General features: G+C 46.6%; 3 gene segments (V, D, J or C); all 3 read right to left on the reverse strand.

Moving 5' to 3' along the window:
• Positions 1 to 26,996: 26,996 nt before the first annotated feature.
• Positions 26,997 to 28,105, reverse strand: LOC144273300 (immunoglobulin lambda variable 2-23-like). The segment is given in 2 exon segments: positions 26,997 to 27,313; positions 28,102 to 28,105. Coding segments are annotated over 2 exon segments (321 nt in total).
• A 656-nt stretch (positions 28,106 to 28,761) lies between these two features.
• LOC144273449 (T cell receptor alpha variable 18-like) lies at positions 28,762 to 31,660 on the reverse strand. The segment is given in 3 exon segments: positions 28,762 to 29,345; positions 29,597 to 30,899; positions 31,445 to 31,660. Coding segments are annotated over 2 exon segments (366 nt in total).
• Positions 31,661 to 35,051: 3,391 nt separating this feature from the next.
• LOC144273301 (immunoglobulin lambda variable 9-49-like) lies at positions 35,052 to 35,636 on the reverse strand. The segment is given in 2 exon segments: positions 35,052 to 35,368; positions 35,603 to 35,636. Coding segments are annotated over 2 exon segments (351 nt in total).
• Positions 35,637 to 72,089: the final 36,453 nt, after the last annotated feature.

A 72,089-nucleotide genomic window follows, 5' to 3' on the forward strand; every position in this document is an offset into this window, starting at 1 on the left:
CGCTCCGCCTGGGAATAAAATAAAACCAGAGCATGAAAAATCCCCCAGACACACACAGGGAAACTGGCAGCAGCAGAAGCAGCAGCGTGAAGTGTCTCCTAGAAGGACACCTGGACACAGGTGAAAATTAATAAATACGGGGGAGGGGAATAATGCCCAGAAATGCCACGTGGGAATCTGACTCACTGGAAACAAGGAGCAGCGCAGTCATGGAGACCAGGGTTTTAAGCATCCTCTCAATGAAGATTCGGTGTCTCTGCGCCTCTTCACGGAGCGGCTCCGTTTTCTCTCCACTCAGGCACCAACCCGCCCCCAGCAATGTCTAAAGAAACGAATTAGGTCCTTTCCTCGCAGAGGGAAGCCGACCTCTGTCTTCTGAGGGCTGAAGGAATCCAGGAACGCTGCTTCCGCTCCGAATTAAATTGTGATTCTTAGCGTCAAGCATCAAATCTCTCCGAGCTTGGTTGGTAGCTGCCTTTCCGCTGAGCTGCTAGAAAGTCTCGCAGGGTCCGGGAGGGGGCGGGGGCGGGGGGGCGGCTTGAGCGGGGGGAGGGAGGGAGAGAACTAGATGTCCAGAAACACCAGAGAGCACGCTCGTTTCTGGAGCGTTCCGGTCGGAGCAGCAAATTTAGTTCCGACTTTCCTAGAGGAGTCGCGGTTTCTGAAGGAAGGAGAGTGGGGGCAGGGGCTAGGTTAGTTTTGTTTGTTCATTGTTGCCATAGAAACGAGGATGATTTTACAGCTTTGAAGCCAGAGATATTTTGCATTGGGTTCCCTTAAGGGAACATGTTTTTCTACCGGAAATATTTAGTAATGAACTTTCCTTTAGAAAGCTTTCAGAGTAACAGCCGTGTTAGTCTGTATTCGTAAACAGAAAAGGAGTACTTGTGGCACCTTAGAGACTAACCAATTTATTTGAGCATGAGCTTTCCTGAGCTACAGTTCAAGAAAGCTTATGCTCAAATAAATTAGTTAGTCTCTAAGGTGCCACAAGTACTCCTTTTCTTTGTCCTTTAGAAAGTATCCCATGCGAAGAAAAGGAAAGAAAATGAATTTGTGTCTCGGATTTCTTGTAATCTAGACACCTCAATAAACACATGTGGAGCGACTCCGGATTTACGCTGCTATTCACACAGCTGTCCCAGGATCTGCAGACCTGGGTTCCAGTCCCCCTCGCCTTACGATATGGCCCCATTGACTCCACTGGTGCGCTGCCCATTTATAACAGCTGAGGATGAGTCCCCTTGGCTACCATGGAGTTAGGCTGCTTTTCACCTGCTGGGGATCTGCCCCTGCATCTCCTCCGCCAAGCTGCCTGTCAGAGGCTAAGGGTTTTTGCCATGAGCCCAGCTCTGCCTGCGTCACTGTGCATCCACCGCGCAGAGATATCTGCCTGAGTCCCCCAGATGGGAGTGGGTGATGTGCAGAGAGCTGCGTTTCCCACTTTCCAGGCGCTCGCCTATGAACCGCCCCACAGTGACATTGTCATTAGAGCTCGTGGTCAGCAGGTGAGTCGGCCCTTGCCCAGGGAGCTGCTGGTACCACTGGAAGGTTTGGTAAGCGCTGGTGAAAGAGCAGGACATTGTGGAGACCTTCCCTTCCCCAGTAACCAGCGACTCGGGGCTCTGAACCACTTGGGCTTTGCAGCAGGAGACTGGAGGGAAACAAAATAATAGGAGTTAACATGGAGGTTATGACAGTGTTATATTGCCTGTTTACCTATGGAAATGGTTCTCAAACTTTTGTGGTGGTGACCCCTTTCACGCAGCAAGCCTCTGAGTTCGACCCCCCTTAAAAATTAAAAACACTTTTGTATATTTAACACCATTATAAATGTTGGAGGCAAAGTGGAGTTTGGGGTGGAGGCCGACAGCTCGTGACCACCTCCTCCCCACCCCCCATGTAATAACCTCTTTATCCCCTGAGAGGTCCTGAACCCCAGTTTGAGAACCCCTGATCTATGGCTATATCCCTCTTTCTTTCTTCAGCCTCCATCCATCATTCTGTTTTTCCTCCCCTATATCTGCCTTTTTGTACATTTGTACAGATTCAAAATACAGATCTTTCCATCAACATCTCTTTATTTTTCTCTGTTCACTCCTCAAATCTTAAAAAAAAGCAGGACAAGAAATGCTAACAAAGAACTCCAAAGGATTTTACAGTTCAAATAGATCAGAGGCTGAGATATGTCCCATTGGCAGGCCCCTCTCTCCTTACAGGTACGATAGATAGATAGATAGATCCATCCATCCATCCATCCATCCATCCCTACTGGCAAGGGAATGAAGAAGAGCTAGGAGATCTTGCCCCACACTGACTTCTAAGAATCTGCATCTTTTTACCTTTAGAATGAGAAAATATTGTTTCACTCACACAGAAAAACAAAGGTGAGGAGAAGGCTCCACAGAGCAGTTCCACTCTCTGAGGTCATGGTGAGCTCCGTTTCTTCTCTCCCTCGCAGAGGAATATACCGAGGCTGAGTCAATCCTTGGAAGGTCTGCAGGAGACAAGCGGAAATGAGAATTCTCCCTCCCCTCAGGTTTCAGCCTTCTCAAGGGGAAGGATTCTCCGCCTATAGAGGCTGCTGTTTCATTGTGTGCCCCGGGGAGGAACGGCAGCTCTGTGAACTGGGCTGGGCTGGGGACATTGAGGACAGCCCGGACCTCAGGCTGTGGGAATTAACCAGGGTCTGCAGGGGAGGAGGGTGAGCCCTCTAGCGCCATCTGCTGCCCTGGGACAGAGAGGGGGTGGGAAGAAATTCTTTGCTTCAGGGGAATCCTCGGTAGAAGGTCATGGGAATGATACAAAGCCATCCATTCACAGCTTCACCACCCATTTACTCCAATGGATCTATGCCAATTTACAAGAGCTGAGGATCTGTCCCCTTGAAAACTCAGAGAATTGGTAGGTAAAATCCCCTGGAAAGCAAATCTATGGGGGGAAAGAATTTAGGAGAGTTGGCAGTTTTTTAGAGCGATATTATGAAGGGCACAAGAGCAAACTATCCCAAGGTATAGGAAGGTTAGGAAGTATGGTCAGAGGCCACTCCTGCTCAACTAGGAGGTTTTCAATGACCTGAAACTCAAAAAGCGAGTCAGGCAAAAAGTAGAAACTGGGTTAAATTACAAATGATAAATATTTAAAAAAAAAAAACAAGCATGTAGGGAGCAAATTAGAAAGGCCAAGGCAGAAAATGAGAATAAAATTGGTAGGGTCATAAAGAGTAACAAAGTATTTTACAAATATATAAGAAGCAAGACCAAGGACACAGGGTAGGCCCATTACTCAGTAAGGAGAGATAGACAAGAATAACAGAAAATGCAGCAATAGCTGAAGTGTTAAATGCCTTTCAGTTTTCACCCCCAAAAAAGTTAAGTGATTGGGCCATTAACATAGTGAGCATCAGTGTAAATGGGGCAGGATCTGACGTTAAAATAGGAAAAGAACAAATTAAGAATTACTTAGACAAGTTAAATGTCTTCAAGTCGGCAAGACCAGATGAAATACATTCTAGAATACTTAAGGAACTGGCTGAAAAGATCTCTGAGCCATCAGTGATTATTTCTGAGAACTTGTGGAGGATGGGAGAGATACCAGAGGACTGGAGATGGGCAAATCTAGTGCCCATCTATAAAAAGTGGAATAAGGGCAACCTGGGGAATTATAAACCAGTCATCTTAACTTCAGTATCTGCAAAGATAATGGAACAAATAATCAAACAAACAATTTGTAAGCACCTGGAGAAAATAAGGCAATAAGTAGCAGTCAACATAGACTTGTTAATCACAAATCATGTCAAACCAAAGTAGTATCCTTCTTTGATAGGATAACAAGCCTTGTGGATGGGGGAGAAGCAGTAGATGTGATATGTCTCAACTGTAGTAAGAGTTCTGATACTGTCTCACATAACGTTCTCATAAACAAACCAGAGACATATCACCTAGACAAACCTACTATAAGGCAGGTGCACAACTGGCTGGAAAACTGTACTCACACAATAGATATAAATGGTTTACAGTTGAGTTACAAGGGCATATTGAATGGGGTCCTGCAGGGATCTGTCCCGCGTCTCGTTCTATTCAATATCTTCATAGATGGTTTGGATAATGGCACAGAGATTACACTTGTAAAGTCTGCAAAGGATACCAAACTGGGAGTGGTTGCAAGCATTTTGGAGGACAGAATTAGAATTCAGAATGATTTTGACAAACTGGAGAAATGGTCAGCATTAGTAGGATGAAATTCAATAAGAACAAATACAAAATACTCCACTTACGAATCAGTTGCACAAACACAAAATGGGAAATGACTGCCTAGACAGGAGTACTGCAGAAAAAGATCTGGGAGTTATAGTAGCTTACAAACTAAATATTAGTCAGCAACATAATATGGTTGCAGAAAAAGTGAATATCATTCTGGGAAGTGTTAGCTGGAGTGTTTTAGACAAGACAAATATTTCTTCTACTCCACTCAGCACTGATAAGGCCACCACTGGAGTATTGTGAACAGTTCTGGGCACCGCACTTCAGGAAAAATGTGAACAAAGTCCAGGGGGCAGTAACAAAAGTTATTAAAGTTCTAGAACACATGATCCATAAGGAAAGACAGAAAAAACTGTGTATGTTTCATCTGGAGAAGAGAAGGAGGGGAGACATGATAACAGTCTTCAAGTAGGTAAAAGGTTGTTATAAAGAGGAAGGTGATAAGCGGTGAGGACAGGACAAGAAGTAATGAGTTTAAATTCCAGCAAGGAAGATTTAGTTTAGACATTAGGAAAAGCTTCCTGTCAGGGTGGTTAAGCATTGTAACAAATTGTCTAGGTAGGTTGTTAGAATCTTCATCATTGGAGGTTTTTAAGAACAGGTAAGACAAACACCTGTCAGAGATGGTCTAGATAATACTCAATCCTACTTCAGTGAAGGATACTGGATTAGACAACCAATTAGTGTCCCTTCCAGTTCTACATTTCTGTAATTCTGTGACTGACTGCAATGGAATTGTGCTGCTTTACACCATCTGGAGATTTGTCCCTGCATCTCCTCCACTAAGCTGCCTGTCAGAGACTGAGGGTTTTTGCCCTGAGCCCAGCTCTGCCTGCATCACTGTGCATCCACCGCACAGAGGTAGCTGCCTGAGTCCCCCAGCTGGGAGCCGGTGATGTGCAGAGAGCTGCGTTTCCCACTTTCCAGGCTCTCGCCTATGAATCGCCCCACAGTGACATTGTTATTAGAGCTTGTGGTCAACAGGTGACTTGGCCCTTGCCCAGGGAGCTGCTGGTACCACTGGAAGGCTTGGAAAGCGCTGGTGAAAGAGCAGGACATTGTGGAGACCTTCCCTTCCCCTGTAACCAGCGACTCGGGGCTCTGAACCACTTGGGCTTTGCAGCAGGAGACTGGAGGGAAACAATATAACAGCAGTTATCATGAGGAATATAACATTGTGTTGTATTGCCTGTTTATCTATGCCTCTATCTAACCAGCCTTCTCTCTGCAGCCTCCGTCCATCCATCATTTTATTGTTCCATCCCTGGTATCTATATCTGCATGTCTATATATTGATACAGGTAGAAATAGACCTTTCCATCAACATCTATTTCTTTCTTTCTGTACTCTTCCCTAATCCTTATAAAGCAGGACAAGAAATGCTAACAAATAACTCCAAAGCAATATTACTGTTCAAATAGATCAGAGGCTGAGATATGTCCCATTGGAAGACCCTTCTCTCTTTACAGGTGCAATAGCTCTTAGATAGAGAGATAGAGAGACAAAAGATCTTGCCCATCACTGACGTCTAAGAATCTGCATCTTTTTACCCTTTAGAACGAGAAAATATTTGGTTCACTCACAGAGAAAAGCAAAGGTGAGGAGAAGGCTCCACAGAGCAGTTCCACTCTCTGAGGTCATGGTGAGCTCCGTTTCTTCTCTCCCTCGCAGAGGAATATACCGAGGCTGAGTCAATCCTTGGAAGGTCTGCAGGAGACAAGCGGAAATGAGAATTCTCCCTCCCCTCAGGTTTCAGCCTTCTCAAGGGGAAGGATTCTCCGCCTATAGAGGCTGCTGTTTCATTGTGTGCCCCGGGGAGGAACGGCAGCTCTGTGAACTGGGCTGGGCTGGGGACATTGAGGACAGCCCGGACCTCAGGCTGTGGGAATTAACCAGGGTCTGCAGGGGAGGAGGGTGAGCCCTCTAGCGCCATCTGCTGTCCGGTTAGAGAAGGGAGCGCGGGGAAATTCTTGGCTTCAGGGGAATCCCAGCTCGAAGATGGTAGGAATGATACAGAACCACGCACCACTTCACCCCTTTACTCCAATGGAGTTACCGCTGATTTACACCCCCTGAGGACCTGCCCCATTAGCTACAATAGAGAGCGTCTGAGTCGCACATGATCAGGATTTGGCTCAGAGATGTAAATGAAGATATTGCTGATTTGCACCAGCTGGGGGTCTGATTCAGTGTCTCTGATTCATGTGATTGCAGAGCCATTGGCCAGTATCTTTGAAAACTCATGGAAATCGGGCGAGGTCCCAGACGACTGGAAAAAGGCTAATGTAGTGTCCATCTTTTAAAAAGGGAAGAAGGAGGATCCGGGTAACTACAGGTCAGTCAGCCTCACCTCAGGCCCTGGAAAAATCATGGAGCAGGTCCTCAAGGAATTAATTCTGAAGCACTTCGAGGAGAGTAAAGTGATCAGGAACAGTCAGCATGGATTCACCAAGGGCAAGTCATGCCTGACTAATCTAATTGTCTTCTATGACGAGATAACTGGCTCTGAGGATGAGGGGAAAGCAGTGGACATGTTATTCCTTGACTTTAGCAAAGCTTTTGATATGGTCTCTCACAGTATTCTTGCCAGCAAGTTAAAGAAGTATGGGCTGGATGAATGGAGTATAAGGTGGTGTGACAAAGTTCTGAGCCTGTATTGGTGGGTCCTGTGCTTTCGGGCAGATTCAGTGGCCTCAGAAACTCTATAAGACCCCAATGTGACCTCCCTTTCTCAGTGTAGTAGTAAGAGTCACAGCCTATTGAGTTACTTTCATCACAGGCCAGTAAGGGAGATGGAAAGGGGGATTACCCCACAGTCTCTGTTGCTCTGTAGAGCTCAGTGTGCTCAGCTTGGCCTCCTGCCTGGACCGAGTCCTGCTTCCCCTCTCAAGCGGATCTCTGCAGAATATGGGGAGAAAGAAGGGAACCCAGGCCCGCCCTCTACTCCGGGTTCCAGCCCAGGGACCCTAATGGTAGCAGCAGTTGGCAGCTTTCCCTTCACCACTGACACTGCTTTGATTCCCTGGGCCACTTCCCCATGGTCCCCTTTTTCCAGCTTCACCCTTACCTCAGGATTCAGCGATGCCTCTTCTTCTCCTCCAGCTCCCTTCACCTGGGCTGTCTCTACAGAGAACTGGAAAGGAGAGCTTTTAAGCAGTAAGAGTGGGACCTTAATTGGTTCCAGCTGTCTCCATTTAGCCTAATGTCCTTAACCGGTTAATTGGCATCAGGTGTCTTGATTGGCCTGGAGTAGATTCATAGATTCATAGATATTAAGGTTAGAAGGGACCATTATGATCATCTAGTCTGACCTCCTGCACAATGCAGGCCACAGAATCTCACCCACCCACTTCTGCGATAAACCTCTCACCTATGTCTGAGCTATTGAAGTCCTCAAATCATGGTTTAAAGACTTCAAGGAGCAGAGAATCCTCCGGCAAGTGACCCATGCCCCATGCTACAGAGGAAGGCGAAAAACCTCCAGGGCCTCTTCCAATCTGCTCTGGAGGAAAATTCCTTCCCAACCCCAAATATGGTGATCAGCTGAACCCTTTGCATATGGGCAAGATTCACCAGCCAGATACACGGGAAAGAATTCTCTGTAGTAACTCAGATCCTTTGTTTGGCTATCCAGGGAACAGGGACCTGCTCATTCTGAGGCTGATATACCTGCCTTCCACCACTCTCTTATATCCTTCTGGTCTGAGTCCATCACAGTGGATAGAAAGCTCGCTAGACTGTCAGGCTCAACAGGTAATGATCAATGGCACCATGTCTAGTTGGCAGCTGGTATCAAGCGGAGTGCCCCAAGGGTCAGTCCTGGGGCCAGTTTTGTTCAATATCTTCATTAATGATCTGGAGGATGGCATGGATTGCACCCTCAGCAAGTTTGCAGATGACACTAAACTGGGAGCAGTGGTAGATATTCTGGAGGGTAGGGATAGGATACAGAGGGCCCTAGACAAATTAGAGGATTGGGCCAAAAGAAATCTGATGAGAATCAACAAGGACAAGTGCAGAGTCCTGCACTTAGGACGGAAGAATCCCATCCACTGCTACAGACTAGTGTCCGAGTGGCTAGGCAGCAGTTCTGTAGAAAAGGACCTAGGGGTTACAGTGGACAAGAAGCTGGATATGAGTCAATAGTGTACCCTTGTTGCCAAGAAAGGCAAAGGCATTTTGGGCTATATAAGTAGGGGCATTGCCAGCAGATCGAGGGACGTGATCATTCCCCTCTATTTGGCATTGCTGAGGTGTCATCTGGAGTACTGTGTCCAGTTTTGGGTCCCACAGTGCAAGAAGGATGTGAAAACATTGGAAAGAGTCCAGTGGAGGGCAACAAAATGATGAAGGGGCTGGATCATATGATTTATGAGGAGAGGCTGAGGGAACTGGGATTATTTAGTTTGCAGAAGAGAAGAATGAGGGGGGGATTCGATATCTGCTTTCAATTACCTGAAAGGGGGTTCCAAAGAGGATGGCTCTAGACTGTTCTCAGTGGTAGCAGATAACAGAACAAGGAGTAATAGTCTCAAGTTGCAGTGGGGGAGGTTTAGGGTGGATGTTAGGAAAAACTTTTTCACTAGGAGGGTGGTGAAGCACTGGAATGGGTTACCTAGGGAGGTGGTGGAATCTCCTTCCTTAGAAGTTTTTAAGGTCAGGCTTGACAAAGCCCTGGCTGGGATGATTTCGTTGGGGATTCGTCCTGCTTTGAGCAGGGGGTTGGACTAGATGACCTCCTGAGGTCCCTTCCAACCCTGATTTTCTATGATTCTATGAACAGTCACTTTAAACCAGCTGGGGATCCATCCCTGTTGCAGCTCTTCAGCCGAGCTGCCTGTCAGAGGATGAGGGTTTTTCTCCTGAGCCCAGCTCTGCCTGTGTCACTCTGCTCTCAGTGCACAGAGTTAGCTGCCTGAGCCCCCCACTGGGAGTCGGTGATGTGCAGAGATCTGTGTTTCCCATCTTCCAGGGGCTTCCCCACGAACCGCTGCTCGATAGCGTTGTCCTGAGGGCTCACGCCAGCAGGTAGGTCAGGCCTCACCTAGGGAGCTGCTGGTACCAGTGGAAGGTTTGGTACTTGGTGGTGAAAGCGCAGGACAGTGTGCAGACCTCCCCTTCCCTGGTGACTGGGGGCTCTGATCCACTTAGGCTTTGCAGCAAGAGACTGGAGGGAAACAAAATGCCAGTTACTTTGCCTGTCTACCTATCTGACCATTCTTCCCTATGTGCTATCTCCCTATCCTTCCCTGTGAAGCACCTTTCCGTCCATCCATTGTCCCATGCACAGTATCTCTCTACCAAGAATCTTCCCCAGTCTTGAAAAGAGGCAAGAAATGCTATCAAAGAACACCAAGGCAATATGACTATGTAAATAGATCAGAGACAGAGTTGGGTCCCATTGGCAGTCCCCTCTTTCCCATAGGTGCTGTAACTCTGAATCAAACAGAGCTGGGAACTGAATCAAATACATCTCCAGTCATTCCTAGTTCAATGTCCGACAAGCAAAGCAGCTGGCTTGGAAGAGCCCAAAGTGTTCTGAGCAGAAACTTACAGTACAAATGAAGAAAGACCCAGGGGACTTGCAGCTTCATGATTCTCGGGGGGTGAGGTGAATTTCTGACACCGGTAGCAACCAGGCACTGAGATGCAGTGGGTGTCTGGCTCATCTCAACCTGATTTTTTGTTATGCTCAGACACAGCTTGTGACACACACACCAGCCTAGGATCCTGTAGATTCCTCAGCTTGCTGACCTCAACTGCCTTCTTGGAGCTGTACAATCACAGCATAGACAAATGCACCCAGCATGAGGCGATTCCTTGGGAATATCTGAACAGCACCAGCTGTGAGGAGGAAGGAGGGACTGTGACGTTATGAGTATAATATAATATCTCATTGAAAGTATGACACATGGCCATCAAAGGGTTAAGCAAAATCCTCAGGCTAAGTGACCCCGAGTCCACCTGTAGAAGCATGTGAGAATAGTATGCAAGTGATCATTGGAATTATTCAATGCTAGTTAGAATAGAACTTTGAAGTGCAAACCTGCATTGTTAGAGCAGTGGAATGGTGTAGGTGTTTACTCAGGTCTTGTGATGTAAACAAACAATTCTTGCCCGTTACTATTGCTTTGAATTGAGGTCCCAAAGGCATATTAACATTTATGTTGACATTTTATTGAAATAGTATTATTGCCTATATGTCTCTTTGAGGTTGTGTTCACCTGTATATGAATTGTTTAATGGATAGATTACCCTATGCTAAGTGCCAGCGATGTTAGGAAAACAAGGAGTCACATCAAAAGAGTATTTTACCTACGACTGAATGGTCAAGAGGCTTCTGGAAAGTATAAAGACCCTGGGACAGGATCCTTTTTCATCTCATATCTGCTTGGATGCTCATGGGGAAAGCTGCAAGCCACAAAGAATGAGATCCCAGAATTCCTGGTGCCCCATAATGGACATTGACTTAATAGCTCTGGACTGATCTGAAAAGAATTGTTTGCATCTACAAAACTCAACGACTCTATATATCTGACACTCAGGAATTAAACTCAAGTCTGTATGTATATTGATCTTTTAACCAACACTAAATCTCTTTTCTTTTTAAATACATTTTAGTTTAGTTAATAAGGATTGGTTATAAGCGTGTATTTTGGGTAAGATCCAAGTTATAATTTGACCTGTGTGTGTGTGGCTGATCCTTTGGGATTGTGATAACCTTTTATTTTATATGATGAAATAAGATTTTCAGAATTTATCATCATATGTTTGACATGTGTGTCTGGATGGAGGTCTGAGTCTGGGCACTTTAAGGAAACTGTGTTGTTTGGACTTCTGAGTAACCAGTGAGGTAATACAGAAGCTGTTTTGTGCTGCCTTGGTAAATCTAAATATTGGAATATCCACCAGCTTTTGGCGTTTGTCCGCCAGGTTCTGTGTGCGGTTCACCCTGATTCAGTGACCTCAGCTGTCTTCCATGGGCACCATTGTCACAGGGACCAATGGCTATAATGCTAGCCAAGACCTGGGTTTGTGTCCTTCCTCGACCACAGGCATTCTGGGTGGCTTTGGGCAAATCACTCAGGGCCATGTTTTTAAAGAGTTGCCCAGTGTGATTTTCAGATGCACCCAGGGCCCCTAACTCCCATTGATTTCAAAGGGTGTTTGGCACTGAGGCACTTCTGAAAAATCCCACTAGGTACCTAGAGCCCTTTAAAAATCTCCCTCTCTGTGCCTTAGATACCCAGCTGTAAAATGGGGGTAACAGCACTTTCCCACCTCTCACAGGTGTTGTGTGGACCAATAAAGTGAAGATTGTGAGGTGGGTAGACACTGTGGTAATATGGCCAGAGAAATACCTAATTCAGGCAATTTTAGGCTGGAATGGTCAAAGATTTTTGAGGGAGTTAGTAGCCCAGTTTCCCTTGAATTCCACTGGGAGATGAGCAACTAATTCCTTTGGGCTCCTTTGAAAATATCTTAAAAGGTGCTTTTCTCTCCCCCCCTCCCCCATCCAAACCCTGCAGCATCTCAGCACCACACAGACATGAATGGATTTAGCCTGGGATTTTCAAAGGAACCAAAGGGAGTCAGGAACCCATGTCCTTTTGAATTTCAGTGAAGTTTGGCTACCTAGACCCTGTAGGTCTCTTTGGCAATCCCAACCTCAGCCTCAAAATGGCACTTTTCTTGAGGTTTTTATGAGGTGAAAGCATCGAGCAATGGTTATTCTGAGTCAGGGGAAATGGGGCAGATTTTCAAATATTTCTGATACTAAGGAGGCCAAAAATGACAGGTGGCGGCAGATAAATGAGTGTGTGAGTGTATGCATGTGTGCGTGTGTGTGAGAGAGAGTTGTGTTTGAGACTTTGAGAGTGTGCATTTGTGTTTGACCTGCATGCGAGTGAGTTTGGTATGTGTGTGAATGAGTGTGTCATTTTGTGAGTGTGTGAATGAGAACATTTGAGACGTGTGTGAGTCATTGTGTGGGTGTTTGATGTATGTAGGAGGAACTTTGGTATATTTGTGATTCTGGGTGTGAGTGGCTTTGTGTGCATCAATTGTGAGTTCACATATATATGAATTTGATGTGTGTGAGTGCGAGAGGGAAAGAGAGAGATTTTATGAGTTTGTGTGTGTGACAGAGAGATTTGTGTGTGTGTCTGTGAAACACATAAGTAGTTGTGTGTCCAAACAAGATTCCAATGCCCAGGCTGAAATGAGGATGTGCCTTTATATTTGTTAATAAAACAGTGGTGGAAAACTCCTGCATCATTTTCCATTAATTCCTGCAGCTGTCAAATTGAAACTAAATGGCCGCCAGGTGGCAGCACATGATCACAAGCTCGGTTGCTTTCAGTTCTGGGTTTGCCCCATTTTTATCACATTTTCTTTTCAGATCAACCCAGCAGGCCATGAGGTAGCTCGGTTATTTCGCTCTCCGTTTCAGGTGACGAGGAACCTTCCTCTTTCAAAGCAGTTTATAGTTCCTTGTGACTTGAAAACACAGGCTGAGAGTTTGAAATCAGCCTAAGGGAATTAGATGCCCTATTCCCATTAAAATTATTGCAGACTGAGCATCCACATTGTGATTTCTGAAATAGCCTAAGGGATTTAGATGTCCAAGCTCTCTCTTGAATTTTAATGGAAGTTGATCATCTAAATCCTCTAGGCCCTTTTGAGAATGCCAGCCTCAGTATAAATCTGGGAGGTCTCTTTCCAGGATTGACTCCGTTCTTCTGCCCATGCCGTGATGTTTGCCCCTATGCAGAGGGGCCAGTGTAAGCCCTAGGTCCCAATTAAGTCCATACATCGAAGGTTCAAGTGCGGATAAGTATCAACCCAGGATGGAATTTCAGCTGGGATTTCCAAAGGAGCCTAGGAGAGTTAGATGCCAAGCATATATTGATTTTGAACAGAATTGGGGTCCCTAACTCCCTAGGAATCCATCCCAGACTTCCCCCCCCCCCACGAGATATTAATAGATTCCTTGATTCATAGTTCCTAAGGTGTGAAGAGCCAGTGATCATCTAATCTGACTTCCTGCATTAACAAAGGCTAGAGAATGATACCTGGGATTCCTGCACCATCCCAGCCCATATATTGTGGTTGACATAGAGAAGAGACACCCAGTCTTGATTTAAAGATTTCAGATGGTGGAGAATCCACCATCTCTCTGGATAAGTTGATTCAATGTTTAATTACCCTCACTGTTAAAAATGTGCACTTTATTTCTAGTCTTTTAATTTGTCTCACTCTGGCTTCCGGCCATGGAATCTTAGCCCTGGACTACACTATGAGTTTAGGTCGAATTTAGCAGCATTAGATCAATTTAACCCTGCACCCATCCACACAATGAAACCATATTTGTCGACTTAATGGACTCTTAAAATCTATTTCTGTACTCCTCCCAGACGAGGGGATTAGTGCTGAAATTGGCATCGCCAGGTTGAATTTGGGTTAGTGTGGATGCAATTCGACAGTCTTGGCCTCCGGGAGCTATCCCACAGTGCTCCTTTGTGACCGCTCTGGACAGCACTCTGAACTCGGACACACTGGCCAGGTAGACAGGAAAAGCCCTGCAAATATTTGAATTTCATTTCCTGTTTGGCCAGCATGGCAAGCTGATCAGCACAGGTGACCATGCAGATCTCATCAGCAGAGGTGACCATGGAGTCCCAGAAATGCAAAAGAGCTCCAGCATGGACCGAATGGGAGGTACTGAATCTGATCGCTGTATGGGGAGATGAATCCATACTGTCAGAACTCCGTTCCAAAAGATGAAATGCCAAAATATTTGAAAAAATCTCCAAAGGCATGAAGGACAGAGGCTATCACAGGGACCCGCAGCAGTACTGTGTGAAACTTAAGAAGCTCAGGCAAGCCTACCAAAAAACCAAAGAGGCAAGCGCCCGCTCTGGGTCAGAGCTCCAGACATGCTGCTTCTATTATGAGCTGCATGCAATTCTAGGGGGTGCCCCTACAACTACCCCACACCTGTACGTGGACTCCTGCAAGGGAGTCTCACACAACAAGGATGAGGATTTTGGGGACAAGGAAGATGATGATGAGGAGGAGGTTGAAGATAGCGCACACCAGACAAGCGGAGAAATTGTTCTCCCCTACAGCCAGGAACTGTTTATCACCTTGGAGACAGTACCCTCCCAACACAGGCTCCCAGACCTTGAAGGCAGAGAAGGCACCTCTGGTGAGTGTACCTTTGTAAATATAATACACAGTTTAAAAGCAAGCGTTTTTAATGATTAATTTGCCCTGAAGACTTGGGATGCATTCGAGGCCAGTACAGCTACTGGAAAAGTCTGTTAACATGTCTGGGGATGGAGCGGAAATCCTCCTGGGACATCTCAATGAAGCTGTCCTGGAGGTACTCCCAAAGCCTTTGCAAAATGTTTCTGGGGAGGGCAGCCTTATTGCATCCTCCATGGTAGGACACTTTACCACGCCAGGCCGGTAGCATGTAGTCTGGAATCATTGCATAAGAAAGAATGGCAGCATGTGTCCCGGTGCTGGCATTCAAGCAACATCCATTCTTTATCTCTCTGTGTTATCCTCAGGAGAGTGATATAATGCATGGTCACCTGGTTGAAATAGGGGAATTTTATTAAGGGGACATTCAGAGGTGTCCGTTTCTGCTAGGCTGTTTGCCTGTGGCTGAATAGAAATAATCCCCACTGTTAGCCACGCAGTGGGGGGAGGGGTGAAGTGATCATCCCAGAGAATTGGGTGTGTGGGGGGGGGTTTAGTTGGGTTTGTGCTGCATGTTAACCCGAAAACATCAGCCCCTCCTTTTAAATGGCCAATGTGTCTTTTTCAATTTTACTCTCCCTTTATTTCCTCCCCCAGCTGCAAATGTTTCAATGCTGCCACTAGCATCTCTGTCCCAGAGGCTAGTGCAGATAAGAAGGCCAAAAAAAAATGCACTCGCAATTAAATGTTCTCTGACCTCATGCAGTCCACCCAAACTGAAAGAGCCCAGCAGAATATGTGGAGGCAGACAATGGCAGGGACCAGGAAAGCACAAAATGAATGCAAGGACAGCTGGCTGGAGCAACAGGAGAGGTAGTGGGATCAAGAGGAAAGGTGGTGGCAGCATGATGAAAGAAGGCAGGATGCAATGCTGAGGCTACTAGATGATCAAACTGATATGCTCCAGCGTATGATTGAGGTGCAGGAAAGGCACAGCCCGCCACTGCAGCCCCTGTGTAACCAACCACCCTCCTCCGCAAGTTCCATAGCCTCCTCACCCAGACACCCAAGAATGCGGGGGCAGGGCTCCGGGAACCCAACTACTCCACCCCAGAGGACTGCCCAAGCAACAGAAAGCTGGCATTCAATAAATTTTGAAGTGCAGTCTGGCCTTATCCTTCCCTCCTCCCGCACCCCACCCAGGCTACCTTGGCAGTTATCCCCTTATTTGTGTGATGAATTAATACAGAATGCATGAATTTGAAACAACAATGACTTTATTGCCTCTGCAAGTGGTGATTGAAGGGGGGAAGGGAGGGCGGTTAGCTTACAGGGAAGTAGAGTGAACCAAGGGGGAGGGTTTTCATCAAGGAGAAACAAACAGAACTGTCACACCATAGCCTGGTCAGCCATGAAACTGGTTTTCAAAGCTTCTCTGTTGCTCAGTGCACCCTGCTGTGCTCTTCTAACAGCCCTGGTGTCTGGCTTTGCATAATCTATGGCCAGGCGATTTGCCTCAACTTCCCACCCTGCCATAAATGTCTCCCCCTTACTCTCACAGATATTGTGGAGCACACAGCAAGCAGTTATAACAATGGGAATATCGGTTTTGCTGAGGTCTAACTGAGTCAGTAAACTGCACCAGCGCACTTTTAAACGTCCAAATGCACATTCTACCACCATTCTGCACTTGCTCAGCCTATAGTTGAACAGCTCCTGACTACTGTCCAGGGTGCCTGTGTATGGCTTCATGAGCAATGGCATTAAGGGGTAGGCTGAGTCCCCAAGGATAAGTATAGGTATTTCAACATCCCCAACAGTTATTTTCTGGTCTGGAAAGTAAGTCCCTTGCTGCAGCTGTTCATACAGACCAGAGTTCCTGAAGATGCGAGCATCATGTACCTTTCCCGGCCATCCCACTTTGATGTTGGTGAAATATTCCTTGTGATCCACCAGTGCTTGCAGCACCATTGAAAAGTACCCTTTGTGGTTTATGTACTCGCTGCCTTGGTGCTCCGGTCCCAAGATAGGGATATGGGTTCCGTCTATTGCCCCACCACAGTTAGGGAATCCCATTGCAGCAATGCCATCCACTATGACCTGCACATTTCCCAGAGTCACTACCCTTGATAGCAGCTCAGTGATTGCGTGGGCTACTTGTATCACAGTAGATTTGCCCACTCCAAATTGATTTCCGACTCATCAATAGCTGTCTGGGGTTGCAAGTTTCCAGGGGGCTATTGCCACTTGCTTGTGAACTGTGAGGGCTGCTCTCATCTTGGTATTCTTGTGCTTCAGGGCAGGGGGAAGCAAGTAACAAAGTTCCATGAAAGTGCCCCTATGTATGCGAAAGTGTCGCAGCCACTGGAAATCATTCCAAATCCGCAACACTATGCGGCCTAACCAGTCTGTGCTTGTTTCACAGGCCCAGAATTGGCGTTGCATGGCATGAGCCTTCTCCATTGCCACCAGGATGGCCAAATTGCCGGGGCCCATGCTTTGACAGAAGTCTGTGTCCATGCCCTCATCACTCTCGTCACCACGCTGCCATCACCTCCTCACCTCCTTTTGCAGGTTCTGGTTCTGCATATACTGCCTGATAATGCACGAGGTGTTTACAATGCTCATAACTGCTGCAGTGATCTGAGCAGGCTCCATGCTTGCCGTGGCATGGCATTTGCAGGAGAGCAGAGTTGCAGGGGAAGCGGTGATTGGATGACCAGTTTTGCAGACCTACTGCACCGTCTGCTGCGAGGACACAATAGCTGAGCGGGCTGCATGCTTGCCATGGTGTTGCGAGACAAGAACAGCCAAGCAGAGTTGCAGTGGAAGCGGCCCTGCGAGACCACCAGGAGAGCAGGAGAGCAGAGTACCAGTGGAAGCGGTGGATGATGAGGATCATATAGAGGATCTGCGAGGTGGATTCATAGCATCAGGAGAGCAGGAGATCAGAATTGCAGTGGAAGCAGTGGATGACAACAATGGTTTGCAGACCTACTGCACCAGCTGCTGAAAGCAGTATGGCGCCCGCACGGAAAAAAGGCGTGAAATGATTGTCTGCCTCTGCTTTCACAGAGGGAGGGGCGACTGTCGACATGTACCCAAAACCACCCGTGACAATGTTTTTGCCCCATCAGGCACTGGGAGCGTAACCCAGTATTTCAATGGGCAGCGGAGACTGCGGGAACTGTGGGATCGCTACCCACAGTGCAACGCTCCGAAAGTCGACGCGAGCCTCGGTACTGTGGACGCACTCCACCGACTTAATGCGCTTAGTGCATTAGTGTGGGGACACACACAATCGACTGAATAAAATCGCTTTCTAAAAAATTGACTTCTATAAATTTGACCTAATTTCATAGTGTAGACATACCCTTATTCTGCCTTTGTCTCCTTCCATCTCCACATTGTGGTGCTGCCTTTTCCCAGACATCGGGTAGAGGTTTTCATTTCCAGGAAGCCAGCTGTGACACTTCTCACCCGACTTCATAGCCCTCCCCCCCCGACACACACTGCCACACACACCTTTCCTGCCTTTGGTCTCTTCCTGACTTCACCTGCAGGAGTAAGTTTCTTACAGTAGCAGAGAAGTGTCAGATTTTTGTTCAGGGCTCCTTATTAATTTAAACACTGCGTGTCTCTACTGAAAGGGTGGAAGTACATGGCCGTGTTCCCCAACTCCAAAGCTGTGATCCTCAAACTCCCCCAGAATGTTGCTAAGAAAGGAAAATAAGGGGGCTCTTTGTACCAATACAAATAACAACTGTTAGCAACAGTTTTATAAGGGCAATCCAGGGAAACGGACTCATGCTCCACCCCGACACTGAAAGCTGGGTCTGAGTACAGCATCTTCTGCTCTGGAGCCTGGCACAAGGAAAGGGGGAAAAAGAGGTTAGTCAGAGGATGCTGTCACTGAGGGGAGTTCTTGGTTCCGGGATTTTTAAAGGGTCTGAAGGGATTTCATGGAATCATGGAAATGTCAGGCTGACCTCAAGAGGTCGTGTAGTGCTTCCCCCCTCCCCCACCCCCGGCCATGAGACCACCCCTGACAGGTGTTTGTCTAACCTGATCTTCAAACCCTCCAACGATGGGGATTCCACAGCCTCCCTACTTAATCTGTCTGGAGCTCAACTCTCCTTATAGTTAGAAAGGTTTTCCTAACATCTAATCTAACTCTCTCTTCCTACAAACTAAGCCACTTGCTTCTTGTCCTGCCATCTGTGGACATGGGAAACAACAGATCACCCTCCTCTTTTTTCAGACACCCAGAGTCCATTGAAATTCAATTTCAGTGGGATTTGGGCACCTAAATGCCTGCCTGAGAGCATCCCTTATTTTAGAGGAGGAGGAGGAGGAGGAGGAAGGTCTGTTTAATCTCTCGGCACCATTAATGAGGGGAGAGGCAGGTGGAGAATCTTTCAGAAATGGGATTTGGAATTGTACTCACTGAAAAGCCAAATCAGCACAATGGCTGAGCCCGGGATCGTGACCATCCCCCCAGCGTCTCGGCTCTTCTGCAGGGCGCTGCCGCTTTTCTCTCCAGCCAGCCTGGGAGAGAGTCACCCAGGTGGCAGCTCTTCTCCTCCACCCGCAGCCCTGGGCCGAGGGAGGCGAGAGAGCCGGTGTCTGAATGGTGAAGGTCAGACATCAGGCAGTGATGTCACAGCTGGAGGTGGGGCCAAGCATGAGCCTCCCCTCCCCTCAATACCTGCCCTGCCGCTGAGCCCACAGGTGCTGGAACTAAGGGTGCTGCGGGGAGAGCGGGGGCTGCTGCACCCCCTGGCTTGAAGTGGTTTCCATCAGATCCAGGGTTTACAGTTTGGTTCAGTGGTTCTCAGCACCCCACTGTACACATTATTCCAGCGCCCCTGGCTGAGCCCCCACATGCCTCACCGCGTATGAGGGGCTGGCAGGAGAACTCGGCCACGGGACAGCAGAGGCTGGAATAAACTGGTGCGCCCTGTCTATGGAGAGCCACGCTGACTGTGCTGCGGTGCCTTCTGGAGGAGAACAGCCCAAACCGCAGCCAGACCCAGGGCCAGCCGGAAACTAACCCATCATCTCTGCCACAAGGGAGCTGTGCTTCCCAAAAGCTGGGGGCGTTTTTCCCTTTGCTGCCGGTGGATTTTTCCATTGCTGCAAACGGTGGATGATGCCATGTGGTCCAGAGAAGGGACTTTTCCCTGTAAAATTCTATTTCCTAAAGAAAAATTCCCCTCCAGGGTTTACCTGTTGTTTTTAATGTTTGTGGTCATATGTTTTAAGGAGTGCTAAGCAGGAAAGAACAGCACTAGGGATTCCTGGCCCTAAATCTGGTTACATCAGTGTAAACCCACAGCAGTGCCGATAAAGTCACTGTATTTGATAAGCAGTGTGGTCTGGTGGATAACCAGCTGGAATTGGGTTCAGGGCTGCTCGGTTCTATCCCGGGCTGTGTAACCTTGGGAAACCCCCTCCTCTACTTTCAGCCTTTCTCTCTCTTTCCCATAGAGCTTGTGAGCTCTTTCGGGGCAGGGACTTTCTCTGTGTTTATGTACAGCAGCTGGGGATCTGGCCCACTGACTCCAGATGAGCTATGATGCATTCACACCAGCTGGGGACCTCTGCACCTGCATCTCCTCCACCAAGCTGCTTTGCAGAGAATGAGGGTTTTTACGCGGAGCCCATCTTGGGTCGTTGTGCCTCTGCCCCACACAAGTAGGGGCCTGAGTCCCCCATCTGGGACTCTGAGCTGTGCCGAGAGCTGCTTTTCAAATCCTCCAGGTGCTCACCCATGACCTCCCATCAGTGACTGTCTCCCTAGCATTGACAGTCACTGGGGGCCTAGCCCAATTCAGGGGAGTTGCTGGTATCACAAGAAGGTTTGGTAAGTGCTGGTGTAAGTCCAGGTAAGGGTGGAGATGTCTCCTTCCTGAGCAACCCTTGGCTCGGGTGACGGGTCTCTGAACCAACAGGTCTTACAGCAGGAGACTGCAGGGAAATAAAATGATAGCATTAGAACAATGTATATCAGAGTGTGTTACAGTGACCATTTAATCTAATGTCTGTTTGTCTGCAAGAAGCTGGGTTGGGGGGTGGGGGGGGAAGAACTAGATAAGTTCATGGAAGATAGGTCCATCAATGGCTATTAGCCAGGATGGGCGGGGAAGGTGTCCGTAATCGCTGTTTGCCAGAAGTTGAGAATGGGCGACGGGGGATGGGTCACTTGATGATTCCCTGTTCTGTTCATTCCCTCTGAGGCCCCTGGCGCTGGCCACTCTCAGAAGCCAGGATACTTGGTGAGATGGACCATTGTTCTGACCCAGTATGGCCATTCTTATGTTCTTATGCCTCTCTCCCTGTCTATCTATGTATTTATTTACCTTTCTTTATTCTTTTGCCTCTCTCTAATTTCTTAATTCTCCTATCCACGTCTATCTGTCCTTGCCTCAGCATCATCTATCCATACATCCGTCAATTGTAAAATGTAATTTCTCTCTCTCTCTCTCTCTCTCTCTCTCTCTTTCTGCTCTTCTGAAGTCTTGAAAAAAAGGAGGTGAGAAATGCTAATCAATACTAGTACTGAAATGTAGCAGAGCCATGTCCAGTTGGCAGCCGTCTCTCTTTTTATGTGTGCAGTACCTCTTAAACAGAACTATACACTGAATCAAATGCTGCTTCAGCCATTTCTGGTTCAACATCCCAGAAGCGAAGTAGCTGGGTTGGAAGAGGACAGAGTATTCTGAGCAGAAACTTACAGCAGAAGTGAAGAAAGACCCAAGGACATTTTCAGCCTCATGGCTCTGAGATGAGTGGTGTTAATTTACTGGTACCTGAGACATTCAAAGCACTGAGATACACTGGCTCCCTGTCTCATCTCTGCCTGAGTTTTTGAGCTTCAGGCTCATCACCTGACACATAAACCAGGTTGAGGTTCCATATCTGCCTCTGCTTGCTAGGCACCAAGCTGAACTGCCTTCTTGCAGCTCTGCAACCCCAGCCATAGGAACTATTCCAGAGGCCGCATCCACGAGTGTGGGAGTAAATTTGATGTGTGCAAGTTTGACTGTATGAGTGAATTTTGTGTGGGTGAGTGGTATGTGGTTGTGTCCAGAATATACTGGATTATATGTCTAATTTACAGGTCAAATGTCCAGGATGACATGAGGATGTGTGCTGATATTTGACATCTATCCAGTAGAACAGTGGTGGAAAACTTCAGGACAACTTTGTACCATATTTCGGTAGATGTGAACAACTGGATGAAATGGTCATTAGGTGGCAGCACTTCATTATGAACTTGCTATTTCCTTCCGGACAAGGACAGGTCACACTTTTATTAAATTTTCTGTACAAATAAACACACTGGGTCCTCAAACAGTTCTATTATTTCATTTTTGTTTTGGGGTTATGGGGACCCTTCTACTTTCAATCCAGTTTATATTTCCCTGGGATTTGCAATTGGACACTGCAACTGTGAAGCCTGCCCAAGGGTAGGCAGGCTAAGGGGTTTGGGCAGTAAGGATGGGATTTCCAAAGCAGACTAAGAGAGTTAGGTGCCCAAATCCCTTTTAATTTCAATGGAATTTGATCATCCTTTGAAAATTCTAGTATCGATATAACTCTGGGAGTTATTTTCTCAGTTATGTCTAAACTTTTCTTACGATACAGTAGTGTTTGCCCTTATTCAGAGGGGTCAGCACAGACAAAATCCATGCACTGGGGGCCGAAGTAAGACTTAAGTGGTGCATAGTCCTTTTTGCTGGTCAAATGAACAATTTCAGCTGTGATTTTCAAATGATCGATGGGGAGTTAGGCACTTAAATACCTCTTCAGTTTCAATGGAATTTGGGTGCCTAACATCGTGAGGAGCCTGTGACAATTCAAGCCTTCATAACTAGGGATTTATTCAGCAGACTCATAGATTTGTAAGGCCAGAAAGGACCATTATGATCATGTAGTCTGCTCTGCTGTATAACACAGGCCAGAGAATTTAAGCAGGTGCTCCCTGAACCAATCCCATAATTTGTTGCTCAGCTATAGTATATTTTTAGAAAGCGAAATCTAATCTGTGTTTGAACCATCCAAGTGATGAAGAATTGATCAACTCATTAGATAAATTGAAAAATTTCTCCTATGTGATAAATGGGGGAGGTAGCACCCTTGTGTAACTCCCCATCCATTCAGTTAGCTATAGAATCCCCCTTATCAGCTGTACCCGAATTGCCCTACCTGTAAAGGGTTAAGAGGTGATCTTAATATGAACTGGCACCTGACCAGGGGCACCAGTAGGGAAGCTGAATCCTTTCAAATGGGGGGAAACTGCTGGGTGTAGGGGTCTTTTGTTCTCTCGGACAGAAGCAGCTGTGGCAGCAACATGCTGTAAGGTCTGAGCCCAGTATAAAAATCATCAGCATCATACCTAGAAACTCCTGATTTGGAACCCCAGATATGTAAGCAGACCAGGAATGTCTAGTTAGACGCGATTAGATTTAATTCTTCTTTTGGGGCTTGTGGATTCCTCTGTGCTAACCCCAGGTGCTTTTGTTTTGTTTTTGTTTTCTTGTAACCTTTAAGCCGGACCCCAAGAAAGTCGGTTTTGGTGTTCAGTCCCTAACAGCCTGAGTTGTCAGAGATGTTTTCTTTCTTTTTTCAGTAAAATTTACCTTTCTTAAGACCACGATTAGATTTCTGTGTCTCAGGAGGTAAAGAGGCTGTGCATAGGTTAATCAGCTGATACAACAGCTGAGCTTCCCTTTTCTTTTGTTTTCTTTCTCGGCTGCCCCTAGGGAGGGGTGGAAAAGCCAAGGGGCCTCAGAAAATTCTTCCCAAGTGAGGTTTTTCTGGATTGGTAAAAGGCAATTTTCACTTGGGTGGTGGCAGCATTACCAGCCTGGAGTGACAAGTATTAATTTTTGGAGTCCTTGTGGGCCCCCACCTTCTGCACTCGAAGTGCCAGAGTGGGGAATCAGGCTTGACATCCTGAGTTTGTCCTGCTTCAGTTTCCAGCCACCGCATCTCTTTCTGATTTTCTCTGCTAGATTAAAGACCTCTCTGCTACCAGAAACCTTCCCCCCTTAAAGGTCCTTCTGGCTCTTGGGTGTCATTCTGCCCTGTCTCCTTCCAGCTCTCCCCTTTGTGGTGAATTTCTGAACACAGTTGTGGGGCTGATTCCCAGAAATCAGTTAGAGGTTTTCATCTCCAGGAACCCAGCTGTAGCAGTTCCCCCTCCCCCAACCTTCTCCTACATACACACAAACACCCCTTTCCGGTCTGTGGTTTCCTTCTAACTTTCCCATGTAGGCATCAGTTTCTCAGGGAAGGAGAAAGCTGTAGGATTTTTGTGCAGGGCTTCCTGTTAATCACATCGCCGTGTGTCTGTGTTGAAAGCACAGAAGGACACTGCTGAGTCCCTCGGCTCCAAACCCATGATCCTCAAACTGTTGGAGCTTTCGGATTTCTGGAAGTCCTCAGAGCATCTCTCCCCAGCCTCATTCTTCTTTGACCCTGTGGAATATTCGAAAAGTAGGAAAACAAGCTTTTCCACCCGACGTTGTTTGTACCAATACACAGAATAGTAGCTAGCATCAGTTTCCTAAATGCAGTCCAAGGTCACGGACCCACCCTCCACGCCTGACGCCGCCGGCTGGTTCTGCGTTAGAGCATCTTCCATGCTGGAGCCTGTTACACAGAGCGGGTGAGGGAGAGGTTAGTCGGAAAATGTTGCCCCTGAATTTATTTATAGAGAGCATCCCTCATTGATTATCCTGATAACATTCTTCTTCATTGTTACCTTGGATCAGGCATGATCCCTTATTGTTCTTTGCACAGCACCTACCTCTAGGGATGTTGCAGCTGATTATTGACAAGTATCTATTATTAATTATTATTATTTATCTCCAACCCCATCATCAGTTTTATTCAGAGTCCCAGTGATTTCCATTGGAACTTTTTACCCATAGAAAGAATGGCCCAAGGACTGTGCAGCATTGTTCGTGGCTGATAGGTCCATCAATGGCTATTAGCCAGGATGGGCAGGGATGGTGTCCCTCGCCTCTGTGTGCCAAAAGCTGGGAATGGGCGACAGGGGATGGATCACTAGATGATTACCAGTTCTGTTCATTCTCTCTGGGCACCTGGCACTGGCCACTGTCAGAAGACAGGATACTGAGCTAGATAGATATTTGATCTGAACCAGTATGGCTGTTCTTATGGCTCTCAACCTTTCCAGACTACCTGTACCCTTTCACAAAAAGAAAAGGAGGACTTGTGGCACCTTAGAGACTAACACATTTATTTGAGCATAAGCTTTCCTGAGCTACAGCTCACTTCATCGGATGCATTCAGTGGAAAATACAGTGGGGAGATTTATATACATAGAGAACATGAAACAATGGGTGTTACCATACACACTGTAAGGAGAGTGATCACTTAAGGTGAAAAGAAAAGGAGTACTTGTGGCACCTTAGAGACTAACCAATTTATTTGAGCATGAGCTTTCGTGAGCTACAGCTCACTTCATCAGATACATACCGTGGAAACTGCAGCAGACTTTATATATACACAGAGAATATGAAACAATACCTCCTCCCACCCCACTGTCCTGCTGGTAATAGCTTATCTAAAGTAATCGTCAGGTTAGGCCATTTCCAGCACAAATCCAGGTTTTCTCACCCTCCACCCCCCCACACAAATTCACTCTCCTGCTGGTGATAGCCCATCCAAAGTGACAACTCTTTACACAATGTGCATGATAATGAAGTTAGGCCATTTCCTGCACAAATCCAGGTTCTCTCACTCCCTCACCCCCCTCCAAAAACCCACCCCCATACACACACAGACTCACTCTCCTGCTGGTAATAGCTCGTCCAAACTGATTTATGTTAAACTTAAGGTGAGCTATTACCATCAGGAGAGTGGGGAGGGGAAAAGCCTTTTGTAGTGATAATCAAGGTGGGCCATTTCCAGCAGTTGACAAGAATGTCTGAGAAACAATGGGGGGTGGGGGGGAATAAACATGGGGAAATAGTTTTACTTTGTGTAATGACCCAACCACTCCCAGTCTTTATTCAAGCCTAAATTAATTGTATCCAGTTTGCAAATTAATTCCAATTCAGCAGTCTCTCGTTGGAGTCTGCTTCTGAAGTTTTTTTGTTGAAGAATTGTGACTTTTTGGTCTGTAACCGAGTGACCAAAGAGATTGAAGTGTTCTCCGACTGGTTTTTGAACGTTATAATTCTTGATGTCTGATTTGTGTCCATTTATTCTTTTATGTAGAGACTGTCCAGTTTGACCAATGTACATGGCAGAGGGGCATTGCTGGCACATGATGGCATCTATCACATTGGTGGATGTGCAGGTGAACGAGCCTCTGATAGTGTGGCTGATGTGATTAGGCCCTATGATGGTGTCCCCTGAATAGATCTGTGGACACAGTTGGCAACGGACTTTGTTGCAAGGATAGGTTCCTGGGTTAGTGGTTCTGTTGTGTGGTGTGTGGTTGCTGGTGAGTATTTGCTTCAGGTTGGGGGGCTGTCTGGAAGCAAGGACTGGCCTGTCTCCCAAGATCTGTGAGAGGGATGGGTCGTCCTTCAGGATAGGTACCCTTTCAGGAATCTGATTGGTCTTGCATACCACAAGTTACAACTCACCTAGTTGCTTAGAAAATCAGAAATCAAAATACAAAAATTTCACAGCCACCTTATTACTGAAAAAAATCTTACTTTTTATTTTTACCACTAATGATAACATAAATCAATTGGAATATAAATAGCATATTTACATTTTGGTGTGTAGTATATACAGCAGTAGAAGCAAGTCATTGTCCCTATGAAATAGTTTGTGCAGACTTTGCTAGTGCTTTTATGTAGCCTGTTATAAAACTAGGCAAATATCTAGAGGAGTTGATGTACCCCCCTGGAAGACCTGTGGGACATAACTGCCCCTGATCCAGAACCAGAACAAATAATCCAATCTTTCCTTTATACAGCTTGGGCCTTTAATCTTGCCCGCATGTAATAGGGGGTAAAAATATAAGAGCAGCCATACCAAACGTCCAACTAGTTCCTTTTTGAACCCTGTTATAGTCTTGGCCTTCACAACACCCTCTGGCAAGGAGTTCCACAGGTTGACTGTGTGCTGTGTGAAGAAATACTTCCTTTTGTTTGTTTTAAACCTGCTGTGTATTCATTTAACTGGGTGACCCCTGGTTCTTGTGTTATGAGAAGGAATAAATAACACTTCCTTAATTACTTTCTCCACACCAGTCATGATTTTATAAACCTCTATCACATCCCCCCTGAGTCGACTCTTTTTCGAGCTGAAAAGTCCCAGTTTTATTCATCTCTCCTCCTATGGAAACCACTATTTTAATACAGGCCCTTTGGAGAGATTAGGAAGGAGTAATCTGACAGCACCACGCTGGAGCCACAATGTGTGTTTTTTACAGCAAAATTCCCTAGGGGCTCCGCTTCCAACCTCAATGTGCACAACATTATCTGCAGCAGGGAAGGGAGGGTTTTTGTACGGCTCTCCTGTGTGGCTCTGTCACTGTGCTCTCTGTAGGGCGCAGAGATACACCGCGCTGTCCGCCAGCTCCAGGGCTGCGATGTTCAGAATTGTGGAGCTGTCATTAGCCTGGGAAGAAAACCTCTGCTGGGCGAAATCTGCGGTATCACTGAACGTGCTCCCTTTTGCTCCTCTCTGGAGAATGTACTGCGGGGCTCGGTTCGGATACTGACGGTACCAAGAGAGAGAGACATACGTATCGCTGGCGGTGTAAGAACAGGTGAGTGTCACAGAACCTCCAACTGATCCAGACACTTCGAGTTGATTGGATTTGACCGAGTCGCCCAGCGCAGAGTCTGAAAAAAGAGAAACACTTTAAAGGACAACATTTCACCTGTAGTTGAGCCTTGGAAAGGATTCCACCTGCATTGGTGTTTCAGGGAATTTCAAGGCGTTTAAGGGATTTAGGCGCCTAACTCCATAGGAATCAATGCTGTGAGCAGGAGAAGGGTTGGGGGTTTAACGTTAGGATTAAGGCGAGGGTATGAACAAGGGTTCAGGGTTATGGTGAGGGTGAACTGTCAGGTTGTAGCATTCACGTTTTGGTTAGGGCGTAGGGTAAGGGTTACAGTTAGGGTTCGGGTTCGGTATAGGGTTAGGTTGATGATTACTGAATATCTCGTTCCCTTAGACTTCTTTGAAATCCCAGTTACCTAGGAGATTGAATATCCAAATGCTGAGAAGAAAAGGCGCCTCCATAGTATCTTCTCTAGCGACCCAGTTTCAAACGCCCAGCTACTGCCGCTGCCTGAGAGGAATATAGACGACCCGCCAGTGAGGGCAGCAAGAACAGTGGAAGATTCATTAGAAACCAACGGAGAGGAAGAGGGAGGAGTTTGGGAAATTCATTGGAGATCCAGAAAACGCAGAGGTTTCAGGTCGGCCAGCAGCTGACATATCAGTGTGCTTTGGGGTGGGGGTGGAGGTGGGGGGTTGTGGGGAAGGGTCTGCTCTGGGACTCAGAGATCTGTTCCACCCTCCACAGACTCTGTGTGTGACCATGCCTCAGTTTCCCTAGTTGTAAAAAAAAAGGGGGGGGGGGGTCCCCAGATCCTATAGGGACTGCTGAGATTTCTTGACGTACTCATGTATCATTAGGATTGGGCATGAATATGTTTATCCGCAATCAATGTCGGGGGCTATCACAAGAAAGATGTAACGGGATGAGGAGCCCAACTCCGTTACCCTCCTTTGAAATGCCCAGTCAGAACTCCTGAAAGAATTATTTTAAATTATTTTCGTCTTTCCACTGCTGCCTTTTCCCTCAGCCTCAGTTTAAGTGGAGACCTATAGAGCACAGAAGGGTTTCAAAAGATAACCCGTGTTTATATTTTCCTCCAGCAAATGGTGACGCTTTGTCATGTTAAGAGTTCATGGTTCTCAGCATATAGTCTCGGGAATAGTGTCTTGCAACTAAATAGTTTCCAAGCAAATCTACCCCAAAAGGCAACGGTCTCTACAGTAGGAGCATTGATTTGACTCTGGGAGAGTTGGTAACTGCAGCTTTACACCACCACTCAAAAATGGGTATTTCAACAATTTCCCCCTCATTTTGACTCGCCTATTTTACCCCCATTTCACCATAAATGAGCAATTTAACAGTGTATTGTCCAAGTGTAAAGGAAATTTTTCATTCCAATTTTATCTCAATTTGTATTTTCAACAATAGTTCACTTTGCCTACATTTGTACTCACCTTTAACACTTATTTTACCACAAATGATCCCCCCCCCCCCCCCCACACACACACACACAACACAGATATCGGTCATCCCTGACTCCAGGAAAAGAGGTGTTAATAGTTTCCTAATTAAAGATCAGGGCCACTATCTTATCCAAGGGCGAAGTTTAAATTAGCTCTTTAAATAAACATTTAGCTTTTAAGGGGAGTTGTATATTTAAGCAGAGCAAATACTCTCTTTCAAGGCGCTGCTGCCCGTTTTAATGCCTGTACCATCCCCTGCAGCAGGGCTGGGAGGGTTTTTGCACAGCTCTGTTATGAGGCTCTGTCACTGTGCCAGACTCAGGGCGCAGAGATACACCGCCGTGTCTGCCGGCTCCAGGGCTGCGATGTTCAGAACTGTGACGCTGTCATTAGCCTGGGAAGAAAACCTCTGCTGGGCGAAACCTGCGGTATCACTGAACGTGCTCCCTTTTGCTCCTCTCAGGAGGATGTACTGCGGGGCTCGGTTCGGATACTGACGGTACCAGTAGAGATAGACACCAGCAGTGTAGCTGGTTTCATAAGAACAGCTGAGGGTCACGGAGCCGCCTTCTGACCTGGACACCTCGGGTTCATTGGACCGGACCGAGTCACCCAGCACCGCACCTGCAACAAGACACTCACGGTCAAGGACATCCAGGTGCACTGGCAGGTCTAGGCTGAGAATTTTTAAAGAGCCCAAGAGGTTTATCAGCCTAATTTCAAACAAATTAAGGTTAGCGCAAAAATTAAGGTTAAGGATAGCCGGGGCGTTCGGATCTGGGTCAGGGTTGGGATCAGGGTTCAGGTTCTGGGTAGAACGGGAGTTGGGAGCCTAATTCCATGACGCTTCTTCCAAAAACCCAGAGCCCGGTTACCTAGTTGGCTAAAGACCGAAAGGCTGAGAATGAAACGCGTCTCCATGGTGGCTCAGACAGCGGCAGCCGGACAAGCTGAGAAGTCGCGGCGACAAGAATCTAAAAGGCAACTTCTCGGAACAAGGGCTGGGAGCGGTTACTGCGGGACCAGCCGAGCAGAAGAGGGCGGAGTTCGGGAACTGCGTAACAGACACAGGAAACGTGCTGGATCAGATTAGTCGGCAATTGAAGCGCAGGTGAGAACTGGTGGGACAAATTCCTTCCACTGCACTTCCTGGAACATCGGTTTCTGACTTTCTGTCTTTTTTTTTCTTATTCATTTTCATTTTTATTGACCTTCTTGTTGCTACTTGGTGAGAACTGAATTAAAGACATTGTGGGAAGACTTAAAAGCTCTGTGTTGTGTGTGCTGGTTTTGTGGGTGTCTTTCTTTCTGTCTCTACGTTTGTGTGTTTGCAAGTGTGTGTGTCTGCGTGCTTCTGTGTGTGGTGCCTTTGTGTATCTATCCCACTGGCCCCATGCTGGTTTACTCCAGATAGGGGAATCCAGCCCCACTGGGAGTACAGCTGATTGATACCTGTGGTGGACCTGGCCCAGTTGACTCCATCTGGCCCACAGTGATTCACCTTAGTTGAGGAGAAGACCCACTGTGGGTAAACTGAGGTTAATCTGGGGCAATACAATGGTGAATGCGGCAAAGAGTCCTGTGGCACCTTATAGACTAACAGACATATTGGACCATAAGCTTTGGTGGGTGAATACCCGCTTCGTCAGGTGCACACAGATCTAGACTAACACGGCTACCCCTCTGATCAATGGTCAATGAGGCTCAGAAGGCTTCATAGCTATCAGGCCCTGTGATTCATACCAGCCCCTCCATCTGGTTTAACCTTCTGTCTGGGCCTAGGGATTCTACTCTGCAGTTGTGTTTCTCATGGTGAGAAAGCCAAGGGGGTGGGTTTTTGTACAGGGCTTCCTATTAAACGCCTCACGGTGCCTTCCCACAGAGCACAGAAATACATCGCCGAGTCCGTCGGCTCTAGCTCATTAATGGTTAAACTGAAGAATTTTGAGGATTTCCTGAATTGTGCAGAAAACCGTCTCCCGGCTCCGTTCTTTCGAGTGTTACTCTGATCTATTCGGAAGAGGAAATCCATCCTCCCTGATCGTTGCTGTCTGTACCAAAATAAGTAGTAATTCTGGTATCCAGTGGAGAAAGTACACTCCAGGGTGACAGTCTGACCCCCCAACTTTTCCAGCTGCCTTTGTGTTTGCGTGACACTGCCTTGTCCCTGGCTGAAACCTGCAGGGAAGGAAAGAGATGCAGGAAAAGTTCACTTTAATTAAGCATGTAAACCTGTCGCACATCTACAGCCGTTCTAGTGTGAGGAGAACAAGAGTCCCTTTAGGATTCACGGCCTCCCAGAAATGGAAAGATTGTTTTTAGGTATTTTGTACAAAGAGAATGAGGCAGGCACAGAATGCGGGATGGGTTTGCCCGCCTTCTAGTAAGGCAGCAGTGAAGTTGGGAATAGAACCCAGGAGTCCTGAGTCCTAATCGTCCATGCTCTACCCACTGCAGCATGATCCCCAGTCAGCGCTCGACATAGGACCTAGGAGTCCTGATTCTCAGTCTAACTACTCTCAACCTCTAGACTCTCCTCCTCTCCCAGAAGTGAGAATAGAAATCAAGAGGCCAGACCCCCTCCTTTCAGCTGCTAGACCCCTGCTCCCCTCCGTGAGCTGTGAGCAGAACCCAGGAATTCTGGCTTCTAATTCCACCCCCTGCTCAAACCCACTGGGTAACGGAAGATCTAACACTCGTTTCCCCTTTTAGCGGACACTTACTCCACGAGAGGAACGCTGTTGCCGTCCAAATCAAGAGTTCTGGAGCATTCATGGTTAAATGTATTGTTCCCAGACCTTCGGGGCGAAAGCCACCACAATGATGGGTGCAATACAGGAACCCGGACAGAACAGAAACTTATGGTGAAGTTGCTCTCACAGAAGCAAATCAGAGACATTAAATCTGTGGCAAAACCTCCATTTAGTCCTCTCCTATAGACCCCATTTGAAGGCTGTTTCCCTCACCATGTACAGCTTATACCCTCCGGTAGCGTTTACCCCACCCGCTGTGGCTTTGGCTGGTTCCTGTCACGTGGCACATTTCTAACCTCCAGATCTCTTTCGCAGCTCAGTAGGAGCAACTTAGCTCTGTCTCATCTTCGGAGACAAGAGCACAGCAAGAATCACAAGGTCGAGCGGCTTTTTACTTTTTTCAAAGGCTAAAACACACACACGGGACTGCACATGGATCCCATTGCCACAGATCTGGGCAGGGCCCTCCCTGCTCACAGCCCAGAGAAAAATTTTGCCCGAGGTTCTTTCTCCAGCGTGAAGCAAAGTTAACCCGTTGACTCACGACCTGGGGATCTGGCCATTGACCCTAGGGCGATTTAGGCTACCTGGGGTCTGGCCCACTGAATTCAATGGGGAACCCTGATTTACACCAGCTGAGACTTTGGCCCGTTTACGCTACTGGAGCGAGGTCTGATTCCCACCTGCTGGGGTCTGGCCCCAAAAGCAGACGGAGCTATTCATGGGAATTGTGGTGTGACAGGTGCTGACATCTGGCTCATGAGGTTCTGGGTATTTTGGGGGAGGTGCGGGGACGGTTCCTGGAAGAGGGTGACATTTCCACACAGTTAGTGCCCGTGCGGTTTGCGTCACACCCTGCACCGTTTGATTCAAACCGCTGCTTGTGGCTTGTTGGGTCTCTTTCCACTGATTTCTATCTGCGCCAGTTTTGTCTCCGAGTCAAGAGAAAACTGATCACTGGATTTTTGTAAAGGTCCCTCTATTAACCCCCCCGCAGTGGTAACTTAAGGCCCCCTCAGCTATAGCACAGAAATACATCGCCGAATCGCTTGGTTCTAACACCGCAATTCTCAGACCCAAGTATTTTTCGGCTCGCCTGAAGTCCAGTGAGAACCGGCTCCCAGCCCCGTTGTGCTCCCTTTGAGAAGACCTTCGGAAGAGGTACTTCGTCTGGCCGCTGCTGTCCTGTTTGTACCAGTATGTGTCATAACCTGCATCTTCAGTCGAGAAAGTACAGTCCAGTGTGACAGATTCACTTTGTACCCCGCTCAGCTGTCCTTCTCTTTGGGTGACACTGTTCTTCTCGGTACTTAGTCCTGCAAAAAGAGTAGATGCAAATTAACTATAAAAATTAGCACCGCTTTGTCTGCTGTCCACTGAGGATCTCAAAGGGTTTTCCAATACATGTGATCTATGCCCATACACCCTTTCTATCTAATCTAATCTATCTATCTATCTATCTATCTATCTATCCCCACACACATTCTCTAACTAGATAGCTAATTGTCCCACACACTCCCTCTATCTACCTATCCCCATATACCCTCTCTATCTATTTGTCCTTCCCCTCTCTGCAAGATATATCTATTTGTCTATATCTGTATTTTTTCTCATTCTCATTTTTAGAAAGGCTGCAGCTGAGATCTTCAAAGCCGCCTAAGAGAAGCAGATCAGACGTCCTAAAATTGATGGGAACTGGCTGCCCGGATCCGATAGGCAGATCTGTGAATCCCAGCCCGAATACAGAATGGCGTCTTTTCTTTATAAAGGGAGAATAATTTTCTTCCCTAAATACCACGCGATATTCAATGTCACAGTTCAGGGATTTTTTTTTTTTCGCCCCGAACATGTTAAGAGCGGGAGCTCCCTGGCCCTTACAAACACATTTCGACTTTCACACTTTTACACATTCACAATGAACATCACAAAACTTGATCACACCTGACAACAACAGTAGAATATGGAGCTGTACTAGTCGAGACCGCGTGCTCGCTGCAGCTTCTAATTAACCTCGGGGTCACGAGGTGTCTGCAGCGAGCAAGAGAAGATTTCTCCCGCTTGAGTTAATTTGTTTGTTGTTTCCTTTATCTATATTTAATGACTGCGAACGATGTAAACACGAGCCCTGCTTTTTCTGTAAGCCCCACTTCAATTTCCTTCCCGCCTTGTACTGCACATAGCAACAAGCTACAGAGTCAAAGGTGGTTAATATGCAGGTCTGGAGCGCCCCCAAGTAGATATTCACAGCAACCAATAAAAACTAAAACTGTCAGAGACCACCCAGAAGGGGAAAATTCGCATGGAGTTTCAGGGTGATGTTTCTCCAGAGGAGAATTTTTGGAAACCGGTTTATTAATTATTGTTATTATTAATTATTATTATTATTATTATTATTATTATTATATTTTATTTTCTAAGCTGTGAGACTTTAAGGAAGGCGATACCTTAGCACATGTTAAAAAAAACTTCTTCTCACTATGTCCAGTCATTATTCAAATTTCCCCTGGTGTACAAACTTCAGACTTGCAGGAAAACTCTGTGTTTGTTGTTGTTGTTGGCTGGAGATTAGGGCTGGGATATTCAAAAGGGCCTAAGGGAGTTGAATTTCATTGGAATTTGCAGAGGAAACTGGGTGCTTAACTCTTGAAAATCCTAACCACAATTACAAGTGGCTCATTAAAGGATTCAGTGTTAGGAGAAATACTGATATGAAGAGTAGGTATTTTTAACCTACAGCCAGGTATTGCTACTCTAACAGCAGCTGCTACTGCCCTCCCCTCTGCCACCTCTCAGCTGTGCCGCCCCGGAGGGGGGAAATAAGTTGCTTCTCTGTTTGTAAGGAAGGTTTGAGAGCAAAGCTGGACCTGTAGTTAGGCCAGGAGCCTAGGATTTGGGAATTTAGTCCCTCCTCTACCAAACACTATCTCTGTGACCTTGGATGGGTAATTTGTTAATTCTCTGCGCTTGAAGACCTCATCCCTAAAATGGAGATAATACCCCTGCCCTATATCACAGAAGTGTTGTGAAAATTGAATAATTCAAGGCTGTGAGGAGCTCAGCTAATGGGGCCCATAAAAGTAACTTAGATAGACGTTATGGGCTTATGGTAAATTTTTCAAAAGTGCCTAAGTGAGGTAAGACACTAAATCCCATTTTCAAAAGGCCCTTTTGAAAACGTTCTTCTTAATGCGGGGAATTATGGGATGACGTTCTATGTCATGGAGGAGTCAAAGAGATAATCATCCAGCTGCCTTCTGGTTTTTAAAATCTGTTAATCTATTATATCCATCCCTGTTCATTTTTAATGGGAATCTGGTGTTCAAAACCCGAAATCAGATTAAAACGCTGAGACCAAGCATTTCCCAGCACACAGTTGGAAATTGACGGTCATGGTGATGGCACCTGGACAATAAAACTGAGATCTGGGCTGGCCCTGTCAGGCAGGGAGCTGCACAGACACCTAGTGAGAGACAGCCCCTGCTTCAAAGGTTTTTCAAACTCAACAGCCGAGACAGATGGGGAAGAACGCAAGTGAGGGATGTGGGAGGGTTTTGTGCAGCTGTCTCCGGGGACTCTCTCACTGTGTCTCATTCAAGGCACAATAATACACAGCTCCGTCCGCCAGCTCCAGGCCTGCGATGGTCAGCACTGTAGCAGTGGCGTTAGCGTCAGCAGTGAACCTCCTCCGGGCAAAATCTGCGTGGTCACTGATGGTGCTTCCCTTGGCGCCTCCCCGGAGAATGTCCTGCGGGGCTTGGCTGGGGCTCTGGCGGTACCAGTGGAGAGAGACACCGCTATAGCCGGTGCTGTAGGAGCAGCTGAGTGCCACAGCTCCTCCTTCTGTGACAGACACGGCGGGTTCAATGGATTGGATGGAATTGCCCCACACAGCACCTGCAACAAAACGAAACACTCCCGATATAGACAGTCTAAGAGTGCTCACTGCACGAGAGAGCAGAGGAGCGGAGTGGAGCAGAGAGAGAAAGAGAGTTAGAGAAAGGCGGAGTGAGGGAAAGAAAGGAACAGCTGGTAGAAAGATAATTAGGGATGCAACTTGGGTATGAGAGAGACAGACTCACACGCAGTGACACAAGCTGCATGACCAGGAACTACCCGGACACCGAGTACCTAGGAAGAGGCTCAGCAGCAAACACTTGCTCATTGTTTAAGACCCCCGGTAGTTCCACTCAGAGGCGTTCAAACCACACTGCAGAAAGAGTCTCGAAAACCTGACCCAGATTCTCCCTTCCTCCTCTGTGGGGCGGATCTGAACAGACACAAAACCCCCGGTGCACAGGAAGCAGAGGGAAGTGGGGGTTGCCGCCGAATTCACTGCAACATCAAGTTTATTTCCTTCTGGTCATTCATCTGGGGATCCCCCCCACCCCCCGTCTAGAAAAAGTCCTGATTTCTTTGTAATTGTCAGGGCATAGGCAAGATATCGCCAGTTCCGGTGACCTCGGGGTGCATTTATTCAGTGCGCGGTTTCCTTGTTAATGGGTAACTATAAAAGGAAGGAAGGAAGGAAGGAAGGAAGGCAGGCAGGCAGGCAGCAGATAGCTAGACAGTGTCAGCAGCAGTTAATCAAATCACTTGCCAGGGCTGCTATACCGCCAGAGCTTCTTTGTTCCGCCCTGCTCCTGCCTTGACCTGGCCCTGCTCCTGCTCCTCCTCTGAACTCCGCCCTGCCTCAAGTTGCAGGTAACCCTAACCTGGCTCTCAACTCCCATTCCTGATTTCGGCTTTGCCTCTTGGCTCTGTCTTCTGGAGGCTCCCTCCTGCTCTAACCACTGGGTCTGACTGCCAGCATCCTGGTCAGAGATAGAGATTGGCTTTGCTGGAGTTACAATGGCTTTCATCTGAGATGCGGTTCTGCACCAGTCGAGTTCTCTCAGGCATATAGAAACTGACTCCGTGTTTTAAACAGAAGTTTCCAGACTCAGAAAATACAGTAACGCATTTCTCAATGAAGTTTTTTGTAAGACAACACACATCGTAATAAAATATTGCAAACCTCTGCACATAACTACTCTCGTAGATATCAATGAGGTAAGAAGGAGTCAGGCCTGGTGAGAGGAGATTGGTGGTACAAAATGATACGGGGACGGAGACTGGAAGATAGCTAATGTAACACCAATATTTAAAAAGGAGTTTAGAGGTGATCCCGGCAATGACAGACCGGTAAGTCTAACGTCAGTACCGGGCAAATTAGTTGAAACAATGGTAAAGAATAAAATTTTCAGACACATAGAAGAACATAAATTGTTGGGCAAAAGTCAGCATGGTTTCTGTGAAGGGAGATCCTGTCTTACTGATCTACTAGAGTTCTTTTTAGGGGTCAACAAACATGTGGACAAGGGGAGCAATTTCATGTGAAGGAAGGGAGGGTTTTTGCACAGCACTGGGATGAGGCTCTGTCACTGTGCCCTCTGCAGGGCGCAGAGATACACCGCTGTGTCTGCCAGCTCCAGGGCTGTGATAGTCACAACTGTAGAGGTGTCATCAGCCTGGGGAATAAATCTCTTCTTGGCAAACTCTGCAAAATCCCTGACAGAGCTGTATGCCTTGGCACCTGTTCGGAGAACGTACTGCGGGCCTTGGCCAGGAAACTGACGGTACCAGTAGAGAGAGACATCAGAGTAGCTGGTATTGTAAGAACAGCTGAGTGTCACATTGTCCCCTACTCCTGCAGACACTTCGGGTTTGTTGGACTGGATCGATTCACCCAGCACAGCACCTGCAACAAGAAATATACCAGTTATATACCATCAGAGTGCCCAACCTAAACACAGAGAGAGAGAGAGAGAGAGAGAGAGAGAGAGAGAGAGAGAGAGAGAGAGAGAGAAAGAGAGTATGGAAGGAAAGAAAGCTGAGAGACCGAGATAAAAAGACAGACATACAGAGAAGAGGAGAGTACTGCAAACAAAAGTCAGGCGGGCAGCGGGGGACGGATAGTTAAAAGCAGTGGTTCCTGTTTTAGGGAGAGACTATTTAGCAATGGGAGGGGCTGCATGAACAAAACCAAAAATCACAATTACCTGGGCACAGAGTAACTATAAAAAAGCTTAGTATCAAACTCGTGCCCATGGTTTGAGCAAAGCGGATCTGGTTTGAGATTCACAAAGGGGCAGTGAAAACAGCGAAGCAACGGGGTCATTGACTGAATGTGTTAAACTATTCCAGATTCCTCCCTGAAACGTCGAGGGGGGCGGATCCGACCCCAGTGCCCAACCCCAGAGGAAATGAGGAGTGGAGAGGGGTGTTTGCTTCTGATTTCTCTGTGAAACCGTCTGCTAACTGGCTCTTCTTCCCACCCCAGCTTTCAAAAAGTTTTGTTTGTAGCTGTGACTATCCAATGGAGAAAATGACTAGACATGAAATGGACTTCTTTGCCTGATCAGGGCATCAGGGAGACTTACTTGCATAAGAAGCTGGTTAAAAAGAAAGACTGAAGGACAAGAGAGCTGGATGGATGGATGCTGATTTCAGTGGACCTGAAACGCGTCACAGCAGCTAAGAACCCGGCCAGAGCTGCGGTGATGGGACAAAGATCAGAACCTCGCCCAATGTCTTCTACAGCATGTTTCCGGCTGCAGGAAATCCTGTTACGATTTTCCAAGATTTGTGGGGTGATTTCTTTTATTGACAACAAATATTTTGATTTAAAGGTTGTAAATTCATGCATTTATTAACTCGCATTTATATAACTGAGATAACGACGCATCGGGCTCCGTTTGCACAGCATGGTGGCTCTAACAAGACACAGGGATAGAAACGGAAAGATCCTCCTGCACTTGGGAAGAGCAGAAGGAACTGAAATCGACACAGGCGGGTCATAAAGATAACAGCTAGGCACCTTATCCAATTATAAAAATCATTCTTCCTCCTGTTTTGTTTATGAACAGAAAGTGAGTGCTGTAAAAGAGCCCTCTCTGTGACTTCCCCCTCTTCCTTCTCCTCTTTATGACACGAGAGTCCCGAAAGAGATGCTATCCAGGCGAGTGTTGGATTTAAAATAAAACACAACATAAAATGTAATTCCCAGAACGTCAGGCGCGCCCCCTTGTGGACACAATAAATCATGCCAGTAATTTTGACAAAGCAGCTAGAAAACGTAAGAATGGTCCGGCCCAGTATGGCCAATGGTCCATCTAGCTCAGTGTCCTCTCTTCCAACAGTGGCCAGTGCCAGATGCTTCAGAGGGAATGACCAGAACAGGACAATTATCGAGTGGTCCGTCCCCTGTCGTCCAGTCCCAGCTTCTGGAAGTCAGAGAGGCTTAGGGACATCAAGAGCATGGGGCTGCATCCCTGACCATCTTGGCTACTAGCTGTTGATGGACCTCTCTTCCATGAGCCATTCAGATATTTCTCTAGACGGGGGGAGGCTTATTTTCACATGGAATTTCTTATGTTTCTCTAGAGGAATCATCAGCTGTTGGTTTTGTGCAGGAGTCATTGAGAGTAATTATCCAGCCCCTGTTATGCAGGAGGTCAACCTGCATGTGCATAATGCTTCCTTTTGACCTTGAAAATCTGTGTATCGCTGTGTTACTTGTCCCCAGAAGAGATTATTTTAAAGATTGGATTGTTCCTACAAGCCATTCCTTAGTTACAGGAGTCTGGGGAAAGTGTTTCTTTGCTTCCTAAGGAAAAAAAAATCTTCTCACTAGAATTCGCCATTTAAAACCAGCTTAGTGTAAATTACTGTGAGTATTAGTGGTTATAACTCTGCCATAGCCAGTCCCAAACCCGGCTGGAATAACAGGAGAGTTGGTATCAGGCTGGCAGCCAGCCAGTCATAAAACTTTGCCAAATAAATCCATGAAATGAGTCCTCTGTAAGCCTTATATGTAGATTTGGAAGGATTAGTTTTTTAGCAGTAAAAGTCAAAAAATGTGGATTTCACAGTATGCCACACAAACCTAGGTACAAGTACTTCCCTTGATAATCCTTTGCCTCGCTGTAAAATTCAGTTAAGAAAAATACTGGTTTGAAACGTATTGGGCTTTGGTTAAGTCTGTTTACTTTGACATATGAATTGTCAACATCCTGTTTTAATGGTCACATGGCTTTAACTTTTTGGATCTTTGAGTCTTCTGTCATTAAGTAGTTGTGTAAATCGCCCAAGTTCTGTGATGAGTGAGGGGCACGAGGAGGACGCAGGGCCCTGCGGGTACGTTTAGCCTCAGCCGGCATCAGGGTCCCATTGTGCTGGGTGCTGCCCAGACACTGGTAGAGACAGACCCCGCTGCGTTTAAACATTTGGGCTGGGATTTAAGAGCCCGAGGAAGGAAGGCCTCCATTCAATCACAGGTATTTATGGAGGCATGTATCCATTTGTTTTGATGAGTGGCATTTTCAAGAGAGGTGTGGTGGGTGTGTGTGTGTGGGTGTGTGTGTGTGTGGGTGTGTGTGGGTGTGCATTCTGTAATGTGTCAGGGAGATGTCGAGAGGGAGGACAGCACCTGTGTGTCTGAGCTGTGGCCCAGCCCTGCATCCCTCACAGGGGCGAATGCTGGGGCATGGGGACGTTCTCTCTGGTCCCTCTTCCATGCAGAGCCCCTGAAGGTGGAGGGAAGGGGAGGGTTTTTGTACAGCTCTGCTGTGAGGCTCTGTCACTGTGCCCGCTGCAGGGCGCAGTAATACACCGCCGTGTCTGCCAGCTCCAGGGCTGTGATGTTCAGAGCTATGGAGTTGCCATCAGCCTGGGAAGAAAACCTCTCCTGGGCGAAACCTCCGGTATCACTGACTGAGCTGACTTCCTTCGTCCCTCTCCGCAGGATGTACTGCAGGGCTCGGTTCAGATACTGACGGTACCAGTAGAGATAGACACCAGCAGGGTAGCTGGTTTCATACGAACAGCTGAGGGTCACGGAGCCGCCTTCAGCTCCAGACATCTGGGGTTCCCTGGGCTGGAGCGAGTCACGGTCGCCCAGCACAGCACCTGCAACAAGACATAAAATGTACTAGTTGTATGCAGTCTGAGCGCTCACTACGATAACCTTGGACTGGTAGATTGAGAGAGAGGAGATGGGGGACAGAAAGAGAGACTGCAAGGAGAGGGATTCAGAGTAGCAGCCGTGTTAGTCTGTATTCGCAAAAAGAAAAGGAGTACTTGTGGCACCTTAGAGACTCACAAATTTATTTGATCATAAGCTTCGAGAGGGAGCGAGAGATGGGAATAGGGAGGCCGTGTGTGTGTGTAGAGAGAGAGAGAGAGAGAGAGAGAGAGAGAGAGAGAGAAATTCAGGAGCAATGGGACGAACTCTATGACCAACTACCTGGATATAGAGTGAAAACAAAAAGGCCGAACATCACACTTTTGCTCATAGTTTTAAGCAAAGTGGCTCCGATTTCAATTCCGTACTGAACCCTTCAGCCCTGAAGAGACAGCGTCCTGCCTCAGTGTGATAGACTCGCCCAATTTCTTCAGACACTGGCCTAATAAGGGGCGTATGCGGAACTCAGAGCCCTTCCTAGCCCACAGGAAATGAAGTGTGCTTGGTTTATTTCGCTTCTGAACGGCGTCCTTGCCTTCCTCAAACCTTCTTTAGCGTGTCTTGGTTTGCTGGGAAGTGTGACTCTCTTTGCAAGCGGTTACATGAAGTAGGAAGTACAGTGACTGGTTGTACATAGAGTAAATTACATGTCGGAGAAATCTAGGACCCCCACTTCCCAAAGACCTATTTCTCAAGAATTCTTGTTTCCTGGTGCACAGTGAGGAGGGAGTCCCCCGGATTTTTTTCCCCAATAGGAATTGCGCTTCTAGCTTTGGTTTCTCCGAAAATCCCCTCTTCTACAAACATCACATTTAAATATCCAAGTTGAATCACTCGCAAAGACCCCCTCCCCTCCGAGGACAAATTACATCCGAGTGAGCACACGGAGCTCATTCAGGGAAAGTCTGGCTTAATGCACAAAGGCTTCAAAGGATTCCCTAAATATCCGAAGAACCAACGCGGAGTCCTGTGGCACCTTAAAGACTAACATAGAAGCTTATACCCAAATAATTTGTTAGTCTTTAAAGTGCCACAGGACACCTCTTTGTTTTTGCTGAAACAGACTAACACGGCGTGTCCCTTTGAAACCTGAATATCCCAGTATTTGAGCTTTTGCAGGAATTCCCCTTCTCAGAGTCCTCTAGCTTAGTGAGAACCTGCCACCAGCCCTCCAGATGTAAACTTTTAGGGTTGTTACAGACAGTGGGATCTGTATTCAACTGTGACTGGGAGAGAGGGGGACAGAGAGATGGGTGGTAGTGGGAAATAATAGAGCAGTCTTTTGCCGTTCATGAAAATGGAAAGGACTTCAGTCTTGCTGAAAAAATGTTCCATTTTCATCAGTTTTGAGCGTTTGTTTCTCTGAACTGGGGTGTGCTGGATTCGACTGGGTTGGGTTTCTCTGGGTTTGTGTTATGGGGGTGTATGTGTGTGTGTTGGTTGGTTGGAATGAACCGGGTTTCGTTGTTTTGTATTCGCTTGGTTCGGGCTGTAATCACGCGAGCTGGGTTTGCGGTTGAATTTCACTGAGTTAGGTTGCTCTGCTTTGGGTTGGGTTTGACTGGATCGTGTTGGGATCGGTTCAGCGGGATATGGGGTTCAGGTAGGTTGGATTGATTGAGGGTTGGCTGGGACTAAACTGGGCTCAGGCGGATTCGGTTTCATGGGGGCGGGGTGTGTGAATGCACGGCCACGCGCCTTGCAGCCCGTCGGTTCCATGTGTATTGACAGAGTTCCCTTCTCTAGAAGGGCCAGGCTTGTTCTGAGAAACGTGTCCCCTGATATATGTCATAACGCGGGAGGGGAGCTCCTGAGTATATGAAATTATGGTAGTAACAAAATATTATTGAAAGTTAAACTAACTTGGTACCCTTGTTCTAGCACTTGGCATTTATAGCTTACAGTCTTTTCAATAAGAAATGTATTTTAAGCCAAATAAACTTCATTAATAGTAAAAAATCAGAGGAATATACAGCAGGGCAAAGTGAAGGAACTAAAGTGTGTTAGAGAAGATTAACAGAATATCAGGAAAAAAACCAGTTGCTTTTAAAGAACAGATTAGACAAACACCTGTCCAGGATGATCCAAGTACATTTGGTCCTGCTTCATCACAGGGGGCTGGACCAGATGCCTCTCGATGCCCCTTCCAGCCCCGTGTTTATGATTCTATCATGTTGCCATAAACAATCCCCCCGCTGACTTCTTGTACGAGTGGAGGTGCAGTTCTCCCCCACTGTGGGTCTCAGAGCACAGTAATACACAGCGCTCTCCTGGCGAGAAACAGCCTCAATCTTGAAGGGAACCGTCTTATTACCCATGTACAAAGATGCTGAGAATTTTCCCTGGACAAGCGTCTGATCCGGAGCATCAAACTTCGTTTTAGTCAGTATATGCTGGGGAGGCTGGTTCGGATACTGCCGGTACCAAAAGAGATACGGGTTTGAGTTACTGGTGGTGAAATTACACTGTAAAGTTACACTTTGTCCCTCTGAGCTTCTCACTTCGGGAGGAGACTGGTCCACGGAGTCACTTTGTGCAAGACCTGTGGCGGGAAAGAGAGACTTTAAATATCTCTGTGTGTACGGCTGGAACTTTTAAACTCAGTGGGACTTGGATCCCTCACTCCCTTATGCTCCTGTGAAAAGTTCAGCCGGTATCGTATAGGTCTGAATCACTACTCAAAAACATCTCTCTCTATTCCCAGCACACTGATGACTTGTTTGTGATGCTTACCTGGCTGTCTCTTTGCAAAAGAAAACAAAATTCCTCCTACGATTTCTTTGTTCAGAGACCTGTATTTTTGTCTTTGCAAATGTCTTTACTTCAAACGAAAGTTTTTACTCTCACCTGACTGTGGAAGCAGAAGCCAGAGCTGTACAGCCACGAACAAGAGCATTTTGCAGATTCAGGTGACCCTCGTGTTGTTACTACGATCTGCAGCTAGTCAGAGAATATCTCCTCCTCCTCTGCGTTTTTGAGAATGACCGTTCATGTCCTAAAGATGAAACCTGCTTCCTCCCTGAACTTTCTGTCCTTCCTCTCAGCTTGTGACGCCACACAACGAGCAGACTCACTCAGCTTCTGGTTCCAAGTTTCTTTAATACACGTACGCAACGCACTGTAAAACAGGGATGATGTGACGGTGTAGAGCGCCCTCTGGTGGATGTAAAACAATAATGAAACAAGCAAGAAAACCAAGCGCTCATCTCTTGTGAAAATCTGCTGCCTCCCCTCGGGTATTTCACCCGGGGTCTCTCCAGAGGAGTTCTGAGCATGAGGCCATTTTCTGGTGTCTGAATTAGGGGAGAGTTAGCGGGTTTTGAAAATTGCCCCCAAAAGATACAAATTAATCTGCCTTGGAGTCCATGCTCTGCCACAAATTTCCTGGGTAACTTTGGGCAAGTCATTGAGGGTCTGATTATTATAGGTGCTAAGGTGACTAATGAGGCAATATAAAGGCTTTCTGGTATTTTAAAATCTCCTAGATGCCTAACTCTCATTGAATCCCTCGAGGCACCTCTCTCCATCTGAGCACACCTAAGGGCAGATTCACAAAGGGACTTAGTGACAAGTGACAAGTAGGTCCCTAAATCCCAGAATCAAGCCTTTTGGGGATTCACAAAACCCTGGTTCAGATGCCCCCAAGGCCTGTCATGGCCTAAGATCTCTCAGTGCCTAAATTTATTCAGTAAAAGTTTGTGCAGGGGGGGCAGTTGTTTTGTGTTTTTTCCTATCAGGATGCACACTGCCATGACAGGACGCGGAGGCCTAAACCCCAGAATGATTCTCAAGATGGAGGAAGATGGGGTGATCCTGCACCTAACTCACCTGCTGGGTCCTGCCCAGGAAGTGTGCCCAGACCTCACCTATTGGATCGGCCACCATAGGCATTTTAAATACAAGCTGGGAGAGAGGAGGAGCCCCTCCTCTTTACTTTTATCCCAGTCTTTAGGTTACTCACCTGGGATGTAGGACACTCCTGGTTCAAGGCCCCCCTTCCACCTGAGCAGCAGAAGAGATTTGAACAGGGATCTGTTACCCTGTAGGTGAGTATCCCAACTGCTGGGCTTTGGGATATTTGGGGATGGGGGAGATCCCTCAACTGGCCTGAAAGAGCTGTTCCCCAGTGAATAAACACTGAAAGATTCATGGACCATGGGGACGGGGGAGAGAATAAGTCTGTAGCCTGGTGATGGGAGGACTTACCTGGGGGGGACACCCAGTGCCTCTGCTCCAATAGACTTTTTCAAAAAGCTTATTCACAGTGGAACAGCTTCAGTAGAAGACACTGAGGTCCCTCCCCCAGCCCACAATGTCCCATAGCCCAGTGAGTAGCATAACTATTGAGTTAAAAGTTACAAGGGACCTCCTCCTTCCTCCCCCGCAGCTTATTGGCAAGAGAGGGTTTGCAAATAATAATCTCAGAGAGAGGCATTTCCCTACAGCCAGATTTAGGCACCTATATATCCCTGAGAGAGGCCAGGCTTAGCACACACACCACTCAGCTTGGTATCTCCCTGTTGGCTAGTTTAGGGGAGGAGCCGCCTAGCCTGCTGGCTTTTGTGGATCCCATTCAGAGGTGTCTGTCTCTCCCAGCTCATTCTTTAGGAAGCCTGAGAACCCAACCTGAGTTTTGTGAAACCCAAAGATTTTTGTAGGCACCTGAAAGCATGTTCAGCTTCACCTCACCCAAGTTCCTTCGTGAACTTGCCATACATACCTTCTAGAAACCTCATACAGACAAATGGACTAGGCCTCACAGGTGAAACAGTGACCCCCTGTGTGCTAATCTGTTAATCAATGGGGAATATTTCTCAGGACAGCTGGAATACTTTCCCCCTCTCTGGACTCCACATTGGAAGTAGTAGAGAGGGGTTTTTATAGGGTCACTTAGTCTTTCCCACAATAAAAGCAGGGGGGAAAATTAAAATACAGAGTGAGTAAAGGAAGTAAACTTCCTGCTCCTGGGTGTAAAATAATGTTGTATGAGTGGGGTGGGGTGGAGAAAGAAATTTCTCCTAAGGGCAGGTTCCCGCATATCGATCCAGCGAAGGGTCCCTTGGACCTTCCTCTGAAGCATCTTGTACTGGCTACTTCTGGAGACAGAATACTGGTCTAGGTGGAGCCTGATCCACTATGATCCTGTGTTTCCTGGTTTCCTTTAAAATTGTGAGCAACCTTAGTGCTCAACCCTAACCATAATCTTAAATCCCAACTCCAAATCCTAACGCTAAACCTAGCTCCCAACCCTGCTATTAATTTTGAACCGTTATCCTGAAACCCTGCCTTAATTCCCCCAGAGCCATAACCTAATGCCAAAATCCTAATCCTAAACATAACACCAATTTTAACCTTAAACCTAACCTAATAATTGCCACAACCCTCACCTTAACCCTAGCTTAGCTGTAACATTACCCTTGCTTAACCCTAATACCAACTCCTAACCCTAATCAAAAACTCTAACCCTAATTTCCTCTAATCCTATCCCTATCCCTAATCAAAAATTTAATTCTGACCCTAATGCTTAATGGAACCCTAATCCTAATTCTAATCCTACCTCTAGCCCTAACCCTAAATTCTATCCTGCCACAACAATTTATCTAACCACAATCCTAAGAAAAAAGGGTAACTACAAATGTAATCCTACCCCAATCTAACACTAACTGCTTAGCACTAATCCTAAACCCGAATTTAAAACACTAAGCCTAAAAGAGGCCTAACCCCAACTTCCACTCTCCAGCTTCTAACCACGCTCCAATCCTAAAGCTTTAACCCTAATCTTAACCGTAACCTTAAAATACCCATAACCCTAATCCCTAACCCTTAATGATAACAATACATTTAACCCTAAATTCGAACTTGTTGCCATACACATAATACCCCAATCCCTTAACCCTAACCTTTGACCGTACCCCCTAACCTGGACGAGAGTAATGAATGGGGATTAGACCATGGCAGAATTATTCAACATTTTTTAAGAACAGGGATCTGCATTCTTTATGTCCGGTTATGAAAATTGTTACACTTTGAGTTCCTGAGATGCCTAAAGACTCAGATATTTCAGTCCTTTGTGTTTCTTAGGTCTTGTCTACACTGAACATAAGAACATAAGAATGGTCATATTGGGTCAGATCAAAGGTCCATCCAGACCAGTATCCTGTCTACCAACAGTGGCCAATGCCAGGTGCCCCAGAGGGAGTGAACCTAACAGGTAATGATCTAGTGATCTCTCTCCTGCCATCCATCTCCACCCTCTGACAAGCAGAGACTTACCCATTCCTTACCCATCCTGGCTAATAGCCATTAATGGACTTAACCTCCATTAATTTATCCAGTTCTCTTTTAAACCCTGTTATAGTCCTAGCCTTCACAACCTCCTCAGGCAAGGAGTTCCACAGGTTGGCAGTGCGCTGAGTGAAGAACTTCCTTTTATTTGTTTTAAACCTGCTACCCATTAATTTCATTTGGTGGCCCCTAGTTCTTTTATTAGGGGAACAAGTAAATAACTTTTCCCTGTTCACTTTTTCCACAACACTCATGATTTTATAGACCTCTATCATATCCCCCCTTAGTCTCCTCTTTTCCAAGCTGAAAAGTCCTAACCTCTTTAATCTCTCCTTATATAGGACCAGTTCCACACCCCTAATCATTTTGATTGCCCTTTTCTGAACCTTTTCTAATGCCAGTATTTTTTTTTTTTTTTTTGAGATGAGGGGACCACATCTATACGCAGTATTCAAGATGTGGGCGTACCCTGGATTTGTATAAAGGCAATAAGATATTCTCATTCTTATTCTCTATCCCTTATTTAATGATTCCTAACATCCCGTTTGCTTTTTTGACTGCCGCTGAGCACTGCTTGGACGCCTTTAGAGAACTATCCACGATGACTCCAAGATCTTTCTCCTGATTAGTTGTAGCTAAATTAGCCCCCATCATATTGTATATATAGTTGGGGTTATTTTTTCCAATGTGCATTACTTCACATTTATCCACATTAAATTTCATTTGCCATTTTGTTGCCCAATCACTTTGTGAGATCTTTTTGAAGTTCTTCACAATCTGCTTTGGTCTTAACTATCTTGAGCAGTTTAGTATCACCTGCAAACTTTGCCACCTCACTGTTTACCCCTTTCTCCAGATCAATTATGAATAGGTTGAATAGGATTGGTCCTAGGACTGACCCTTGGGGAACACCACTCGTTACCCCTCTGCATTCTGAAAATTTACCATTTATTCCTACCTTTTGTTCCCTGTCTTTTAACCAGTTCTCAATCCATGAAAGGATCTTCCCTCTTGTCCCATGACAACTTAATTTACATAAGAACCTTTGGTGAGGGACCTTGCCAAAGGCTTTCTGGAAATCTAAGTACACTATATCCACTGAACCCCCCTTCTCCACATGTTTGTTGACCCCCTCAAATAACTCTAATAGAGTAGTAGGACATGATATCCCTTTACAGAAACCATGTTGACTTTTGCACAACAATTTATGTTCTTCAATGTGTCTTCAATTTTTATGTTCTTCAATTTTATTCTTTACTGTTGTTTCAACTAATTTGCCCAGTACTGACGTTAGACTTACCGGTCTGTAATTGCCAGGATCACCTCTAGAGCCCTTCTTAAATATTGGCTTTACATTAGCTATCTTCCAGACACTGGGTACAGTAGCTGATTTAAAGGACAGGTTACAGACCGTAGTTAATTGTTCCCCAGTTTCACATTGGAGTTCTTTCAGAACTCTTGGGTGAATGCCATCTGGTCCCGGTGACTTGTTACTGTTAAGTTTCTCAATTAATTCCAAAACCTCCCCTACTGACACGTCAATCTGTGACAATTCCTCAGATATGTCACCTACAAAAGACGGCTCAAGTTTGGGAATCTCCCTAACATCCTCAGCCGTGAAGACGGAACCAAAGAATTCATTTAGTTTCTCCGCAATTACTTTGTCATCTTTAAGTGCTCCTTTGGTATCTCGATCGTCCAGGGTCCCCACTGGTTGTTTAGCGGGCTTCCTGCTTCTGATGTACTTAAAAACATTTTGTTATTACCTTTTCAGTTTTTGGCTAGCTTTTCTTCAAACTCCTTTTTGGCTTTTCTTGTTACATTTTTACATTTAATTTGGCAGTGTTTATGTTCCTTTCTATTTACCTCACTAGGATTTGACTTCCACTTTTTAAAAGATGCTTTTTTATCTCTCACTGCTTCTTGTTAAGCCATGGTGGCTCTTTTTTAGTTCTTTTTCTGTGGTTTTTAATTTATGGTATACATTTCAGTTGGGCCTCTATTATTGTGTCTTTGAAAAGTGTTCATGCAGCTTGCAGGGATTTCCCTCTATTCACTGTACCTTTTAATTTCTGTTTAACTAACCACCTCATTTTTGCGTAGTTCCCCATTCTGAAATTAAATGCCACAGTGTTGGGCTGTTGAGGTGTTCTTCCCACCACAGGAATGTTAAATGTTATTGTATTATGGCCACTATTTCCAAGCGGTCCTGTTATAGTTACCTCTTGGACCAGATCCTGCGCTCCACTCAGGACTAGATCGAGAGTTGCCTCTGCCGTTGTGGGTTCCTGTACCAGCTGATCCAAGATGAAGTCATTTAAAGTATCAAGTTTCAGAGTAGCAGCTGTGTTAGTCTGTATTCGGAAAAAGAAAAGGAGTACTTGTGGCACCTTAGAGACTAACCAATTTATTTGAGCATAAGCTTTCGTGAGCTACAGCTCACATCCGATGAAGTGTAGCTCACGAAAGCTTATGCTCAAATAAATTGGTTAGTCTCTAAGGTGCCACAAGTACTCCTTTTCTTTTAAAGTATCAAGAAATTTTGTCTCACATTTCGTCCTGAGGTGACTTGGTACCCAGTCAATATGGGGATAATTGAAATCCCCCATGATTATTGAGTTTTTTATTTTGACAGCCACTCTAATCTCCCTTAGCATTTCATCGTCCTATCACTGTCCTGGTCAGGTGGTTGATAGTAGATCCCTACCGTTATATTTTTATTAGAGCATGGAATTACTATCCACAGAGATTCTATGGAACATGTGGATTCATTTAAGATTATTAGTTCATTTGATTCTACATTTTCTTTCACATATAGTGCCCCTCCTGCCCCCCGCATGACCTGTTCTGTCCTTCTGATATATTTTGTACCCCGGAATGATTGTGTCCCATTGATTGTCCTCACTCCACCAGGTTTCTGTGATGCCTATTATGTCAATATCCTCCTTTACCACGAGGCACTCTAGTTCACCCATCTTATTATTTAGACTTCTAGCATTTGTGTACAAGCACTTTAAAAATTTGTCACTGTTTATTTGTCTGCCCTTTTCTGATGCATCAAATTCTTTTTTATATGAATGTTTCTCATCTGATCTGGCCCATACTTTATCCTCTTTCATCCTCTCCTCCTGACTAAAACCTAGAGAATCTCTCTCAATAGACTCTCCTCTAAGGGACGTCTCTGTCCGATCCACGTGCACCTCTGAAACCATCAGCTCCCCCCTCACCCCCCCGCCCCATCTCTTAGTTTAAAAACTGCTCTGCAACCTTTGTAATGTGAAGTGCTGGCAGTGTGGATCCACTCTTGTTTAGGTGGAGCCCATCCTTCCTGTATAGGCTCCCCCCATCCCAGAAGCTTCCCCAGTTCCTAATAATTCTAAACCCCTCCTCTCGACACCATCGTCTCATCCACACATTGCGACTCTGAAGCTCTGCCTGCCCACCTGGCCCTGTGCATGGAACTGGAAGCATTTCCGAGAATGCCACCCTAGAGGTCCTGGATTTCAGTCTCTTTCCTAGCAGCCTAAATTTGGCCTCCAGGACGTCTCTCCTACCCTTCCCTAAGTCATTGGTATGCATAGGCACCGACTCCGTGGGTGCTCCGGGGCTGGAGCACCCACAGGGAAAAATTGGTGGGTGCTCAGCGCCCACCGGCAGCTCCCCGTGGCCCCACAGCAGAGCACGGCAAGCCCGGGAGCGGGAGGGAAGGGGGAGAAGTGGAGCTCACTCAGGGGAGGAGGCAGAGGCGGAGCTGGGGCAGAGAGCGGTTCCTCTGCCCTCCCCCCCAAGGGTTACTTCCTGAGCCCCCCCACTGACCTCTGTTCCACCTCCTCCCCTGAGCCCGCCGCCGCTCCACTTCTCCCGCCTCCCTCCCCGGCTTGCCAGGGAGGAGGGGAAATGCAGCGCTCTGAGGGGAGGAGACAGGGTAGGATGATTTGGGGAAGGGGTTGGAATGGGGGTGGGGCTCGGGGCGGGGAGGGGGTGGAGTTGCAGTGGGCCTGGGAGTGGGGGGGCCTGAGCACCCACCGGCGCCAGCTAAAGTCGGTGCCTATGTTGGTACCTACATGTACCATGACCACTGGCTCCTTCCCAGCACTACACATAAGTCTATCTTGATTCCTCGAGAGATCCGCCACCTTCTCACCAGGCAGGCAAGTCACCATGAGGTTCTCCCGGTCATCACAAACCCAGCTCTCTATGTTTCTAATAATCAAATCTCCCATTACTAACACCTGCCTTTTCCTAATGACTGGAGTTCCCTCCCCCGGAGAGGTAACCTCAGTGCGAGAGGATACCCCAACATCATTTGGAAGGAGGGTCCTGTGGGAAGGTTTCTCTCTGTTCCCATTGATTGCTCTCCATCTCTGGGCCTTTCATCCTCCTTAACAGTGCAGGGGCTGTCTGACTGGAGGTGGGACAAATTTAAGGTGTCCTGGAAAGCTTCATCAGCATACCTCTCTGCCTCCTTTAGCTCATCCAGTTCCTCCTCCCTGGCCTCCAAAGCCCATACACGGTCTCTGAGGGCCAGGAGCTCCTTGCACTGAATGTACACATACGCCACCTGCCCACAGGTAATCATACATGCTACACTGAGTGCAATAAACAGGATAGCCCCCATTCTGCTGCTGGGTTTCTGCCTGCATTTTCTCCTACTGTTACCTCGGTTAATGATAGGGGTTTTGTTTAAATCAAGAAGTTCTGATGATAGTTTAGTGTAACTGTTTTAAAGAATGGCAAATGTACCTTGCCCCCTTCCCACTCCCCTTCCAAACTCCCTCATAAAACTCCTTGTTAGCGGCCCCTGGTCGCTAGCTCACTGCTTTATAAAGCCCTGGCCTCCTTGATAGCTTCTCCCCCCGCCTAAGGTTCAGTCAATGAACAGAGGCTTCAAGATTTCAAACCTTGTTTAGAAGCTCACAGCTTCCAACTGCCGGCCACAGCACACGGTCCTTCAAACAAACAAACAAACAAACAAACAAACAAACCAACCCAAGCTCACCACACAGCATGTAACCCCCAAACACAAACACACACTACAGACAGCCACTTACCCCAAGGGTTGCGTATTTGCTCCTCTTTCACCTGGAGAACTCCCTCTCGAAACTCCCTGTTAGCGGCCCCTGTTTGCAAAAGCCACTGGCAAGTTGGAGTGCATTAAATCAGCCCCTGGCACTGTAACTCCTGAGGTGTCCACACTAGCAAGGTATTCAGTATGTCCAGACTCCAAAGCTGGAGCGCTCTAGGTCAACCACCCCCACGAGAGGCATGGAGCTTTCTGCGCCCAGGCTACAGCGCCGTGGTGCCAGTGTAAATGCCCTTGTCTATTCCTGCGCTGCGATCGGCCTCCGGGATGTGTCCCACAATGCCTGTTCTAGCCTCTCTGGTCATGGGCTTGAACTCTACTGCCCTGCCCTCAGGTGACCAACCATCAGACCCGCCTTTAAATTATTTGGGAATTTTGAAAATCCCCTTCCTGTTTGCTTGGTGAAGCGTGGAGTGTTCTCAGCACATCCTTCCAGGTGACCACGCCTGCTCCATGCACCAGGCTATCCCCTGTTTGCAGCAATGCTGAGCTGCTGGACCTCATCAGCGTTTGGGGGGAGGAAGCTGTCCAGTCCCCACTGTGCTCCAGCTGCAGGAATTATGATACCTACAGGCAGAGATCAGGGTCCATGATCAAAAAGGGCCATGACTGGGACACACAGCAGGGTCAAAGTGAAGGAGCTTCAGAACACCTATCACAAGGCACGGGAGGCAAACCGCTGCTCCGGTGCTGCACCCACGAGCTGCCAGTTCTACAAAGAGCTGGATGCGATACTTGGGAGCCACCCCACCTCCACTGCGAAGACCCCGTGGACACTTCAGGGGCTGTGCCAGCTGAGAGTCCTCCGATCCAGGAGGAGGAAATCGAGGGGGAGGGTGCTGAGGGGAGGGGGTCCCAGAGGACAACCTGGCATCCTCAGATGCATGCAGCCAGGAGCTCTTTTCTGGCCCAGAGGAGGCTAGCCAGTCGTAGCAGTCGGTGCTTGGGGAAGCTCAAACAGCAGAGGCGGAGCCTGTTAAGCAGCTTTGATTTTGGAAAGCGAGGTGTTGGGGGCCGATTGCTGGGGGCAAGTTGCCGGGGCCAGGAGGGTTACAGGCAGCAGGCCTGGCACTGGGCAGTGCTTGTACAGACACATGCCTACAGGGGGAACAGGGTGTTTGTGGACTCTCCCACTTCATGGTAATCGGCCTCAGAGATCTCCTCGAAAGTCTCATGGAGATACTGGGCAATCCGCTTCCACAAGTAATCTGCAGAGGTGCTTTGTTCCTTGTCCCATTAAGGGTAACATTCCCATGCCACTGTGCCATGGGTGGGGAGGGACCATTGCTGCACACAGGTGAGCCACGTAAGGGCCAGAGCAGAAGCCGCAGTCTTGCAGAAGAGCCTCCCTTGGTCCCCAGCTCACCCTCAGCAACAAGATATCTTCCAGGATGAACACAGCCTGTGGAAAATGTGTGGACAGTGTTGAGTACACGGCCTCCCTGCAGTGTTGGCTCTCCCCAAGACACACGGTCCCCGAGTACAGTACGGCCCTGGAACAATGAGTTCCCCTGCCCCTGTGGTTATTCATCATTTTGGGGGTCTTGTGGCTTATGTGCTCTCACCTCGGGACAGCCGGTTAGTGGTAGGTTTGTGAGTAATGTTCGTGGTTTAAAACAGTTGTCTCAGTGCTCCATCTATTGCTAACGATGGCACTCTATAAAATTTTGCATTTTTACTTCATAGATCTGACTTTGGAATCCCAGCCTGCCTCGTTATCGCCAGCTGAACAGCTGCACAGACTCAGGAAGTGGCCTCAAAAAACTAAAGAGGACATTTTGCATGAAGTTATGCAGCACATCACTGCTGAAAATAAAAAAACCCTGCAGGAGTGGCAGGACAGCGAGATGAGGGAGCAGAAGGAGAACGTGGAGCACCGGAAAGAAGCCATGGAGCGGCTCCTAAATATCCTGGATCACCAAGCAGAATCAATCCAGGCACTCCTAGCACTGCATACGGAGCAGCTCCATGTCCGCCCTCCCCTGCAGCCGGTGCCCCAAAACTCTTTCCCTTGTGCCCCCATGTCACTGCCAACACAGTTTGACTACCATCCTGTCCCCAGTCGGCATCCACTGCATTCCACACCTGCCCCTTCACCATCCAGCCCTGCAGACTCCCACCAGTACGCACTGCACTCAACCCCTGTTCCCACACAGTTTAGCCCTGCTGAAGTGCAGTGTCCATTGCACAGCACCCCAGACAGCAAGGCTGCATGTGATAGCTGGACATACGCAAATCTGTAAATGTTCTGGAGCCCTCACAGCACCTTTCCCCCTCCAACTCAGTGCAGATGTGTCATACCATGTGTGTCTCTCCAACTTTTCTGGTTTTTTTAATAAATGATTTTTTTTTGTTTGTTTTGAAGCATTCTTCATTCCATTAAATGAAAGCACACATAGCCCGGGAAAGCAACAGGCACTGCTAGTCAGTACATCGTATGGAGCAATCACAATCTCCTACTAGCATTACCATCACTACACTCCCGTGCAGGGCACCAAACATTACTGGCTGTCAGCATCCAATTGCTGCCTCAAGGTATCCCTAATCCTTACGGCCCGGCCCTGTGCCCTTCTAATAGCCCTGGTCTCTGGCTGTTCAGAGTTAGCCTCCAGGTGCTGAGCCTCAGCTGTCCAGGCCTGAGTGAAGGTTTCACCCTTCCCTTCACAAATATTATGCAGGGTACAAGCATGCGGCTATAAGCATAGGGATGTTGTCATCAACCAGGTCCAGCTTCCCATACAGACATCGCCAGCTGGCCTTTATATGGCCAAAAGCACACTCCACAGTCACTCTGCATCTGCCCAATCAGCTGTTGAACCACTCCTTGCTGCTATCAAGGCTCCCTGTGTCTGGCTTCATAAACTACTGCATCTAGGGGTAGGTGGGGTCTCCCAGAATCACGATGGGCATTTCAACTTCCCCTATGGTAATCTTCTGGTCTGGGAAGAAAGTCCCGGCTTGCAGCTTCCTGAACAGGCCAGTGTTCCGAAAGATGTGTGCGTCATGCACCTTTCCGGGCCAGCCTGTGTTAATGTCAATGAAATGCCCCCAGTGATCCACAAGCACCTGGGGAACCATAGAGAAATACCCCTTTCAATTAACATACTCTGAGGCTAGGTGGGCTGGTGCCATAATTGGAATATGCGTCCCATCTATCGCCCCTCCACAGCTAGGGAAACCAATTTGTGCAAAGCCAGCCACAATCTCATGCACGTTACCCAGAGTCATGGTTCTTCTGAGCAGGATGCAATTAATGTCCCTGCAAACTTGCATCAACATGATTCCAACAGCAGTTGCCAACTGTGCCCACATATCTATTCAGGGGACACCATCACAGGGCCTAATCCCATCAGCCACACTATCAGAGGCTCGTTCACCTGCACATCCACCAATGTGATATATGCCATCATGTGCCAGCAATGCCCCTCTGCCATTTACATTGGTCAAACTGGACAGTCTCTACGTAAAAGAATAAATGGACACAAATCAGATGTCAAGAATTATAACATTCATAAACCAGTCGGAGAACACTTCAGTCTCTCTGGTCACGCGATTACAGACATGAAAGTTGCTATATTACAACAAAAAAACTTCAAATCCAGACTCCAGAGAGAAACTGTTGAATTGGAATTGATTTGCAAATTGGATACAATTAACTTAGGCTTGAATAGAGACTGGGAGTGGCTAAGTCATTATGCAAGGTATCCTATTTCCCCTTTTTTTTTCCTACTCCCCCCCCCCAGACGTTCCTGTTAAACCCTGGATTTGTGCTGGAAATGGCCCACCTTGATTATCATACACATTGTAAGGAGAGTGATCACTTTAGATAAGCTATTACCAGCAGGAGAGTGGGGTGGGAGGAGATATTTTTTCATGCTTTGTGTGTATATAAAAAGATCTTCTACGCTTTCCACAGTATGCATCCGATGAAGTGAGCTGTAGCTCATGAAAGCTTATGCTCAAATAAATTGGTTAGTCTCTAAGGTGCCACAAGTACTCCTTTTCTTTTTGCGAATACAGACTAACATGGCTGCTACTCTGAAACCTGTCACTCCAAACTGGTTAGCAGCCGATTGGTAGCTGTCTGGAGTAGCCCGCTTCAGCAGTGCAAACACCACCTGCGTCTCGCCTGCAGGGCAGCTCTCATTCTCCTGTCCTGGCGCCGCAGGGTGGGGGCGAGCTCAGCACACAGTCCCATGAAAGTGGCTTTCCTCATCGCAAGTTCTGCAGCCACTGCTCGTCCTCCCCCACGTGCGTCACGATGTGATCCCACCATTCAGTGCTTGTTTCCCGAGCCCCAAAGTGGTGTTCCACGGGGGTCAGCACATCTGTGAATGCCACAAGCAATCTTGTGTCGTATCTGCCATGCATGGTGACATCAGTGTCAGACTCCTCAGAGCCGCTTTCTAGTGTAAGGAGTAACTCGACTGCCTTTCGTGATGTATAAGTGAGACCCATCAGCGTGTTCTTCAACAGTTCGGGATCCATTCCCACAGGCCAAGAGGCAGGCAGAGCACATAGTGCAAAAACCATTGAAAGATGGCACCAAATGTGGATGGATGCAAAGGGGCTGCTGGGCTGTGAAGCTAGGCATGGTGGGGCATTGGGACAGGACCCAGGATGCCCCACGACCTCCTCCACCTTCCCACAAGCCTCAGCAGCAGAAGAGGAAGAGAGGCTTTGTGGGACAGCTGCAGAGTGTACCTTCAAAAGCAGCAAGTGTGGCCACTTCATTGCACTGGCGGCTGACAGTGTGAACACACAACAGCGCTTTCCCTGCAGCGCTCTCTGAGGGGTGCTGTTTTCCCCTGCACTGTACATCTGCAAATGTAGACATAGCCTCAGCCCTGGGATTTTTGTACAGCTGCCCTGCGGGCTTTGCTCACTGTGTCTCTCAAGGCGCAGTGATAGACAGCAGAGTCACTCACTTCGCTGGAGTTTTTCTCCAGGTGAAAGGATTTGGAGTCTTTCTGGTGATTTGCAGAGAACCCTCTTCTGTGCCTCTTTTCCTGTTCACCCGATGCTTCATATGGTGTCAGCAACACGTGAGGGGGTCTCTTGGAGATACTGCTCATACCAGAAGAGAGACTGAACCAGAGAGGAGTTATAAGTGCAGTGAAGAATCACAGTTTTTCCTTCCTGGATGGTAACAGTGCGTTGGGGTTGTGTTGTTGGGTTTGCATAGGTGCTTTCTGCAAAAGAAAACAAATTTTGCTAATTGGTTACGGCTGGAATTTTCATATGTTAAGGCAGGTGGGGTCCCAAATTTCCCTGTAGAAGGACTCCTCACTGCTTTAAAATCTTTTCAAAATCTCAGCCACACAGGACATTATCATAATAAAATATCCTTTGTAGTGTACCCCATTTGCAAAGATCTCCCTCAATTTACTGCCACAATTACCTACCTTCCCCTCAAAAGTACATGGTGCCCAGCTTCTGTCTATGGTTGAAAATTATTTACATCAGAAATAAAGAACCATTTACACAAAAGGAACGAATCCCATCTCTCTTTTTCATTTTAGTTAATGACTAATTTTATGTCAACACCTTATCCATCCCCCATTTAGGATTCTTCCCAGCGATCAGAGTTCACAATGTGGCCATTGGCAGGTTGAGAAGTGTAAGGAATAGACTAGAATAGGTTAAATGAAATGAGGATAGCATAGAACTACCAATTATAAAATGGAAATAAAATAGTTAATGCCCTGGAACTAAACCATACTCACTTAAAACAAAAACCAGTACAATCAGCAAAGAGAAAATAAGAGGCATTGTCATGATTGGTGGTTTAATAATCCTCGTCCCCGATCCTATGCACAAAAAGGAAGCTGTGTCTTTTTCCTTTCCCAGATAAAAAGAAGGGCAAAGTGAGACTATTGTCTTTGCGGTGATGCCTTTAACATCTATATTGCATCCCTGTAGCGTCTCATTCTGCAAACCTTGTGCAAGTGTCTCTTTCTTCTTGTGAGCACTTTCCCTTGAATGCTTTCTCACGGTCTCTGAGCTGCAGAAGGAGGTGTGTACTGTAGAGGGCAGAGTTCAGAAATAAATAGGGGCTGAGATACTGTGTGTATCATTGATATAGGGGATGTATTTTGCGGGTACAACACTGCCACCTAATGAGCAAATGAGTGAATGGGTGGGGGGTGTCTTGCCCCCTGACTCCCCTGGTGCGGCACTGAATGACCTGAGAGTTTGAAGTCTGAACCCTTGAGACTGAGGACATGTACCCAAAACCACCCACAACAACGTTTTTTCCACATCAGGCATTGGGAGCATAACCCAGAATACCAATGGGCAGCAGGGACTGTGGGATAGTTACCCACAGTGCACCACTCCGTCAGTCGATGCTACCCCCGGTATTGAGGACGCACTCTGCCGACCTAATGCATTTATGGGGACTTGCACGATGGACTGTATAAAATCGATTGTTAAAGATCGACTTCTATAAAATTGACCTAATATGGTAGTTAGACATGCCCATATAAGTTAGCTTGCCAGGATAAATAAAGCCTTGAGACGTTATTAGAGATTTTAAACATAAAGTTTCAGAATTTACTGAAAAAGGACTCTAAAAATTGGAAGGTGAAGGAAATCCTTCTTCAAGACATAAATCTATATACAATTGCACAAGGAGAGGGGAAAACCTCCTATAAGGGAAGTTACCTCATAACTACCTACTCCAGAGTGCCTCTCACCTTTCTCTGAAGGTGTTGGTGGTAACTACAGTCAGAGAGCAAAAACTGCTTTAGATAGCTGTCTGGTCTACTCCACACCTGTAATTCCAGTATTTCTATCTTTCCTGACTTCACTTCAATTTCTGGATCACTGCATTTCTGAAACCAGCAAAAGCTTCACACAGCAGACACAAGGGCAGTTCTGGCAGGCAGAAATTGTTGAAAAATTAAACGAGATTTATATTCTGTTTCCTCTAGGAATGTGGAACATTTCAATTTTGTTGAGATCGCAATGTCCTATTTTAATGGCTCAGATCCTCAACTGATAGGAACCAGTGCAGCTCAGCTGACTCCTTTGCAATTCCTCACTGATTTTAAAACATTTTGAGGAACTGGATCATTTGCTTCCACTGAGCTCCACCCAGTCCCAAGAGTTTGGGATCTGGCCCATTGACTCCAGGGAAGCCATGCACATTCACACCCTGGGGAAGGGTTTCAGAGTGGTAGCTGTGTTAGTCTGTATCAGCAAAAACAACAAGGAGTCCTTGTGGCACCTTAGAGAGGAACAAGTTTATTTGGGCATAAATTTTCGTGGGTGAGAACCCACTTAATCAGACGCATGGAGGGGAAATAGAGGAACAGGTATAAATACATGAAAGGATGGGGGTTGCTTTACCAAGTGTGAGGTCAGTCTAAGGAGATACACCAATAAACAGCAGGATACCAAGGGATGGGATTCAGTGACTCCAATGGCGCTGTGCAAAGTCTGTCCTTCTGCGGCTGGAACCCACACATCTTCAGTGCCGCCTCCTCTTCCCCCAGTGGTTTTTTGTGCAGCGACCCTGCTGGGTGCGATCACTGTGTCGCTCATGGCGCAGTAGTAGACGGCGGAGTCGCGAAGTTCACTGGAGTTTTTCTTCAGGTGGAAAGTCTTCCCCTGTTTGTCGGGTGTGACGGAGAACCCTCGCCTGCTCCTGCTCTCCTCCTCATCCCATGCTTCATATTGTGTCAGCAGGAGGCGAGGGGCTTCATTTGGGTACTGCTCCTACCACCAGAGAGTGGGAATATAAGAAGTGTCATAGCTGCATTTCAGCAGCACTGGTTCCACTTGGGATACTGTCAGTCTGTCCTCAGGCTGTGTCACTGACTCTCCATTAGACCCTTCTGGAAAACAATAAAGTGCTTATGTAGAGCTATACACGACTCTTGGCTTGAACCTGCAGTGTTTATCTACCTCCCAAGCATCCAGAGGCTGGAGGGAGGAGAAGGTTTATAAACAAATGGTTACAAAAAGAAATTAGGGCTAATTCCGCATCGCCTGGAACGGGATGCAGCTGCATTTCAGTTGTGGCCATTTCCACCCGATGACCGTCTGGCCCCAAACAGAGCTGAAATGGTGCAGGTACGCTACTCACCCAGAATCCGAAGCAGTGTAAGAACAGACACCCAGGGCAGGAACATATTTCAGGGATGAAGTGGGATGGAACCTCCTCCCCAGTCCCCACAGCCCAAGAAGGAAGCTTCTTCCTCGCCTTCCCCAGCTGTGAAGAGGAGCTGGGAGGGAGAGGTTTTACTCAGGGAGGTGATGCCTTAAATACATTGGCAGCTCCTTTCCTACTGGCGCTGGTCTCCTCCGCTGAGTCACTGTGGTGCTAACCACGCAGGCAGCCCGGCGCTGCCCCTGCACTCGGCTCTCGGGCTGCTGCACGGAGCTGGAGACTCGAGGAAGGGGGAGGAGAAATTGCGGCGGGATCCGAGACCAGGTTAAACAGCGGGGCTCTGAACGGCCAGCCCGAGACAGCTCTGCCGGAGAGGCGAGTCGGTGAAAAAACAAAAAGAAAAGGAGGACTTGTGGCACCTTACAGACTAACAAATTTATTTGAGCATAAACTTTCGTGAGCTACAGCTCACTTCATCGGATGCTCAAATAAATTGGTTAGTCTCTAAGGTGCCACAAGTACTCCTTTTCTTTTTGCGAATACAGACTAACACGGCTGTTACTCTGAAACCGGTGAAAAAACAGCGGCCCCTTGTGGGGAGCGTGGAGGACTTTCCCCCTAAACCGCTCAGTGTTTTTCTTACTTTTACTCCAGTCGGACTATCCCGTGTTCAACAGCTGCACAATCTGCCTGATGTCAAGGGAAAGGAATTAGGGTCAACCCCGCAGCTGGAGGAAATCAGTGTAGTTCCCCGGGGATCATTTGAGCTACACCAAACCTCTGTATAGCTCGCTAAAAGGTACTGAAGAATTGGGAAGAAAAGATTATAGTCTGAAAGTGCAGGAAGGATTCACAATCAAATGTCACACAGGGCACAGACGTGGCTGCGCTATTCCTGTCTGTTCTAGACCAGTTTTAACACCTTTTGTATGCTGCTAAATCCCACACACTTTCTCTCTCTAACATCTAACCCCGTTTAGAACTGCCCAAAGGTATGTGTCCATTGGCGGATGCTTTGGCTTCATTCTTCATACCTGTCCCAGCTATTTCCATCTTATTCCCAAATTTATCCAGAAAATAGGAGTTGTTCAGCTGCCTGGTAAATCTCACCATTTGTTGTAAATGCATACCTAATAATTTCCCTCTTTATTGCCTTTGAAAGAATTTCATGTCCGTTTGTAACTGTGTGGATTTCCGGCTTTCATATTGATTGGTTTAAGTGGAAATAACATTTGAGCTGAAGGTTGGTAGCTTGGTCTACAAGCTGGTAAATGTTGCATGGAGATTCATTATCAAGTAAACCGATGGACCTTTCGAACTCATTGCCACCAGATATACAAGTGAGGAGAGCAGCGTGCTCGGATAAATAAACCTTGGGACATTATTAGAGATTTCTAAAAAAACGTTCAGAATTTACTTTAAAAGGACTTTAAAATTTGGAAGGTGAAGGAAATCCTTCAAGACATAAATCTACATATAATTTCAAAAAGCTAGGGGGGAACCTTCTATAAGGGAAGTTACCTCATAACTACCCACTCTACAGTGTCTTTCACCTTCCTCTGAAGCAGCAGGTAGTAACTACAGTCAGAGAGCAAATACTGCGTTCGATAGCTGTCTGGTCTACTCCACACCTGTAATTCCAGTATTTCTGTCTTTCCTGACTTCACTTCAGTTTCTGGATCACTGCATTTCTGACACCAGCAAAACCTTCACACAGTAGACACAAGGGCAGATCTGGGAGGCAGAAATTGTTGGAAAAATTAAACGTGATTTATATTCTGTTTCCTCTAGAAATGTGGAATTTTTCAACTTTGTAGAGACCTCAGTGTCCTATTGTATTAGCTTAGATCCTCAGCTGATATGAACCAGTGTAGTTCAGCTGACTCCTATGCAGTTCCTCACCGATTGAAAACATTTGAGGATCTGGATCTTTTACTTCCATGAAGTTCCAAGCGTTTGGGATCTGGCTCATGAACTCCAATGGAGCTGTGCATATTCCCACACTTGGGGATGGGATTCACTGACTCCAATGGCGCTGTGCAGTCTATTCTTCTGGGGATCTAACCCACACATCTTTAGGGCTGCCTCCTCTTCCCCCCGTGGGTTTATGTGCAAAACAACCCTGCTGGGTGCAAAGTGGCCATGTCTACAATGGCAAATTAAAGTGCTCAAACTTGCTGGCTCAGGGGTGTGAAAAAATACATCCTGAGTGCAGCAAGTTTGACTGCTTTAAAGCGCTAGGCTGGAGGTAGAACTTCCTAGTGTAGACTTAGGCTAGGTGTACATTTGCAGATGTAGAGCACTGGTGGTTAAACCAGCCCTCAGAGACAGCAGCAGGGAAAGCACTGCTGTGTGTTCACACTGTCAGCTGCCCGTGCATTAGCATGAACACACTTGAGCCACTTGCAGCGCCGTTGGGAGCGGTGCACTCTGGGCAGCTCTTCCACAGAGCGCCTCTTCCCCTTCTGCTCCTGAGGCTTGTGGGAAGGCGGAGGGGGTCACAGGGCACCCTGGGTCCTGTGCCAATGCCCTGGCATGCATCGTTTTGCATCCCAGCAACCCCTTTGCTTCTGTCCACGTTTGGTGCCCTCTTTCAATGTTTTTTGTACACTGCCTGCCTCTTTGGTCTGCGGGAATGGATCCCAAACTCATGAGGAATGTGCTGGTGGGTCTTGCCAGCATGTCACAAATGGCAGCCCAGTTATATCTTAAACTACAAAGTGATGAAGAGGAGTCCAATGATGATCTCACCACGCGTACTAGCTGCGACACGAGATTGCTTGTGGCATTCACAGACCTACTGACCACCGTGGAAAGCCACTTTTGGGCTCAGGAAACAAGCACTGAGTGGTGGGATCACATCATCATGCACGTCTGGGATGCCCATCAGTGGCTGCAGAACTTTCAAATGAGGAAAGCCATTTTCACGGGTCTGTGTGCTGAGCTCCCCGCTACCCTGCGGCACAAGGACACTAGAATGAGAGCTGCCCTGCTGCTGGAGAAGCGCATGGCGATCGCTCTGTGGAAGCTGGATACTCCAGACAGCTACCGATCGGTCGCTAACCAATTCGGAGTGAGTAAGTCAACCATTGCACTCGTGTTGATGGAAGTGTGCAGGGCCATTAATCACATCCTGCTCAGAAAAACCACGGCTCTTGGCAACATGCATGAGATTGTGGATGGCTTTGCACAAATGGGCTTCCCTAACTGCGGAGGGGTGATAGATGGCACACATATTCCAATTCTGGCACCAGACCACCTAGCCTCCAAGTACATTTATCGGATGGTGTATTTCTCAATGGTTCTCCAGGTTCTTGTGGATCACCATGGATGTTTCACAGACATTAACGAAGGCTGGTCTGGAAAGGTGCATGACACATGCATCTTTGTGCTTATATACAAATGCACAAAGCCTTGGAAACAAGCAGGGAGAACTGGAGGTCCTGGTGATGTCAAGGAACTATGACGTGATTGGAATAACAGAGACTTGGTGGGATAACTCACATGACTAGAGTACTGTCACGGATGGTTATAAACTGCTCAGGAAGGACAGGCAGGGCAGAAAAGGTGGAGGAGTAGCACTGTATGTAAGGGAGCAGTATGACTGCTCAGAGCTCCGGTACAAAACTGTAGAAAAACCTGAGTGTCTCTGGATTAAGTTTAGAAGTGTGTGCAACAAGAGTGATGTAGTGGTGGGAGTCTGCTATAGACCACCAGACCAGGGGGATGAGGTAGATGAGGCTTTCTTCCGGCAGCTCATGGAAGCTACTAGATCGCATGCCCTGATTCTCATGGGTGACTTTAATTTTCCTGATATCTGCTGGGAGAGCATACAGCAGTGCATAGACAATCCAGGAAGTTTTTGGAAAGCATAGGGGACAATTTCCTGGCGCAAGTGCTAGAGGAGCCAACTGGGGGGGCGCTTTTCTTGACCTGCTGCTCACAAACCGGGTAGAATTAGTGGGGGAAGCAAAAGTGGATGGGAATCTGGGAGGCAGCGACCATGAGTTGGTTGAGTTCAGGATCCTGATGCAGGGAAGAAAGGTAAGCAGCAGGATACGGACCCTGGACTTCAGGAAAGCAGACTTCGACTCCCTCAGGGAACGGATGGCCAGGATCCCCTGGGGGACTAACTTGAAGGGGAAAGGAGCCCAGGAGAGCTGGCTGTATTTCAAGGAATCCCTGTTGAGGTTACAGGGACAAACCATCCCAATGAGTCGAAAGAATAGTAAATATGGCAGGCGACCAGCTTGGCTTAATGGTGAAATCCTAGCGGATCTTAAACATAAAAAAGAAGCTTACAAGAAGTGGAAGGTTGGACATATGACCAGGGAAGAGTATAAAAATATTGCTCGGGCATGTAGGAATGAAATCAGGAGGGCCAAATCGCACCTGGAGCTGCAGCTAGCGAGAGATGTCAAGAGTAACAAGAAGGTTTTTTTCAGGTATGTTGGCAACAAGAAGAAAGCCAAGGAAAGTGTGGGCCCCTTACTGAATGAGGGAGGCAATCTAGTGACAGAGGATGTGGAAAAAGCTAATGTACTCAATGCTTTTTTTGCCTCTGTTTTCACTAACAAGGTCAGCTCCCAGACTGCTGTGCTGGGCATCACAAAATGGGGAAGAGATGGCCAGCCCTCTGTGGAGATAGAGGTGGTTAGGGACTATTTAGAAAAGCTGGACGTGCACAAGTCCATGGGGCCGGACGAGTTGCATCCGAGAGTGCTGAAGGAATTGGCGGCTGTGATTGCAGAGCCATTGGCCATTATCTTTGAAAACTCGTGGCGAACGGGGGAAGTCCCGGATGACTGGAAAAAGGCTAATGTAGTGCCAATCTTTAAAAAAGGGAAGAAGGAGGATCCTGGGAACTACAGGCCAGTCAGCCTCACCTCAGTCCCTGGAAAAATCATGGAGCAGGTCCTCAAAGAATCAATCCTGAAGCACTTGCATGAGAGGAAAGTGATCAGGAGCAGCCAGCATGGATTCAGCAAGGGAAGGTCATGCCTGACTAATCTAATCGCCTTTTATGATGAGATTACTGGTTCTGTGGATGAAGGGAAAGCAGTGGATGTACTGTTTCTTGACTTTAGCAAAGCTTTTGACACGGTCTCCCACAGTATTCTTGTCAGCAAGTTAAGGAAGTATGGGCTGGATGAATGCACTATAAGGTGGGTAGAAAGCTGGCTAGATTGTCGGGCTCAACGGGTAGTGATCAATGGCTCCATGTCTAGTTGGCAGGCGGTATCAAGTGGAGTGCCCCAAGGGTTGGTTCTGGGGCCGGTTTTGTTCAATATCTTCATTAATGATCTGGAGACTGGTGTGGATTGCACCCTAAGCAAGTTTGCAGACGACACTAAACTGGGAGGAGTGGTAGATACGCTGGAGGGTAGGGATAGGATACAGAGGGACCTAGACAAATTGGAGGATTGGGCCAAAAGAAATCTGATAAGGTTCAACAAGGACAAGTGCAGAGTCCTGCACTTAGGATGGAAGAATCCAATGCACCGCTACAGACTAGTGACTGAATGGCTAGGCAGCAGTTGTGCAGAAAAGGACCTAGGGGTTACAGTGGACGAGAAGCTGGATATGAGTCAGCAGTGTGCCCTTGTTGCCAAGAAGGCCAATGGCATTTCGGGATGTATAAGTAGGGGCATAGCGAGCAGATCGAGGGACGTGATCATTCCCCTCTATTCGACATTGGTGAGGCCTCATCTGGAGTACTGTGTCCAGTTTTGGGCCCCACGCTACAAAGAAGGATGTGGATAAATTGTAGAGAGTCCAGCGAAGGGCAACAAAAATTATTAGGGGTCTAGAACACATGACTTATGAGGAGAGGCTGAGGGAGCTGGGATTGTTTAGCCTGCAGAAGAGAAGAATGAGGGGGGATTTGATAGCTGCTTTCAACTACCTGAAAGGGGGTTCCAAAGAGGATGGCTCTAGACTGTTCTCAATGGTAGCAGATAACAGAACGAGGAGTAATGGTCTCAAGTTGCAGTGGGGGAGGTTTAGATTGGATATTAGGAAAAACTTTTTCACTAAGAGGGTGGTGAAACACTGGAATGCGTTACCTAGGGAGGTGGTAGAATCTCCTTCCTTAGAGGTTTTTAAGGTCAGGCTTGACAAAGCCCTGGCTGGGATGATTTAACTGGGAATTGGTCCTGCTTCGAGCAGGGGGTTGGACTCGATGACCTTCTGAGGTCCCTTCCAACCCTGATATTCTATGATTCTATGATACTATGATTCTATGAGCTTTCCGAACACAGGCCTGTTCAGGAAGCTGCAAGCTGGGGCTTTCTTCCCAGACCAGAAGATCACCATAGGGGAAGTCAAAATGCCCATTGTGACTCTGGGAGATCCCTCCTACCCCTTGATGCCATGGCTCATGAAGCCAGACACGGGGAGCCTTCACAGCAGCAAAGAGCGGTTCAACAACAGGTTGAGCAGGTGCAGAATGACTGTGGAGAGTGCCTTTGGCCGATTAAAGGCCCACTGACAATGTCTCTGTGGGAAGCTGGACCTGGCCAGCGACAACATCTCCAAGGTTATAGCCGCTCGCTGTACCCTGCATAATATTTGTGAATGGAAGGGAGAAAGTTTCACTCAGGCCTGGAGTGCTGAGTCTCAGCAGCTGGAGGCTGAATTTGAGCAGCCAGAGACCAGGGCATTAGAGGGGCCCAGTGCGGGGCCATAAGGATTAGGGGTGTCTTGAGGCAGCAATTCGATGCTGAAGGCCAGTAATGTTTGGTGCCATGCACAGGAGTGCAGTGGTTGTAATGCTAGTAGGTGACTGTGATTGCTACGTATGATGCACTGACTAACAGTGCCTGTTGCTTTCCTGGGCTATGCTTGCTTTCACTTAATGCAACAGAGAATGTTTCCAAAACAAAATAATTCATTTATTTAAAAACACACACATGCCATGACAGATCTGTACTCTGTGGGAGGAGGGAAGGACAGTGGGATGGCTGTGGGGAATGGAGCATTCACAGATTTCCGTATGTCCAGGTACCATATTCAGCCTTGCTGACTGGAGTGCCGTGCAATGGGTGCTGCACTTCAGGCTGGCTAAAGTGCATGGAGAGTGTGACTGAGTGTAGTGGGTAATGGTGGGAGTCTGCAGGGTTGGACCATGAAGTAGCAGGTGTGGGAGGCAGCGGGTGGCGAGAGAGGAAAGGCTGGTGGCCAAATTGTGCTGGTGGTGACATGTGGACACAAGGGAAAGAGTTTTGGGACACTGGCTGCAGGGGAGGGTGGGCACAGAGCTTCTCAGTATGCAGTGCTAGGAGCGCCTGGATCAATTATGCTTGACTCTCCACGATGTTTAGGAGCTGCTCCGTATTCTCCTTCCATTCCCTCACCTTGCTGTACCACCAGTCCTGCATTTTTCTATTCTCAGCAACGGCTTGCTGCAGAACTTCATGCAGCAGGTCTCTTTATGGTTTCGAGGCCACTTCCTGAGTCTCTGCAGCTGTTTAGCTGGCGATAACAAGGATAACTGGGATGCCAAGGTTGCCTCTGTGAAGGCAAAATGCAACGTTTTACAGAGCCATTGTTAACACTAGACAGAGCAATGATATAGCTGGTCTTAAACACAAGCACAATTCACATACTTATCACAACTGGCAGTCCCAAGGCGAGCGCACATAAGCCACAAGACCAGCAAAATGGTGAGTAACCTCAGGGGCCAGGGCAGGGTGGATTTGATTTAAATCAAATTCATTTAAATCATGATTTAAATCACTAGTCAGGAAGACTAGATTTAGTCATGGTTTTCTACATAAAAGTGCATTCTTCTTGGTTGTTATAACCTTAATACATATTCTTCACAACTCAGGGATAGATGTTGGTTTCATTTTTAGAAGGTACACGCTATACTTTTTTAAACAGGGATTTATTTTGAGAACTCTTCAGATTAGTTTTACAGCTATATCAGAAAATGAATGATTGTTTGGTTATTTCATTTACCAAAGGTGATTGAAGCAGATATTTATGAAGTTACTGGGAGATGAACTATCTCCAATTCAACAGGTTAATCATTAATATTTGGAGGATTTTCTTGCCAGACTGTATTAGGAGGAGAACATCACCAGACAGACATTTCAATTGTTTTATTTAACTAAAACAACAACGTTATGTATTCTGGATTTTTTTCTTCAACAGCAAACATATAATATTTTAACAAAACAAACATATGAATTTTTGAATTTAGTTAAACATTCAGGTTTTTTAAAATCAGGTTTGTTTTTGTTAACATTGTTTTGAACTAAAATAGTTAAATGAAATATTTAAAACAAAAACCAAAAATTAAATTGACTATGTCAGCCAGGTCAACATGAGAAACTTAAAATATTGGCTTCTGTAGCTAACTCAGTTATCTTCACCTTCATTTTCCTATTTGTTCATAATCTGGAAAAGAAAAACAAGCTTTCCTGCTTTTTCAGGTCCCAAACGATTTCTCAATTTGGAATGAACTGGTTCAAAGGAAGAAAATATTCTTTCTACACCGTCAGAAGAAGCTAATGCTGTTAAAAGTGAGATTATCACTTCAACAGTCTCTGAATCCAAGTGTTTAAGTGACTTCCACCAGTTCACTGATGTGACTTTCTTTAAAACCCATCAGCAAACATATATTTCTTGAATATACTGAGCAGGGGGTTGGACTAGATGACCTCCTGAGGTCCCTTCCAAACCTGATATTCTATGATTCTATGAATGGTTCACCCTTAGCTCTGAAGTTTATTATAGTTGGCATTATGGAGGGATGATTGCTGGATGTCCATGTCATAGCCAACTCCTCTTCTTCAGCATTTAAGGTTTGACCCTTGTACTGAGTATTGAGAATATTTGCAAGAAAATTAGCTGGAGATAGTGCTTGCCCCATTGGTCTTTTTAATGCTTGTAATTTAACTCTGTCATTGCAGATTTCTCTTTTTAAGATCTCACTCGGTTCCTTCCAAATTTCAACAGTGTCAGCAATAAAACAGTGATTTTCCTGCGTTTTGTTCAAGGCTACAGAAATAGGCTTCAGGGTACTCAGCCTGTGTCCAACATTTCTCTGAAGCCCAATGTTGAGAATTTTGGCTGTGACAGTGCCATCCATTTTTTTATGATTTTGTTCACAAACTGTCATCAGATTAGGCCAGTTCTTGATCAAGTGCTTAAAACAGTCCGCTACTGAGTTCCATCGCACGTCTTGTGGGAGAGTTAGCTTGGTTCCTCCCACTTTTTTCAGAGCAGCTGCTGCAAAGTGGTTGGTATGGAAGTATTTTGCAATTTCAACAACATTAGCCTTTATTTCTGGAACACTAAAGTCTTTGGCTAGGAGGTGCATCAAATGAGCACTGCAACCATATGTTATTAGCTTGGGACTTTCTTCACTCTCTTCTAAATTTCTTCTCATCTTTGATACATTTGCAGCATTGTCTGTGACCAAGCTGCATACTAGACATTTGAATTTTTTTTCAGTTTGTTATAGCTTTTACTGCTACTTCTTGTAAGTATTCTGCTGTGTGTGCATTTCCTGATGTATCAATTGTTTCTGTAAGGGAGACATTCCCTTCTTCTGTCATCACACAAGCACATACAACAGGATCATTGTGGACATTGCTCCACACATCAAGACTCAGGTTAACAATTTTACCCTCTAGTCTTTTTGCACACTGCTCAATTTCTCTTTCATACACTTTATCCAGCAATTTGCCTGCGACATCTGCTCTGTTGGGTGGTCTTAATGACTGAACCATGTTAATGAAGTGTGGGTTCTCAACCATACAGAAAGGAGAGTTTGTTGCATAAACAAACCAGGCAATTTTTTCATCAGTTACCTCTGGTTATAATCTGCTGGTTGTTACCACAAACTTATTTATGGTTGTTTCTGGATTATGGAGGTTTTTTTTCTTTTTCTTACAGGTGATATACTGTGGCTATGTGACATACATGATGTGACTGAAACACTATAATTGGCAGATAACTCTGAAACTGATGAAGTGGGTTCTAGCCCGTGAAAGGTTATGCCCAGATAAATTTTTTAGTCTCTAAGGTGCCACAAGGACTCCTCGTTGTTTTTGCTGATACAGACTAACATGGCTACCACTCTGAAATCTGAAACTATAGAAAATGATGGTGATCTTGAAGGTGGATAGTCTTAAGAATCCTGTATGTTGAGGATGGATTCTCCAAAACAAAATAAGTCAATGCAGCTATTTAATTATTATTACCATACTCCTCATTTAGTATGACTCATTGCTCATTCAGTGACACTCAGAACTACTTTAAAGGTGAAATTGTAAAAGGAAGATCTGCCTATTTCAGCTATTTATTTTTTATCACAACTAACAACTATATTTTTTGCTCAAACATGAGAATTCAAGACTAGTCCAGAAGGAAGACGGGCAGTCCGTAAGAAAGAAGTATGAAATAAAAAAGTTTACCAACCTGAAGATCCTGCAAGTTCAGACACGTTCCTTTCATAATCTTCAACGCAGCTTCCTCCTGAGAAGAAACACTTCTCATGATGTTGTTTCATTTGGGCAACCAGCCTTGCATTTCTTTGTTGCACTGTTTGCATTTTGCACACATGCCTGTCTTACCCAAAGGTGGAGGAACTTTATTAAAATATTCCAAAACTGGGTCTCTTTTACAGCCTGCTGCCATTATTGGTTTTCCCTTCTAGTGAGAGAACGGTATGGTGGATTTCAAATCAATGAAGGCTACACTCAGAAAGACCTCAAGACTTCGGAATATGCTGCTCAAACAGTTTAACTTTTGTTTCTACTGCCTGTCCCTCCCTTCTCACATTTATCTCCAGACTTCTTCTCCTTGTCCAGATCTATTCTGACCCCAAAAATCTTCTATTCATTGAACTTTTTGAAACTTTCCACTTTTAGAGAGAGGTAAGCGATTGACTCTGTGTACACAAATTTGAAGAAGGACAATAAGGTTGAGGTCTGTTATTTCTCACCTCTCTATATTATTTTTTTATTTAAAAACATTTTTGCTGTTAACAAGCATGTTATCTCTGGACACACAAATCCACAGTTTGAGAGCTGCAAGACTAAGCATCTCTGATGGTATCTTCTAGACTGACCACTGAGTCCCTTTGGGTAGATAGAAAGATTAACCTAAATAAACTATTGTGATTCTGGTGTTATCTGGACCAGTGATCTGCTAGGCCACTCCAATCCTTGACTCTGGGAGCCAGACTTACCCTGCTCTGCTGTGAGAATCCCCACTCCTGGGCTGTTCACACACAGCCTCTGGCATGTCAGCTGCTCCCAGCTACTTGCAAGCGAATGACACTAGCCAATGTCTCCAGTCCCAGACACAACCCTAGGAACCTCCGTCTTGCAGTGTCCAGTTATGCCCACTGGACGCTGCAAGCTTATATGAGTTTGTCAATTTAACAAAGAAATTGATATGTACCAGCCTTGTTATCCCAAGGGGAGCCTCTGGCTCACTTCAGACCAAACACACTGCTGCAGGTAGAATAAACAAACAGATTTATTAACTATAAAGATAGATTTTAAGTGATTATAAGTCAAAGCATAACAAGTCAGAGCGGTTACCAAAAGAAAAGAAAATATAAGCACGCAGTCTAAACTCTCAACCCTATTAGACTGGGCAGCAACTAGATTAAGCAGTTTTTCTCACCCTACTGGATATTGCAGTCCTTAATATACAGGTTTGTTCCTTAAACCTGGGCCAATCTCCTTGTGTTAGAGTCTTGTCTTCTTCTCAGTGTCTTGGTTGCTTGCAGAATAGGTGAGAGCAGGAGAAGGGCCCAGTATGTGTCCACTCAGGCTGTTCTATAGCCTCAGTCCATGTGCTTGGGGAGCACAAGTCCAGGCATGTCTGTGGGGCATTGTTGAGTCTCTCCAAGCAAGGTTGAGCAATTCCCTTGGTGTGGCCTCATGCAGGTGAGTCATTGCATTGTAGCTCCCTTGCTGGACAATGACTGTTGATGGGTTGTTTGACATCCCACCCGGGCATTGGTTACTTTCTTCCTGTTGCCTCTGGGGAGCTAATATCTGGCTCATTCCCCAACTTACATCATGTTTTACTGACAACCATACTACACAATTCCCATAACTTCATATGCATTAATGATATACATATATGGATAGAGAAATGATTT

The sequence above is a fragment of the Eretmochelys imbricata genome, chromosome 13 (genome assembly GCF_965152235.1).
Source record: "Eretmochelys imbricata isolate rEreImb1 chromosome 13, rEreImb1.hap1, whole genome shotgun sequence".
In the NCBI taxonomy this organism is placed as follows: Eukaryota; Metazoa; Chordata; order Testudines; family Cheloniidae; genus Eretmochelys; species Eretmochelys imbricata.